This window comes from Mytilus trossulus, chromosome 4, assembly GCF_036588685.1.
Source record: "Mytilus trossulus isolate FHL-02 chromosome 4, PNRI_Mtr1.1.1.hap1, whole genome shotgun sequence".
NCBI classification, from domain to species: domain Eukaryota; kingdom Metazoa; phylum Mollusca; class Bivalvia; order Mytilida; family Mytilidae; genus Mytilus; species Mytilus trossulus.
The window spans coordinates 24,431,858-24,503,946 of NC_086376.1; the positions used below are offsets into that span (position 1 = coordinate 24,431,858).

General features: G+C 31.0%; 1 protein-coding gene across 1 annotated transcript; it reads left to right on the forward strand.

Annotated features, from left to right (window-relative positions):
* Nucleotides 1-2,204: 2,204 nt before the first annotated feature.
* Nucleotides 2,205-47,909, forward strand: LOC134716517 (uncharacterized). Its single transcript, XM_063579525.1, has 10 exons — nucleotides 2,205-2,758; nucleotides 21,186-21,309; nucleotides 32,153-32,277; nucleotides 34,566-34,776; nucleotides 37,249-37,293; nucleotides 38,879-38,899; nucleotides 39,454-39,744; nucleotides 41,536-41,562; nucleotides 42,243-42,269; nucleotides 45,087-47,909. Exons 2-10 carry the CDS (start codon nucleotides 21,216-21,218, stop codon nucleotides 45,194-45,196), a joined length of 951 nt encoding a protein of 316 aa, XP_063435595.1. The 5' UTR covers nucleotides 2,205-2,758; nucleotides 21,186-21,215; the 3' UTR covers nucleotides 45,197-47,909.
* Nucleotides 47,910-72,089: the final 24,180 nt, after the last annotated feature.

The window sequence follows — 72,089 nt, forward strand, 5'->3', positions numbered from 1 at the left end:
TTAAATTGTTATTTGGATGGAGAGTTGTCTCATTGGCACTCACACCACATCTTCCTATATCTACTTCTCACTGAAAAGAGTGTGAAATGTCTATGCCATAACACAAAAGATCAACGACTTCACTGCTTGGTATAACCTTTTGTATCAATTTGTATTTTCAACAGTTACTTGAAATAGGAATGTGCATAATATATAGTTACCTTTTCCGACTTGTTTATAAATGTCCACCGGCTAGTATTTCAGATTTTGCAATGTCTTAATTTCATATCATCAAGGTACTTTGTTTTTTATAATTATATAAAAAAAAAAAGAACACAATGATGCCACATTAACATGACAGGAGAATGACCACAGAGTAATACTAGACAATAATATGTTTATGTAGTGTCTGTATATAAGAGTCTTGTATTGTAATTTGATATTTGTCCTATATTTTTAAGAAAAACAAATCAATTGATCCGTGAGGTAACCAGATATCCAATATAACATATAATATTTATTTGATACACAGTATCTGCTATCAAAATACTTAATGTGTTTTGACCGTACATGTAAGTTGTAATAATAAGAATGTTTTACACTAGTTAAGTCGTTCACAAATGAATGCCGGTCCACATTTACGGAGGGTGCCTACATAGATATGTTTCAGTCGCGTCATTTTTCTCCTTTTATACATTTGAAAGGGGACATGTGACATTTAAAATCGCTTTGTAATATTTTCCAAGCAATTACAGTCAAGATATTTTGTACAACGTTCCTGAGTAATCTTAATACTTTTTTCATTTCAGTGAAGTTATCTTCAGTTTCAATTGAATGTCCACACTTATTTACTGTATATGAAATTCCCTGACACAATTGTTCACCCGAATGCAACATATAATATAATCACCGAGCAGTTATGTTGTGCTCATCACATGATAAACACATGTTAATATACTTTTCTTTGCAAAATAAAACTACTAAAGGTTTTTTTATAATAAAAAATCATTGAATCATCAGATAAAAGATTGACGTAGTCAAATAAAATGTTGAAATAAAAGCCAAGAAAAGATGTCATTCATTTTTTTATGATAAACATACAAGGTTGATAGTTTTGGTGAGTACAACAAGTACATCGCTGTCTCGGTGTAGACTTTCAGCTTACTAGAAATAAACTGTTTGGAAAACTATTACTTTTGAACATTGGACACATAAGAGCAAACCTACCACGAAAAATGTAATGTATAAATCTATTGAAACCCTTTCATTATAATTTCTTGAATAATGAAAACCCTAGACTAATACTTTCACAATTATAATTATTTTTTCATTATTGTTTAATTTTGCTGTTTTCTCGATCAAAAATCTATGGATATATTCTGCAGCTGAGTGATGAAATGCAAACGTTGAGATTTCATTTTGGTCAAGAAATTGTAAACGTATATACCCAACTGAACTGATAATTATGTATGTTTATATTCACTCTTTGAAAAGCTACAGATTGAGAAGTTTTCTAGTTCAATACACATAAAAGTGTTGTTTGACCTTTTGCTCGATTTCTTGGGTTTTAATATATTCAATACATGTTGTATTAAGGGATAACATAAATATAGTGACAGGTAGCCTGATCAAGCATGCTCTATACTCTGTATTTTAGGGTCGCTCTATTGCACACAGTATAAGAGGATCTACTTTTAAAGTATTGTACAAGATAATTCAATGTCTGTTGGTGGCTCTACTTGTTTGCAAACCTCTAAAAAATCGTACTCTGTATTTCAAAGTCGTTCTGTTGATTAGTGTACTCAGTAACAGAGCTATAAAGAGCTGTGCTTTGTATTTTAGAGTCATTATTGTGATGACAGTACAATGTACGCAACCACAGAACTTTGAACGGTCGTGCTTAGTTTTATAGTTAGTTTGCTTTGATGACAGAACTCGTTAACAGACCTCAGAACTTTGAACAGTCGTACTTAGTTTTATAGTAACATTTTTTTTTATGACAGAACTCGTTAACAGACCTCAGAGCTTTGAACGGTCGTACTTAGTTTTATAGTAACATTGTTTTGATGACAGAACTCATTAACAGACCTCAGACCTTTGAACCTTCGTGCTTAGTTTTAGAGTGAGGTTGTTTTGATGACAGAACTCGTTAACAGACCACAGAGATTTGAACCTTCGTACTTGATATTTCAATGTCGTTTTATTGATGATTGTGAACTACTTTTATAAAGATAAAGCTTTGTACTGATGTAATAGATTCAATAAAACATTTATAGATTCGATTGACTCTTCAGATATCTATAGTGTTAATGATTGCGTTTAAAGGCAAGAGAGTGGTAGTTTAGTATCGTTACAAATCTATTCTACTTTAATCAGTAAAGTGGCAGGGAATTTCACTAGTAATTTATTTATATAACGTGCTTTGCTATTGGAAATATTTTTGCAGTCAAAGCAACAGTTAAAGACATAGTTTTTTGCATCTTTTAAACTTACTAAATTCGATGGTTTATCGTTTTATTCGTAATATAACAAAATACTGAACAGCCTTAGTAAAATTATCTCATGCTATAGAGAAGGTACTTGTTACTTTAAGTCTACTATTCCCTTGACAGTTGTGTTTTTGAACGATTCACAAGCGATGATCGGATGTAAGATAATGAAAATGAATTCCAGACATTCTGACAAATTGATTCTGTACATCAGATCATTGTAACAACTTGTTGGATTATTATATTCTTAAAGGATTAAATAGATTAAAAATTGCTGATATGAAAAGTTGGTAAGTCACTTTTTTTAATTTGATTCAAATAGATTTTAAAAAGCACATGTACTGATAACTACGCATGGGATTTGTACATGCATATCTATGAAGAAGGTAGGTATGCTATTATGTGTTTATAATGTTTCAAATTAACATAATAATTTTGATAATTTAGAAGAAAGGTAATCTAGGAGCATATATAACTATTTCGATCGTTTTTAGTTGAGTTGATTTTCTTAAAACACTCAAATACTATGAATATTATAGAAATGGTATAAATTTGCGGTATTTTTTAGTGTAGCTTTCGCTAAATACAAATAGAATGGTCACATTTTTTTTAAAAAGAAACTTTTATAATAAGTTGACTTTTTACAGCACCATTTCAAGTAATATTTACACTCCCGTAGTAAATATATATAAGTATCGATTGACGTTGCTGCTGTTTAAACCGTCAGTTCACAATTATCAAATGAAAGATCACAGATTGAAATGTGTAAAGTTAACAGAAACTACGGGAAATATTTAAACATTCAACACCATAGCATACTAGTAAATATTTAAAACAGTCAACTGAACCTCACACATTAAAGTAAAGATTGACAAAGCATAAAGCCCCAAACCAATTAAATTAGTTGTAAATACGGATTCTTAACATTAAACATGCTATTGTAGTACTTCTTTTGACTCATTATCAACCTACTCTTCAAATCTTACAATGATTTAGAGAAGTAGGAATACCAAATTTTAGTTCGGAGTTTGCGCTAGGAACGCTACTTAAATTTTAAAACCAAGCAATATGATTGGTGAATTTAATTTAATTTAATTGAAATGATATCAAGAGGTTGAGTAAACAAACTACAGGGTCTATTAAAACGACTTTACAGTTGGCCAAAGACGAAAGACAAAAGACTAATAGAATATAATGGTCAAAGTGGTAGCAGTTTTTCGCTGCATTGAAGACCCATTGGTGGCTTTTCTCTTAGACGAATTCCTCATTTCAATTCTCAATTTTCGTACAAAATGTTAGAATTGATCATGGTTAGTGCTTGATCACTTCCTACTGGGTGAATGATACCTCAGGGACATGTGTTCAACCAGTAGTTGACATGCTCAGTGATGATGGAAGAAAACAGTTACATGTTATACTACCAGGCTTAATAATAAGCCTGGTACCTTTGATAATTAAATATTATGAACCATTTTTTATTGAAGGTAAACTCATTGACTAAATTTTCAACAGGAACGCCCAGAGCTGAAAGTCATAAAAATCAACTGACAGATTTTTTGTAGTAAAGGAGTAGGTCCGATAAGGGCCGATTTTGGCCTCAAATTTCAAGTTAATATAACGAAAAAGTTTAGACACTTTTAAAACACTATGTCTATTTCAATTTTTCAATTAGTTTATGTGAAATGTTTTAACTGATTTAGTCATTAAAACACTCCGATTCAAGCTTGAATATGAAAAATCTATCAAATATGCCAAAAAACGTTACTTTTCAGATGAATTTTGTCAAATATTAAAGTTGCTGCATCCGTGTCCATCCTCAACCTTTATATATGTTATGTATTATCCTCAAATACAACTTACGTTTCAATATTATGAATAAACACGAATGCCGGAAACCGTCTAAAATCTAACTCAAGTGCTTAAATAGTGAAGAGATCAGTAATTTAGCATGACTTAATGATGCTAGTACCCAATACATGTGCATTGTATTGTCAAAAACAGTCCATATTTTTGTAGTAGAATCATTGTACTTTCCAATGAATAGCTATAAAAGATTTCACAATTTTGTAAAACTGCTATATTTTGGGGCCAAAAAGGGGTCTTACCGAACCTACTCCTTTTCAAGCTACTAAGAAGATAAGTGATCTTGCTTTTCTAGACAATTTGTGTATATTATTTGCTACCATTTTAATAGGAAGCAGATTTAAACCGTTTTGAGGAGTTACATGGGTGACTGATATATATATGATTTTGATATACGCTTGACACATTATTTACAAACAGTAACTTGTGTGTTTAAACTGTCAAGTACAATAGTCTGTCAATATCTTAACATACATGTATATATATCTCTACGAATTGCATGTCTTTGACGTACAAAATGTACAAGTAAATAGTATTGTTGACTTAATTTCGACATGTAATATAATTGTGTTGCATGTTTAACAGTTACTGTTCTAGCCTAAACTTAAAGACTGACTTTGCACTTTATTTAACCAAAAGTCAATACAATTATACGCATGTCAGTTCTTACTGATGTATATCTACGCATGCAGGAAACTGAAAAAGTAAACATTATAATTATGGAAAAAAAAATCTATTACATTTTGTACTCGTCTGATAACACTATTAATTCCCCCCTACAAAGTGTTTGTTGGATAGTTTTTGTTTGACAATCATGCTATATTTCCTTTTACCGTTTACTTATTATCAAGAACATTATCAGTACAGTTCATAATGAATATGTTTCTCAAGTATCTAGCTGGAAATTCATCTTTAATAACTTGTTCAATACGACCAAGGGGTTAATGCCGATTAAATACCATACAATTAGATTCCAACATAATACAAATTGACAGAACACTTCTGTTACTATATGTATATTTTATTTAGTAGATGTAGATGTCTAGTAAACTTCTCTGGAATGCTGTAAATATATCATTATACGAATCGTTACACATGTAATGTTACATTCGATGTGCATTGTAATTAATATTTTACTGAATGAATAGCACATTTGACTACGGATCAATGTATATATATGTATCTTCTAAAAGACAGGAATGTTACAAAGTTTAAAGTATTAAACTGTAGCAAATAAAGACACAAGTATCATCATGATTTCAATACAAGTCAGTAACTAGAGGACACAAAGTCATATGAAAGAAACGATCTAGGGAGTTATGTCTATAATAGAATACTAGTATTGGAGGCGCTTAGACAGACACAGAACCTGTTTAACATAGCCTCACGGTTGCGCTTGTCCCAGCTCAGATATCTCCAGTCTTGTGTGTGTGTGTGTGTGTTTAATTTTTATGTTGGTCCTTCTGTATGTTTTGGTGTTTAATGTTGCGTTTATTTCGCTGTACTAGATACATTATTGTTTAAGTGACAAGCTAATAAAAGTCCGTTCGTCACCAGGTGTGGGATTTTCTCGGTGCATTGAAGAACCGTTGGTGAGTTGTTCTCTACTCTTTGGTCGAGTTGTTGTCTCTACACATTCTCCGTTTCTTTTCTCTATTGTAACCAATGCAAAAATATACACGAACGAAAAAGCTTTAATAACCATCACATAAAAGTTGATTAGGTGTATAGGTTGAGTGGAAACTCTGTGGGTGTTTTATTACCCTTTTAGCACCCTTAGAAAGATTGATATTTCAAGTGCAATATAGGTTTAGATGCATTGGTCAATATTGACAAAAGAAGTAGCAAGTCTTGTAAACTATAATAGCTGTGAATTACCTAATAAATATTTTTTTACAAAATTGTTCTGGGATTAGGGAAATTAGGAATATTGCATGCTGCCAGTGCGTTCATCATTCTTAACTGCTAGATATATCTGATTTATGTTTGACAATGATTGTAAAATGTTTTCAGCACAACTATTCTATGGGGAGTTTAGAATAATTGTCATGCGTGTCTTGTTGGAACCATGAGTGGACTATAGTAAATAAAATGTATTTTTGAGCATGAACAGACTACTAAAGTCAATACCATGATAGGAAATGAACAAAATGTTATTTGGTACGACGCATACAAATGTACCAATTTTCAGGTGTTCTGCTAATTACTTCTGTAACTGTAACTGTAAAATAGCATGCGCAAGACGCAACATTGATCCTTTTTAGCAAGCAGCTTATACAACATGTATTATACATGCACATGTATAAGCTGCTTACTAAAAATCTCAATGGTGCGTAGCTACGTTAACGTCAAAACAGCCGGGGTGCAGACTTTTGGAGAAAAAATATTTGTATCCACATAAATTATAGGAACTGTATAAAGCACACAAGTAATTGCAATTCTTTCTTTGATGAGTCGTAATTGAATAATAAAGTGACGAAATGTACTTAAGTTTTAATCCAATGGTATCATATTTTTTTATTTGCAATTTCATTTTCTATCAAACTTGGAATCGACGGATCATATTCTACTCAAATTACTATTGTTTAAAGAAATTTAGTATATGCTGGGATCCAATATGTGCGGCTTGCAATGTTATGTTATACCTGACCATCTATGACAACTAATCATTTCATGCGTCTATTTTAACGACATTTTCCAGTAAAAGGCTGTGAAATTATATGAAGTTTAAAATAATTAATAAGACTTGCTTTTTTTATTATTTTATAAAATTTTGAATATTTTGTCGATCGATTGATTTTCTTAATATCTCCTTTTTTCTAAAGTAAATGGCATGGTATTTGAAAGCACAATTTGTTTTAAAAATCTGTATTTTAATAATGTTTGGTTGATTAATTTCAAAAGCTTGATACAGTTTCATAGTTCTGGAGCATACTCGACAATCTGTAGTAAGTATTTACATACATATTTTATCAACGTTTCTTTTATTAAAACAACTAGTAATTATGTCAATTGATCATGATTGTATTGAAGATCGACATACATTGTAATTGAATGTGCCTTGAACATTTTGTTTGTCAGTAATTTCACAAGTATTTGAAATTTTTTCGTATTACCCAGCAAACAATCTATTAGCCAAGTGATATTCTCCACAGCATGTACCATGTATACTCATTAAAATTTGTATAATTTTATATCGTTTTAAACTTATAATGAACTTTTTATTGCGTTTTATAAATGTTGACTTATTATATTATTCGTTTTAATTATCAATTAGACTGATTTTTTACAAATAATTGAACTTGGATAAACACTTTTTTGTAATGAATATTTGCATACATAATGACTCTCATCAGTTATTATTCTAAACAAGTTATTTAAGGCTTATTTAATTCAGAGTGTTAATAATAGTTAATGTGTGATCAAGTGTCCGGAAAAGGGATTTGTTTATTTATATACTATTGTTGTGCGTTAGTTTTTCTACATTGGCTAATGGTATAGGGGAGGGGGTGTTGAAATCTTTAAAAAAAAAACATGTTTAACCCCGCCGCAATATTTGGCCTGTCCCAAGTCAGGAGCCTCTGGACTTTGTTGGTCTTGTATGATTTTTAATTTTGGTTTCTTGTGTTTTTAGTTTTAAATTTGAAGTTTAGTATGACGTAGTACATTATCACTGAACTAGTATACATATTTGTTTAGGGGCCAGCTAAAGGACGCCTCCGGGTGCGTGAGGTACTCGCTACATTTAAGATCCATTGGTGGCCTTCGGCTGTTGTCTTTTCTATGGTCGGGTTGTTGTCGCTTTGACACATTCCCCATTTCCATTCTCAATTTTGTATCATTTAAAAGATTTGTCAAAATGTAATATTTAATTTTCGAAAACAAACTATGCTATTTGATTGTTTATTAATCTTTGGTAAACACAAATAATTTATATGATATTATGGTGAACCGGATTTGTGATAATCATTATCTTAACATACAACAGTGCACACTGTGATGATGAGGCCTCGTTTGAATAACACTTGAGACCCTATTATTTTCTTGCATTTATTGATGATTGCTACACTTATATATAATTAAGGAAAACAGTATTAGTATGATAATTTGTAAACAGTGTCTAAAAAACTATTTTATATAGTTAGGCTATAAAAAGTACAGCGAACCATTGAACACCTGGAACACTTCCTTTTTTCTTGGAATTTTATCATGAAACTATCATCTATTCATTTAATTCATATATCTCTTAATACATTTTGGCACATTTTAAGACTTTGTCCTCGCCAAATTGTTTATGTGTGTATTGCAAGTTAGGGTTAAGTAATTCAGTGGTTGCCTTTTGTTGTTGTCTGTCATACAAGTTTTTCTCTATCTGAGTTGGCAAAAATCAGGGCAGGCCATTAATTTTCTTGTCTGCATTAATTCAAATTATGTAACTAAATTCGGAGTCTTTTAAAGAGTACTATTTGGTATGAATGCTGCTCAATTGTCGAATTCTTCAAGGTGATAAAGTCTTTTTGGACTCGTCCTTGTACTCATAGAAGCCATGTACTGTTGTGTGTGTGGATATTTCTCTCTTTGTCAATCATCCAAAATCTCTATTTTGTCGCTGGAATAAGGAATAGGTTCTCATGTAAATTGTTACTTATTGTTTACTCATCAACCACAAATATTGTTTAGCTATGTATGTTAATAGGTATCAATCCATTCATCAATAATTAGAAGCATGTAAATGCTAGGAGGTATACAGAATGACAGTACAAACGATACATTAATTAATAATTAAAACTAATTAATAAACATATACACGCGGGTTATTCATTAACAAATAGGATTCTTTCCTATTGATAGCATTCATCTCTTGTGACAAAAAAGTAAGACTCAAACGAACACATTAAACTTACCAAAGCATACCTTTGCAAGAGTGATATTCTGGTTTTCCGAGAAGGGTAGTCTTTCATCATTTTTATTTTATTTTCTAACCTCGTTGGCTATTGTATGTTGTATATAGGATGTTGATCATACAAAGATGAGGTATGAGTATTAATGCGACATTTGTAGGAATATTACGAATGGTAATAAATATGTTCCAGACCATATGAGTATTAAGACCGTACGCGTACATTGTACGTACGAGTTTACTCGTACGATCTAAACTCGTACGGTCCAGCTGACCACGCATGTTTGAGATCATATGGGTTAGATTTAAACACACATTTATCCAAATCTTAATTTTTAGTTTTACAAATTGTTATTTTCACAATTAGATGGATTAAGTGAACAAGCGAACATTTGAAATTAAACATTTGGTTAATTGTATATCTGAATCTTATTTTGATACTCTCGGGGTCACCCAAGGTAACACTAGCTACCACAAGAAACGTCATATTTATTTTTACAGTTACATGTTTTGCTCATGCATGCTCCTTTGCATATGAATTTTTGTAAAAATTAATATCCTAAAACAATTACTTGTTCACATTATTTCTACTTCCGCTTACTTAAATTTTGTGTTCAAATAGAAAAGCAAGGCAGTATATAGATTGGTGTGAGTAACCTGAAAATTCTACTGGTCAGTTTTAAAGAAAACATTGTGTCCATAATTTTGAAGCTCGTATAAAAGAAAGACGAAAGATACAAGCTAAGACATGCACAATGAAATACACTTTTAAATCTTAGTATGCCCAAAGAGATACATACATTGTTTAATCAAAGTAAAAACCTAAAAACTGACATTCACCTTCGTGTGATGAACTCTGTATAATACAATACAACAAATATGATTTATATTCAACAGCTGTACATGAGAATATTGGCAAGATCGAATTGGTATATACATACATTTCAATGATTCTTTCTTTTACATAAAAATGTTGGCTACTCTATAAAGTTAAAATCTAATGATATTTCAACTTTAAGGGTAATTCGTACAAATTTAACTTCAATATAAGACATGTGCTGTACAAAATGTCAGCTCTACAGCACACAGTTTGAATAATATTAAGTATGCCACTTGGGCATATTGAGACAAATTTACTTAATTTGTCACATGTTTCCCAAGAGCTATTGCCATTCTATTACATTATGATTATCGGGTAACCTAGCATATTAATCTCATTTGTAAACACGTTTGCAGCTTGGACTTCTCTAACGTGCTTTATGAACGGTTGTCTCTTTTCTTTCGGTCTTGATGTCTGGTTTTTCTTTAGCTTATGATTTAACAATTTGTTCCCTTTCTTTCCTGACAATTTTTCTCCCTAAATGATACATGTATATTTTGTTTGAACTAATCGGCAAATGTACTGTTATAATATATAAAATATTAATATATCAGATTAAAATTGTGTTCTGACGACAAAAACGTGACAATAAATCAAAAGATAACACCGCAATATGTTCCTTTGTGAGAGAAAGAAATATAAACATTGAAACAGAAAAATATAAAAAATAATATGATTGTAAAAAATGTAACCTTGACAAAATACTGTTAATATACAAAATTATTACTCAGAGCAAATAAACCACGTCTTATGGGGGTTAAAAACAAACCTCGTTAAAAATCACGATTAGTTAATTTCTTTCTTTAAATTAAAATAGAAAAATAAATAATGATTAAATTTATTGGAAAACGCAGTACCAACTTGGAACAATGTTCAGAACATTAAAGTTGATTGTGACGGTACAAAGATAACTAACATAAGTTGTGTGGTCGCATTGTTGAAAAACAATCCCGTCCTCTTTTCCCCGAATGTGACCTACCGAATTTACATTATCACTGGGATTATGCTTTCATGAGCAACACGACGGGTGCCACATGTGGGGCAGAACTCGCTTACCCTTCTGGAGCACATGTACTTTATCAGTTTGTTTTTCGACTGATGAGTTTGCATATCCCTTAGGTATCTTTCTCCTTTTTTTGTAGTAAAATTAATTACGACACGAAATTTGCTTTAAATTATTAAGTGGCATGATGGTTTCGTACTTTTGATACTTTTAATAATTTTCCTTTTTGAAATACATAAAAAAAACTGCAATTGCATTTGTTCATAATGAGACAAACGGGACTTGCCATAGTATGATTTAATGTTTGAAAGCAGTTCCATAATGTATCATTTCAATTTTGTACAAATAAATGCCTTTTTAATTGAGAATCATAATAAATCAATTTATCTATTCGTGCAAATAAGAATATATTTAAATAGTATATCATCATTGATAATATAGTCAATCTATTTTCTAGTTATTTTCGTATTTACTACGTGCGAATGTTGTCTGGTGGATGTTTTAGTAGTCTGTACTGTTAAAATAGCTTTCGATGAACATTTAAACGTATTTTTATATTGGAAAATTACATTTCAATTTTTATTAAAGCAAACAATAAATAGTAAACATATTTATCAAATAGATTTATTGATAGGAAAGCATTAAATCAATAGATTGACGTAGTCAATGTACACGTTTACATTATTTTACGATCTTTCAGTTTTGTCTTCATTGAATATATTGAATTTAAACCTGTATGTAATTTCCCTTTTTTTTTCATTTCCCTTTTTTTCATTTCCAGTTATGGTTATTCCTAGATTGTAGACTGCGCATGTTTTTGCTTACAGTTCTTCCATGATGACCTATCACCAAAAAATGTTATTAGAGAATCAAGTTGTACGAATTGTTTCCCTTGGGAGGGCATTCCTTATAATAGACAATAAAGAGCTTGCGCATAATTCATATTCATATCTATATCGTTTAGTCTAAGACTTTCAAATAATATTTGCTTTTTTCTTAAGTTAAAATCTTTTCATATCAGCAATTGTTTGTTTAAAAGTTCCAAACTTAAACATTTCAATTTGAAATCTGTCCATTTTGTTTTCATAGATATATTTGTCATCTTATCGGTTCTAAACTTTCAGAATTAATAACTTTAATGATAACATGTAAATCCTCTTTCTTTCCAGTTGTTTGCATTCTGCTTTCTTTTTTCTTTTGGTACAATTAGGACAAATCAGCATATCCTTCACCTTAGTTTTATATTTCGCGACAGCCACAAATAACCTCTACTGTTAATTGTTACAATTTGTGGTCAAGACATTTTAATTAAATATATATATATAGAAAATCAAAGATTTCAAAGCTGATTTGATAAAATATTTGTGTGTATTAAAGCAATACGACTTGAGCAGTATTGATAGACTATGATAGGGACTTGAAAGAACTCATACTGTTTAACTAATTAAGACAATAACTTCATCACCTTAAGGTATGTAGCTGCATCGCAGTGATTGATTGTCGACAGCTGGATATATACATCATGCTTGTTTGTAACATAAAATACATCTCACTTTTTATGAATTAAAGGTAGACTTTTCTTAGACATAAACTATAATCAATAAATTAAGGGAAAAAAATCCATTGCAAAGTATAAAACGATGGCTGAAGTGATCCTACAAAAATACTAATTGAAACTGGTATCATCTAGTAAAATCTAGTTCTCTGTCTATAAAGTTTGAAGATACTACAACAAGTTGTTTTACTTCTCGTTTAAAAGATAGTACTCTGTACAAAATGTGTGTTCAGTGACAGCAAGTTGTTTTACTTCCGGTTAAACAAATAGTACTCTGTACAGAAAGTGTGTATATCTAACGTTGATTTTACCTCCTTTGAAAAATGTAAATTTACACTTAACCGAAAGTTTACATTCCTAGTTGTCATTGTTTTTTTTTCTAAATTCCTAATATATATATAAGAATTTCTGTGTTTAATGAGAAACAATAAGTATGCTTTGAAAACAAGTCAATATTTTTCTTAGAATAGTGCCAAATAAAATTCTATAAATGGATTGTTTGGATATAGGAGTATTCGACCAGCATGTATGATGAACAAAAACCCTGCCACGTCCAGTAGGAATTGGGACGTTGAATCCGATGCCTTGTGTAGAAAAAGTGCTGACCACGTTAAGACCAGACCCCTTGAAACAACTCTCGATAGATCCATAAGTGGTTTGTGTCAAGGATGAATTTATGACCCAATCATATATTTTGTGTTTGTTTTCATTGGCATTCCAAGTTTTCCCTCATCATCCTTGTCGTCGTCTTAATAAAGAACCTTCTTATCCTATTTATTGGTGATTTATCATCGTAAACAACAATCAGGCAATCTCACATTGTCCACTTGTTAATTCTTATTAGTTTAAAATAGTTGTTCTTTTGTACTGAATTAAAATATTGCAAGCTTCCTGGTAAATACGGTTGACAATTCCATTCACTGCGTTTGATATCGTATATGGTTACTATATATATTGATAAATGATCCATTCCTGAATTTAAAAAATGCAAATTAACTTAATTTGAAATTGATAAAGAAGTATCGTATATATGGAGATCAACCTGATATCAAATTATACGATTGATATAAGAAGAAGATATGCTTTATCTTACTTGCTGGCTTTGTTGTTTTTAATCTCCTTGTTATATTGACGTCAAACAGTTAACATGATATAGTGTAATTTTAGACTATTTGTTATGTCAGCAACAATTAACTTGAAAGACTTGAAACAATTGATTGTGGTAGTGTGAGACTATTCCTAGGAGCTTTTGCTTAATATCAGTAGCAATATTTATTAACTTGCCGAGAAAAGTAGATTTCATTAAAAAAAGTTTTATTGAATAGAGTTCACTGCATGTAGGGACAACAATATGAAACAATGAGCAGCATGGGTTCATTAATTCATTGATTGTGATGCATTCGTATTCACAAATAATCCAGAACTAAGTTTATCCAGTAAAGGTAAAATGTACTCTTAATAGATGATGTCAGTTTAATTCCGATCTTTGAGTTTGAATGTCCCTCTGATATCTTTCGTTCCTCTTTTAATGATAATAATGAAAACATTCAAAAATTCTATTGATACTTATAGATTATCGTTGATGGTCCCGGCTCAAGCGAGAAAGGCAATTGAGTTGAGATGGCCAATGATAATCTGTTTATCGCTATTTTACCTAAGACGACGTTGTCAATTTCATGTCAGTTTCGTTAGCAACGCCACGTGCCTGCTAAGTTTCTAGCGATAATTTTCCATCTCAAGCGAGTAGCATGATATGAAAAATTATCACAAAAAAAAGACCAAAGGAAAAATGCACAAAATAGCGATCAAGTTTTTTACATTGAAGTCTTGCATGCACTACTGTTGTAGAACAGTTGTCTAGCTATAAACAGAAATGTATATCGGTATGGGTGTTTGTACTTCTATAAAAATAAATAATTATATGGAATAAGACAGATTCGTGTCCTTATTCTTTAACCCTGCATTGAGACGTAATTTCTATCATTTCTATGATACTTGTCTTGATGTGTGACTATAAAAGCATATATTTAAAACATAAAGACTGTGAATACCTAACTTATATTTCAGTGGAGAGAAACTTATTACTGTAAATAGTTATGAAAGGTATCAGGCGTATATAATTTGATACTGCAGACACACGGTTCGTCTACATATGAACTCATCAGTGACGCTCAAATCAAAATAGTTAGAAAGCCAAATCAAATTGAAGAGCATTTGGGACCTAAAATTTCAAAAAGTTGTGTCAAATACGGCTAAGGTAATCTTTGCCTGGGATAACAAAATTTTGCGTATTTTGAAAAATTCACATATTGTTGCAAACAGTAAACAGTTTAACAAAGTTGTTTTGATATGTAAACATTAAAGTGACATGTTCATTTATGAATAGAATCATTCTATCATATGCTAGAATAGTATAAATAGATTATGATCTGTTTTCCACAAGAAAGATTTGAGAATAATGATATCAAAATAGATGATGACATGGTATATGAACTATAAATTCATATTCTTATACCAATAAAACAAGAAACACAACCTAGGTTAGTAAAACAATACAACAACGAAACGTTATGGAAGGTATCTTATTGGCAAAACAAATAAAAAATGCCTGAGTAAGACATGTATGAAACTGTTTTTGTGTTTTATAATCCAGTCATTTTATGTCATTATCTAGCATGTGGACTAAATTTGTTTGTCTATGATCATCAAAGAATTTAGACAATGATAATTTTTAGCAACAAAAATACATTATGAAACAACATAAAAAAACAATATAACAACACAAAAAATACAGAATGCAACAACAACCACAAAACACAATTTTCAACTACTAAACACATTACAACAAACCTAAAAAAACAATGCCACATTCGCTAAACAAAATACTACAACAACAAAACACAATTATACAACTACAAAAATGTACCACAAAACAACATTTAACAAATCCAAACACAATACTACAAACACAAACCACGATATATCAGTTACAAAACACAATACAACAACCACGAAACACAAAATAAAACACCGTGAAACTCAATTCAACAATAAACAAATACGATACAACTTCCACAATACACAAATCAACGACTATAAAACACATTTCATCAACCGAAAAAAAACCCAAAAAAAATAACTTCAAAATACATTATACTAACCACAAATATTTAAATATTTATGAACCCAAAATAATACATCTTGTTTTGTTAATCTCAACAATGGTACGGGGCGCCGAATGGGACTCTTGTGGTTTTGTACTCAAAATTCAATTTTGTACGGACAAAAGTGACTTTTGTTCAACAAAAATGAGTTCAGTTTAACAAAATTTGTATCATACTACAAATTTGAAATTTTGTCATACAAAATTATCTATCAGCGGACAAAAGTCACTTTTGTCATGACAAAATTCATTTTTGTTACACAGACTTGACTTTTGTTACCTAATTTGAAAATTGAGCGACAAAAGTCAATTTTGTATTTAAATTTGTTTAGTTTGGTTTCTGTGAACTAATTTGCATACAAAATCGACTTTTGTTACACAAAAATCACTTTTGTTACACAAAAATCACTTTTGTTACACAAAAATCACTTTTGTTACACAAAAATTACTTTTGTTACACAAAAATTACTTTTGTTACACAAAAATTACTTTTGTTACACAAAATTGACTTTTGTTACACAAAATTGACTTTTGTGAGACAAAATTGACAAAATTGACTTTTGTCTCAACAAAATTGACAAAATTGACTTTTGTCTCAACAAAATTGACAAAATTGAATTTTGTCTCAACAAAATTAACAAAATTGAATTTTGTCTCAACAAAATTGACAAAATTGAATTTTGTCTCAACAAAATTGACAAAATTGAATTTTGTCTCAACAAAATTGACAAAATTGAATTTTGTCTCAACAAAATTAACAAAATTGAATTTTGTCTCAACAAAATTAACAAAATTGAATTTTGTCTCAACAAAATTGATTTTTGTTTCACGAAAGTCAATTTTGTCTCACGAAAGTCAATTTTGTCTCATAAAAGTCAATTTTGTTGTTACAAAATTGAATTTTGTCATCACAAAAATGAATTTTGTCGTCACAAAATTGACTTTTGTCTCAACAAAATTGACAAAATTGACTTTTGTCTCAACAAAATTGACAAAATTGACTTTTGTCTCAACAAAATTAACAAAATTGACTTTTGTCTCAACAAAATTAACAAAATTGACTTTTGTCTCAACAAAAATGACAAAATTGAATTTTGTCTCAACAAAAATGACAAAATTGAATTTTGTCTCAACGAAAATGACAAAATTGAATTTTGTCTCACAAAAGTCAATTTTGTCTCACAAAAGTCAATTTTGTCTCACAAAAGTCAATTTTGTCTCACAAAAGTCAATTTTGTCTCACAAAAGTTAATTTTGTTTCACAAAAGTCAATTTTGTCTCACAAAATTGAATCTTACCGTACACAATTGACTTTTGTGATTTAATTTCCATATCAGGTAACAAAAGTCAATTTTGTATGCAAATATGTTTATATTTGCATACCTTTAAGACAAAATTGACTTTTGTCATGACAAATATGAATTTTGTCTACAAAAATGAATTTTGTCATGACAAAAATGAATTTTGTCTACACAAATGAATTTTGTCTACACAAATGAATTTTGTCATCACAAAATTGAAGTTCTCACAAAACAAGTCTGTAGCACATACTTTTGTAAGACAAAAATGATTTTGTTATGACAGAATTGAATTTTGTACAAAACCACAAGAGTCCCATTCGGCGCCCCGTAAATGGTGTATACATGAAGCTTTTAAAAACCAAACAGCCAATTCTATCATTTTTATTTCAAGAAATGTATTAAAGCAGATTATTCAGATAGGATATTTAATGCTTGTTCTTTCAAGCCAGAATAAAAAAAAGTCCATGCATGTTTAGATGAAGCGAATAACCTTGCTATAAGAGAGTTTGAAGAGAGAAACATTATGCTGGTCATACGTCCATGACACAGCAACCAATACAGAAAAGATTACAATATCGTAAGAATGTCGTGATCTACATCATGTACATATAAACATGTATTGCCCTATCCTTCATATAAAGCTACCAATCTATATATACTAGTACATGTATCCGTATATATTTTGATTTCATTTTGTTACATTAAAAATTGTGTTCTCAAGTAAATCATTATGCATTAATAACATCGATACGCTATAAATAAATGATTTAGTTCTTTGTCTCGAAAGAGATATTAATTTGCACTACAAAGTAGGCGATAATGAAAATATTTTATTATCTATTATTTACATGCTGTTTTGTAAACAGTCAATATTTTCTGCAGAACAGCTTATCTAGATCGTATCACATTATTCATTACGACCTTATCAATAATGTTGCTATATCATTTCACTACTCAGATGCTATCAATGACCTTGGTAAAAATATCAATGAGCGTGGCAATTACCAATACTTATTTTAAGAACCAATTTGTTTAATACTTTCAAAATATTATTGTATTTTAAGATACATGTATTTTAAGAAGAAATGACTGGTTTTTTTTATACAAATTCAAAAAGTGGTTACCAATAAAGTGATATTATCACAAACTCATAATGTAAACTAACTATCGTTTTAAAGTCAAAAGACTACACTTGCTGGGCGAAGCCCAAGTAATACCAATGAAAATGAGATTGTCCAATGCTAATACAACTGCATACTTAAAATAACTGATTCCCCATTAAGGTGGTACCCAACACTTTCACTAAAATTAATTTGGCTCGTTTAATTTTCATAAAATTTTGTCAAAGTAAATACTTAAACAAAAATATAAAATTAATATATTTTACAACACAACGTAATTTAAAAAAACGTTAAGCTAACTTTTACAGAGTTATCTCCCTGCAATGTTAGGTACCACCTTAACTGACCTTATAGTAATCACAAATTAATACATGTAAACTACGCAAAAGTTAAGAAGTCAATAGACCATGCATATGATCGACTGAAGGAGTGAGCCCAAATAATCTCCATGGAAATTAGATCTGCCAATTTTAATACAACTTCATCCAAAATATCATAAGTCTACCACTATTGGTTTCCCATTAACTGAAATTATTTGAAAACGCTGATGTCGTCATCGGAAACAACATTCATGTATCTCGTGTTTTGACTCTATCAAATATAGGTACAGTAAAATATTTTTTAATGACAACTTACGTACGTTCTCCCGTAAATGTCTTGATGCAAAGATTAATCAAGTCATTCAGGTATTAAATAAGGTCATATGTGATTTTATCTCAATGTGTTCAGCCATCCTTTAATATGAACTATCAGAAACTCAAACCCGAAGATAATTTATAATCTTATTTATCATTAAAGCTTTTCTACCTCAGGTATACATTACCTTATCTGTATTGCTGAATTTTGGTCCTTAATGCTCTTCGACATCTTACCTTTTCAACTTTTTTGGTTCGAGCGTCCCTGATGAGTCTTTTGTAGACGAAACGCGCGTCTGGCGTATATACAAAATTTAGTCCTGGTATCTGTGATGATTTTATTATTAACTTTTAATTTGTTAATAATAAGTCTTTCCAGATGAATATAACGTTACTGATTTAGCCCGTTTTTAGACACAAACCCTTTTCAGTGAATTTATGCCAATGTTAGTTCCGTCCAATTTTTTTTGTCATGCAGGTCTTTAGATACCAAAAACATTGACGCAGTTAATTATATGGAAACATACAATGCTAACCAAAGTTGTTCAAGTATGACATGTAGGAATGAAAGACCTAATTGCAATAACGAGATTTTGAAAGAGAAATCTTGAAATCGATTAACATTAGGACATTTTCAATTCATAGGTTGTTTTAAATACCATGATTTTTTTTTAATTTGTGTATCATGGACGCTAAAGGTAGCACGTTTGGATTTGATTATTTTTACAACAAAAACTGACAAGAGTAAAGATTGATTCGTATAAAACCGTAGATAGTTTCTAAGATTTAAATGTTTAAGCGTTTACTAAACAAAGTCTCGACTGGATGAAAATAAGATTGAGTGAAACTCAAGATCATAATGTTACAATAGCCTCCATTGTTATCCTCCTGTTTTCTGAAGTGTTCCGTTAACTAACTAAATATACATTTGTTTCTCCAGAATTTATTTCCTTATAAAAGACAGTATTGTTTGTTGTCAGTAGTTATCCCTACTTTATTCTACCAAATAGCCTATGTTGCTTATAATGTAAAAATAATTATGATCCCTTGATGGACAAAAATCAATAATGCTTCATGACTTTCATATTTATTGAAACAGAAGGACTTCTAGATTACCAGTAGCTCAAGCTGGGATTGCTGTGTGTCATAAATTATATCCCAGCGAAAACACGTATTATCAATTTTAGAAATCATTTTCTCGTCTGAGAATCTTTTCCCTACAGGAAAGTGGTTCTGCACTAGATGTCATTAAATACCTATTGGTATAATTTCGTCCTGCACGTTATCTTTTCATTACATCTGTGGTAAAATACCCCCATCACTGAGACCACTTATTATTCTTTGCAGAAGTATACGTTGGCATACAAGTAATATTAAACAAACAAAGCCTTTTTTCTACTTAAATTCCAGATTTTTTAGAATTATTCTGTCTTTCTGGATGTAATGATTAAATTTAATTCAGATTATATAGTTGTATAAAACAATTAGTAAATTTGGGTGTGCAGACCCTTAAACTATTAATCAACAACGTCAATGGTTATAATTGGAAAAAGTCGATTATTTAGTAAATTTTCAAATATGTTGTCCAATATGATCTAACCAATACATGTACGTGCAATTTTGCATGGTGAGATGTCATGTATTTGAATAAAAATCTTGATGATCTTTAAGAAGCTGCACTAATGGATATGCCTGTGTATTGAAATTTGATACCTCGATCGCTGACCTAACGTGTAGTATATTATCTAGTAAGCATACAATTTGTCTTTATTACTTAATTTGTTTTTTCTTTTCAAAATGTTGATAGGATAATTTGAAACTTTTTTGATATATACAAATATATGACTTTGTATAGGAGATTATGTATATGACTGTGTACAACCTTGTGTGTGTTGTCAACTTTGCTGCAATTTTACCTTTGAACTTCTTTAATGCAAGCGCCACTTCTGAGTCTTCTGTAGATGCGTCTGGCGTGCTTGAAATAAAAATAAATGTATTGGTTTTCAATTTACAAATACATGAACCAACTAAATACGAATGTGAGTGAACGTGTTGTATCCGAGTGTATCCCAAGTCGAACACTGACTCTTCTATAATGGCAACAAATATAAAATATACAGTTATTTTATCCATATTTATATATGCATCTCATAACATTTCGAAATTATTATTCCTAAAACTATACGTATTGCGAACAAGAAATGTATCTATATGTTTTTAATCTAGTGCTGTACATTGGTAGAAATTGTTCAAATATATCATACCATTGTTCACTGTTACTTATCGTATTTTGTAGACTTTCAAATGGTTGACAGAACAGTTCAGAATGCATTGGCATGGACAGTATTATAAGATAGCAATTTTTATAATAAAGGAAACCTACGTGTGGACAACAGTTATAGTGTTAGCGTTCTTATGTGGTGAGTATCTTGTTTGTTGTTGTTGTTGATTTCATATGTAATCTAGGAAAAAAGGTGTTTTTTAGTTTATGCTCACCAATCTAAGCTGTACTATATGTATGCTCTACAAGAACTTATAAAATGTGACAGAAGAACAAAACTAATACAAATTTCTAAGTGTCATTTAGTCTCATTAACTAAAAAACTCGATAAAAATATTAATTTGGTATTCATATATGAAAAGGGCGTTCAACCAATGCATTAAGGCGACGGTAGATCAAATAGAAAGAAACAAATATTTAAATCAATCAAATGTTAAGTATAACAGAATTTCGGAAATTTGCTACATAAAAGCACGATTGTTAAAAGAATGTTCTGGCTACTTTAGCCTTCTGTAGTACCAAACACATGTTGAGTCTTTCCATCTTTAATTTTCGCGTTAACGTAAGTGTTCATATTCTTGATAGCTGGACTGTTTGGGAATTTATTACGTACTTGACCTTTACAATATATGGTTGAGATATTGAAAAATGTTTGGTTAATGCCACCGTTAAACTGCTTTAACCCCACCAAACAGTGCGCCTATACCGTTCGAGTATCATGACTAAGTTTCTTGTGTAGAAGTAATTCAGGGAACGATCAATGTAAGTGGTTTGTGAGGTTTGTTATACAGTAAAACTGTATTTGTTGATTCCAGTTAGAAGTTTTGTTATATGATTCCTTCTACAGAAAATCATATATATATATATATATATATATATAACCCTACAACAGATGTATCCATCGGATCGCCATCAATGATGGTGATACATGGCTGTGTACATAATGTATATACAACTCGTCTAAACATCAACCCAACAATGTTAGATCTGTAAATTTGCTTTCGCAAATTTTTGGTTCTTCCCTCGCCGGGATTCGAACCCATGCTACTGTGATATCGTGACACCAAATCGCCTGCACTGCAGCCGTCCCGCTAGACCACAAGACCACCTGGGCTCTCAAATAAAAGAGCTTTCGGTGGCCATATGTTACCTTTCCACGTCAGTTTTAATCTAGCGGCGTACTACAGTACATGATATATAAGGCATGAAGATGTTATTGTTACAGATTCACACAATATAATCAACATATATTCGTAGGAGCTAGAGTTGAGCACACATGTATATTATGTCTGGATTCGTCCAGCGCAAGTTTTTTTGTCATCATTAAGGAGAAGTTTACTATATGTATCAAAACGAGAAAAACGTCTTTCGTGGTCTCTCAACTTACAAGACTAATTTATTCGTGTGTTTTAAAATGATACCAATAATTTACTTTTCCATATCTTGACGTTTTTGTTTAGTGAATATAAGTCATGATGGGTGGTTTATGTACACCAAAAAGATTTTAAATGAATGGGATTTCCGAATAAGAACATAAACAAGTTACAGCTGCTTCTAACTCTTCTTTATTTATAACATTTGTATATTAAAAATGGAGCAATGTAACAACATAATAATAAAAAAAAAACACATTTGCAAGTGGGGTTAATTATCATTTCAGAATCACTTGGAGACGTCCGCTCCAATTCAATTCCTCTACTGGAAATACTTTTTAACTATACACTGGTGTCTCATGTCATGTTAACGTTTTATGAGCTAATTGGCTAAATGTATCTTGGATATAATAATGAAGTTGTTACTGCTTGACATTTTTGAAACACCCGTCTTCACTGTATGTACACAATCCAACTATACATAAAAACATATATTAGTTTCCTCATTTAGATACATCTATCGAAGCAGTCATAAGAAAGTTGTCTCCATTAAAATATTAATCCTTATCTCATCATATATACTAACGTTGATTATTTTGCCCATTAAATGCATAAATGGACTCACATAACGTCACCTAAAACCAAACAGTTTGACGGATAGATAACGAAAATAATCAAGTGTATTGCATGGCATGCAGGATTATCTTTGCATCGAGACGATTTGCAATAGCAATTTGAAAATTTGTATTATATATCCATCAGTTTAGATGGCTATAACACCCTTTCTGGTTAAAACTCTTCTATGATGGGTTTGATGTACGTATTAAAAGTAATCAGATACTAGTAAAGGTATAAGTAAAGATTTTTATTGAAATATTGCGATCAAACATTATAAACGTTATTACAAACGGTTACAATGATCCATAAATATGAATAGTCAAACTTTTTACAGGCTTTGTATGCAAAAATAACCACGAAAATGCTAGTTTTTTTCCAATCTGTGAAAATATACCTACGAAAATAAATTAATTAACAGTATCTCTCGTATGTTTTGCTTCAAGTTTATAAAAAATGAACGAAAACTACTAAACTAAGACATGTACTGTATACCATATATAAATAAAACAATGACGGTGACACCATTGTCGCAACTTGTTTGTACATTTAACAAATTATAATAAGATGTTAGTAATCAGTTTTAGCAACTGTTCTAGTATAATTTGTGTCATGAATTCAATATACATGTTTTTATATAGTATGTCAAGTTTTTAACATATCCGAGTCCTAAACAATAATTTGTTAATAGTTTCAAGAGAAAATAGCAAAAGATCTGCAATCCGTACCAAATTCTCGAATAAAACGGCCACCTTTTCCTATTTCTTGATACTAATCAATTTAACTCGCCAGAGGTGTAGTATAATATCACTAATACTTGTCCATGAGAGGTTACTGTCTAATATCATCGTAAAAAGTCAAAGAAAGAATGACGTCTCGCGGTGTGAAAAAGTTAGGCGGTAAAAAAAATTACGACCACGTGTGTAAAAGGGATTGATATGTGCTATTTGAAATCTGTATAAAATTGTTGATATTGAAATCAATATTTGCAACAAAATTTATTTTCAACGATCGTTAAATAAGATCATATAGATACCATCTATGTAACACAATTTTACGTTTATCAAATATTTCCTTTTATTATTGGAAGAACATTGTTTCTGTAGTAGAGAATTGATAATTAAGAAGTAGTGAATTCGTAAACGATAACGATCGTTTCGAATCCACTACTTCTTATTAATTCTCTAGCCTAACCCATTTCTAGTAAAACGACTATCTGTTTCATGGTCTGACAATGAATCAACAAAATTTCATGAGAATTATTTCGTATTTTGTCATTTTTATTCTATAATAGCTGAAAATGATTAGATCCACACGGTTCACATTTATATTTATATCAATATAAGTTCAATTTACCTTAAATATGTTGTTATCTTCCCTTTTAAATACCAGATTTTATATTTGTAAATAAGTATTTCATTCAATGTTTAATAATTTAACCTAATATGCAAGTAAATGATGTTAATATCTCCTCTTTGATTGAGTTTACAACACACCTATAAAATGAATAAAAACAAAACATTTTAAATCTAAATAAAGTGTAAATGTCACAATAACACCACTCTTCTAGACACCAGTTGATGATAAAATAGATACAATATAAAAAAGAAGATATGGTATTATTGCCAATGAGACAACTATCCACAAATGACCAAAATGACACAGACATTAACATCTATATGTCACCGTACGGCCTTCAACAATGATCAAAGCTCATACCACATAGTCAGCTATATAAAATACCCCGATAAGACAATGTAACACAATTTAAACGAGAAAACTAACTGCTTTATTTATGTAAAAAAATGAACGAAATACAAATATGTAACACAAACAACAACCACTGAATTTACAGACTCTTATATTACAATGGTTATTCGTAGTTCAAATATTATTTATAATTTTTGTGTAAACTCGTCCCCTTTCAATAAGTTCTGATTTGTTTAACGTTATTGCATTTGGCATCCATCGTCAATCAGTTAATCAATGAACTAGGTTTATTTGGGGTTCGAATTCTAAAACCCAAGGAGAATTGCGCTTGCTACACATGCACAATATATAATTATGTCAATTTTGCAATGAACATGTAATGTGTTCATCGCCGTGATCGTCTAGTCGTTGGGACCGATGGAAGTAACTGTGTTGTTAACAGAGCCAAGTTCAAGCCTCGTACCGGAATATTTTTTTATTGTAATGTTTTTCTCTACCAAACTAATGTTTTAATCTTAAAGGTATCTGTATTTCATTTTTCATATAAATTTGACGTATTTGTTTCTGCTTTTACCGTCAAAGAAGTAGTTTTACAGTCGTAGCTTATCACACTTTATGCACATTAGAGTCAGTTAAATGTTGATGTATATTTGGACCCTTTATAATCAAACAAAGAAAAAGTAAGTGAATATGGTATGATGTCAATAAAATACTGAAACCTAAAGTAATCATTTGTTATGATGAAAAGGGAAAGGCCTTGTACATTAAAAGTGATAAGTGTAATGTGTACATGGACTTTTTTCTTCATGGATTTGTACTTATAAGTAATATTTACAATTCCTTGATTCTATACTGCTTACATATTTTATTAAATAACAAAAAGACAGAAATACAGTTTATGGGCATGTATTGACAGATATACGCTATAAGAGTGATATTTAAATACTAATTCTTATCAGCACTCGTGGTCGAGTGGTATCACGCATAGACTACAGACTTTACTCTCTACTGAGAGGGTAACATATTGTAAATTAAAAGCTTAAAGTTATGATATAAGTCAACATGGTGGTCAGTGGATTCTTAAAAAATAATCCACTATTAGAACAATAGGCTGACGTCAGAGAAATGGGTTAAGAAATAATAATAAGCTCTACAAATATCATTATAATACTATTTGGGATGTATTTTGTATTTTCTGACAAGATTTTGAACAGTAACGATTAAACATCTAAACTAAATCCGAATTTGGAAAAAAATAATTCTATTTATGGAAAGTTGTTGTATGTTTGAGTTTTTGTATTATAAATTGGAATATGAATACTATTTTTGAACCGAGTACCTTATCATTTTGTTATTAAATAGAGGTCAATTTACATCATAAACGTCTTTCTACTGAATTGAAATATTATTCAGCAATAGTCACTATTAAGATGAGTTTAGTGTCTTTTCGTTTTCAAGTACGTAGTTATTATTTTTCTCTTTATCATCACCAGCTCATGGATTGTTTGAAAAGATACAGAACGGAACTTAATTTACTGCAAACAAATTTTCTGACAGTATTAAATGTTCTGCAGTGGATAAGTCTTACAATTAACTGAAAGACTGAAGCTGACTTAATAATTTATCTAAAGATAATGTTATGATCAATATCAAGATGACATTTTCATACTAGACGATTGTTATTGTTCTTTTGTGTCATGTTTACTTTTTTTTTTATTTCCCTTCGTTTCCATACTTGAAATGAGTAAAAAAAAGACTTATGTAATATACCGACCTTGAAATTTGAGATAAAAATAACTCTATAGGACAATAATGTTAATATAATGAGTAACGTGCTTTGACAAACAAGAAAATATAAAACAAATACTTGATACTAACACTTTCGGCAGTACAAACTTCAACCGGAAAGTGAAATTAGGCACTCAAACAAGTTAATGATTTGTGCGATATGAGTCAGTAATGCCGGATGGTCAAGAATTAAACTGAATATAATGATTCAAAATCGAAAGTTTTGTTTGAATACGAGAATTAACCTAGTTCATTAATCATATACTGTAATATGGGGTATACGTCAAATAGACATACACCTAATGAACTATAAACAAAATATATCAAATATAAAGGGCAGCAGACATTTTTCAACTACAGCTAAGTGTCCAGTTTTGATTTTCCGAGTCCAAAAAAAATATAAATACATTTTAGAGAAACTATCAAAGCTCTACAATCAACACCAAATTCTCAAAATAACAAAAAAATATGTTAAAATAGCTATTATAAAAAAGAAGATGTGGTATGATTGCCAATGAGACAACTATCTACAAAATACCAAAATGACACAGACATTAACAACTATAGGTCATCATACGGCCTTAAAGAGCCCATACCGCATAGTCAGCTATAAAAGGCCCCGATAAGATACCTATATTTCTGACCTTGGACAAAAATGTAATTATCATACCGACACATACATTTTTGTAGTGTTGAGAGCTCAGCCCCTAACAACAGATCGTTATCATTTTGATACAAAATTCACATAAAAGACAAAACAAAATAGCCCCCTCCCCCCCCAAAAAAAAAAAAAGAAAAGAAAACTGTCATACGGTGACAGTTGCCTAAAATCAGCTAAAAAAATACTTACTGATATCATATCATACACACTCCTGATATTGGAATTGCTGTATGTTACTACTTTTCCCTAAAATTAAGTCAAAACATCTTTAATCCACCATATTTCTACATAAGAAAATGCCTGTACCAAGTGAGAAATATCACAGTTGTTGTCTGTTCGTTTGGTGTGTTTGGTCTTTTGATTGTGCCATTTGATTAGGGAAGTTCCGTTTTGATTTTTTTTCCTTCTGATTTTTGTTTGCAATAAGTAAGACCTAGATATGTTTGTTTTAGTACCTAATTCTGCTTTCAAAAAAATAAATTGGATGCAATTTATGTAATCATACATGAATCTACAAGAGACGATAAAAACAGCTGCCTATCGGAATGTCAATTGCCTATTGGAAAACAGAATATGCAATTAAAAACTTATTATAAGTAGTCTAACAAAAAACTTATAATTACACTTTTGTCTCTGAAACTTGTGAGTTTCAGACAAATATTTTTTTTTTTTGTTTTTAGATACAAATCAAACTTTGTGATACATGGATTTTTATCCTATTGAGACCACCAACAAAATCATTCTTATACATGAATAATTACATACTTTTGTTTGATGTTTATCAGTTTTTCCTTTGTACCTAGAAAGTTAAAAGGATTTATGTTAGTGTCTGTTGATCTTGCGTTTAAAATTAATTATTATCAACTGCTTTTAAAATATGATTTTCGTCTATGTAGAAGAATTGAAACGAACAAGTTCGGCATTTAATTTGCGGTTCAATTATTTTAATTCTGATCATGTTTATACTTAGTATTAATGAAATGCAACCCAGCAGACTTTCGATGGAACTGGGAATCAATTTCATTACGTTTGAATCAAAGGATTGTATAATTTTCATTGATTGAAGTTAAGCCCAAACAAACAATATATCAGTTGCACTTCGATATAATCTGACTGGAGTTCACTTACGGTCTCTGTAGAAATCCATTAAAAATATTAATAATCAACTTATATTGACTTTAATTACGTATATTGTACCTATCAGTAAGAATTATCATCGTAATCCGTGATCGACAGCACAGCAGGTACGTGAAATAAGTTGTTATGAAAAACAACTGACATTTATTTAAGTTTGCATCATTTAAAAGTAGTTACAGTTCTATGGTCATGGCAAAAGGCAAATAACGATTTGAGAAGACTTATCAACTCAACAAAACATAAAGGGAAAAAAGATGTATGGTAAACGTAAATAAAATGACATTGAATAACATTAAAAATCATAACATAGCGACATATGTAAATATAGGTTGTCCGAGAGTAGATGTGTCGGTTTTTTTTCACTGTAAAATAGGTTTAAATTGTATTAGGTTTTTTAATGCTATGCTTCTGTTGTGTCGTTGTTCTCCTCTTATATTTGATGCGTTTCCCTCAGTTTTAGTTTGTAACACGGAGTTGTTTTTTTCTCTATCGATTTATGAGTTACGAACAGCGGTATACCACTGTTGCCTTTATGTATATATAACCTTCCTGTTCACAAATTAAACCAGACCAATCAATCTTGACATGTATACCAAAAGATTAAATTTTTCATATGAGAAAATGGTGGCAGCAATTGGTGAAAAACAATCAATTTTCACCATGGACAATGGTATGTGCAATAGTTGATAAAGTAACACTTTTAACGAAAACCTGGTCGTGAATTCCATACAGATAAGTTTCCCACCATACTGACAGAAAAAAGTCTTTCATTCAAAAATATGACATGTTAAGAAGTTCTTAATCGCTTCAGTTGATTTCTAAAAGCAAATACCACGACAAACGGTATAATTCCGTTAAACATTATGAATGGCAGATAACGTTATCTGTACTAGCAAATCTTTTAGCAAGATTTTTGGCAACCATGCAGTTAGTCAAGACGAAAATGAGCTCGACTTTCAGCAAATTCCAAAATGTTAAGTTGGATATTGATACGATGAACTTATTTTTCCTAAAACACAAATATGGAATTTGATCAAATTGGGACAGGATCAAGTCATTGTAACACCAACCGCTGTAATACAAACAAAGTTGATGACATATGTTCTAAACACATTTCATGGTAACCAATTCCTTTTCTCTTTTGACCAGGAAACTTTCTTTCAAATCTGTTTGTTCTATACATGTTCATGAACATATAGTTATTACCCTGAAGATCAAGGACGAGTTATGATGTATTGTGCTCTCGCTAAAATTCAAGAACAAGTAATGGAGTGGTCTTACAAACTGTGACCACAATGGTTATAACGGACAAACAACAATGACATGTTACGTACGATGTTTTCTGGATTTTAGGGCCAAGAGATACCGAAGTGAGTGCGAGAGTTCATGGATTCGATGCAAGACGGTTTCAAAACCAAAACCTTTAAAATATGTATATGTGCCTATAAGTTTAAAATACTGCATCTAGGAGCAAGAGTTACAGTTTATCTATTCATAGTCCGGATTGGTTATTATGTCTTCCTTGAAAGCTGTTAAGCAGTAAAACCTTACGTTTAAAATTGTAATCGGTGTGACGTTCCTGCACAAACCAGCGTTCATATGCATAATAATTTACAAACTTATCGATTAGATATATATGTGAATATTGCCACTGGACTTTCAATATCAATTTATCATTATGTTACATTAGGGACAAGATTAAGTGAGATCGTAGATGCGACGCTTAGTATATATATAGTTCAAGGACTAAATTTTACGCTATCTGACACATGATTTTTTATGATTAGTTCAGAATTGTGCACTTTCCATGTCTGATTAACGTCACTTTTTGTTCTTTCTTTTTCCTGATGAGTTCAATGACAATAACTTGAAGTTTGTGTCTGTTGATTCTCTGTATTCATACATTAGAACATTTTTTGTATGATGATTATATTCTCATGAATCATGTCAAGCTAGTATTATATCAAAGTGAGTGCTGTAAATGCTCGCTTATTAATGGAAATGTGGACATGCAACACATGTGTTATACATGATATCTAAAGCTTTTTGTTGTTAACTAGTATTTAAATGATATTTTTTCTTTGAATTACCACTGTAGAGCATCTCTTTTAAACCTTCGAGGATGTACTTTTTGAAGAGCTCGTTAACAGTTACATAATTTATCATATTATTGATTACACGCTTATCAGTCAATGTGCATAGTGTTTTTGTTTTGTGTGTATATATATGCGTAATATTTAGCAGTTCTAAATTTAGAATACTTGTCTTACTATAATCATGCGTTTTACATTAAGTCAGTATTCCTTATCAACTAAAGAAAACTTATGAAACATGATTTGCATACGCAAAATGTTGAATAAAATTATACTTAAAATGAATCAATTTTCAATTGTGATATTTGAAAAGAAATTAACAAAATATTTCGAACTCCTAGGGAAAAAAACCTAAACTAAAAAGTCCCTCAACAAATAGCAAAATCAAATGCTCAAACACACCAAACTAACAGAAGACAACTATCATATTCCTGACTTTACATGTAGTAAATAGAAGCTTACATTAGCTGGTTTTATAGCTAGTAAAACCTCTCACTTGTATGACAAAACTCAGTGACAAAAAGTTAATGTCATAGTACATGAAGAGGAGTAGGTCAAATATAAAAGGACAAAATGTCTTATACAACTTTGGCTCCTTAAACTGTGAACAAATATTGAAAATAATATATTTATCTTTCTTATTTTCTATTATAACTTAATGATCGTATTACAAAATTGATATCATTTGTATAGAAAGCACATGCAATCGACGAAAACTTTCATTTAATTACCAGTAACACAGGCGTTGATTTTTCTTAAGAACTGATACCTGGTTGGTACTTACATTTCAGTTTGAACGATGCAATAATATCATAAGGTCATTGATTATATTTTAGTATTTGTGCCAGACGCGCGTTTAGTCTACAAAAAACTTATCAGTAACGCTCGTATCTAAAACAAAAGTTAAAAGGACCAAATAAAATGTGACGCTAAAGATCATGGAAGACCGAAATTCCTAAAGTATACCTGAAGTAGAAAAGTCCAAGAATTTCGAACTATTTATTTGGTCAGATTTAAATGAATATAGATGTTGTAATACACAATAATATTAATAATAATCGAATCGAAAAATAGCTATGATTGTCATTGGTTGCGGTCAGTTTTTCGTTAACAGTGTTTTGTCATAAGTCAGGTATTTGGTTTTCACGTTTGAATTGTTCACATTTGGTCTTTTCTGATCTTTTTATAGCTCACTATACGGGATGAAGCTGACTATACGGGATGCATTTTTTTCATTACATAGGGTCGCACTTTGATCTATAGCTGCTTACGTTTAATTCATTTGGTAGAAATTAGATTATCAATGTCTCAAAGACTATTTGTGTTACAAAAGAATTTCAGTACAAAAAGACCAAACACTTTCGTATGACTAATGAATATATATAACATTTAAAGCAAACATAAATTTTGAAATAAATGAATTGAATAATCAAATCGACTGCAATCACTTTTTCATGAGAAAAAGCTAAGACTTAACTGTATCATAGTAGAAATTGAATAACACAATAAATTTGTTCAGATTATATCAACGACAAAGGCATTAGCTACAGGAATATATTGGATTTACATGTAATCAAATCTGTATTTATCATTTCATTTTTCCAGCCTTAAACGTCGACGGACTAAAGTCTGACGTTCCATACTTTGAGCCAAGAGAAAACAATGTATCATTCCACACCGGATCGACAGCTACCTTGATGTGTTCCATCATAGGACTCCAGACACGGATTGTAAGTTTGACAGCAACACTACCTTTTTACGATATAATCACATTATCAACATGATATGTTTAAAAATATGATTAGTGGTTAGCATATATGTGAATTTGTATCTGCAAGGCATATATTATACAACAGTTTTATCCCACAGAGGTTTGGGTTAATTGATGATTTATTTCGAATCCTGATTTACTTAAACTAAATATATCACTGAACAGCATATCATTAGTTAATTACCAGTTATTTTTCCTTCCTTTTTATTTTTTCTTTCTCTTAAATTTTGTATTCTTTTCCGTTATATTTCGGTGAGAAATATATTTAAAATATGTTCTGGTGCTCTAGATACTATTGGGAGTCAATCAGACTGCTCATTTTTAACCGTTGTTTGTTGGTATACTGTTACAGATTTTATTGACAACAGCTTTAACGGTGGTGCATTCTTTTTGAAAGCATTCGAGTATACGTATGACTACATACAAGTTATTATAGATTGTTTAGTATCTATGAATAAGAAAAACATTCTAATTAAATGCTAGTACCTAAAACAAGGTGTTCTTAATTTAAAATCGACCTCTCATGATTGCTTGTAAATTTGCAAGGATGAACAAAATGTAAAAGTACATGCGATAAAATTTAGAGTAGACCAGTTGTTCACAATAACTTGGTAGTGAGTGGTAAAGAGCTCCAAGGAATATTTGATGGTTGTCTAATTTTGGGTGAACATATTCCGGTTTTATTAGTTAAACATCATTTCCTGATTCGTTTAAGCTTTGCACACAGGTTAATGTTTTCAAAGTTATGAAAATAGCTATATAATTAGACATGAAAACCTTGAAACATATCATCTTGATATTTGGATTAGGTTTAATTAATTTATCCAGAATCTCGGTCTGCCTTGTACGTGATTAATGACATATAAAGTGACGCAATCGATCTATTGGAATGCTAATAATTCAGGCAAACTTTTAATCATATGATCAAACATATAAATCTACGTTAACGATGAAGATCAACATGCAATGTATTTAATTGTATCAACTTTGTTCAATTCAATGATATTTATTCTGTATCATAACAGATCATCCAATAATTGTAATTTTTGGAAATGTTTCCGGCGATTCAGTGGTAATGAAATAATAGTAAAATAAATGAAACGTTATTCAAACTTAGAACTGGCTTTGTTTGAATTTGATTTTCCCGCTGTGTTGTAATAGTTTTATCCAAATATTGGTATTGAATAAATTGTCTTGATTTTTTTCTTAATAACTACTATTTTAACATCGTAGTTAAAAGACATTAAATGGTAGCTCATGGATCTAGGCTAAACGTTTTACTTGATCTTTCTGTGTCAAGGATCTTAATTACCGATGCACTACATCTTTAATTTGTAAAGAAGGCTGACCCAATAAAATCATTTCACGCGCATATTGCTGTCTCAAATATGTTCTTCTTTTATCATACATGTTTGGTGATAACCAGAGAAAATACAAACACGGATTCGTGACAATTATTGTGAACACAGTTTCTTCCCAGGCAACAAAAATATTAAGACACTTGATATTCTTGCCAGTATTTGATATTTGACATTGTGACCGTCAGTGATATTCTTTATTAATTTTCTTTTCTTTATTGTACCTTATAAATATTTAATTATGTAGGCTGAATTTGTAAAATTACTGATCTAGTTGAAATCTTAGGCGTATGTATAATCACTGAATTAAAAGAGAAATTTAAAAACATCCTTTGATTTGGACTAGGGATTTTACAAAATATTGGAAACTGTAATACGATAAATTCAATAAATGAACACATAAGCATCAGATATTATTAGATGTTTAAATAATTTACAACACCCTTAATAATTATTGCAGATCTTCAACAAAACTATAAAAGTTGCCAATGATTTTACAAAATATCCAAATATTCTAAATTCGCTGTGACATAATATACGCCTATTTAATATTAACATGATATACAAAAACATAGAAATACCAAAGATTGGTTTGTAGTCAAAAAGTTAATATCTTCTTTCTTTTGGCTAAGTTATGTTAAGCATTCGCATCTAAAACGTGTTTAAGCGGATTGATACAAATATGCCATGTCTTTGTAAATATTGCTTTTTATTTGGTGTATCGGGAAAAGGTTATCTAATTGGCTAAATACTGAAACATGAATTTGCTTTTGCGACTTATATCTGGGAATGTTATTTACCATACAACAAACAATTAACCGAATGACGTCAAAAACAAAAACTCAATTTCTTCATGTCTGACTTATAGATTCTTTTATTTCAAATGTAGGTTGTTTGGAGGCGGATGTCAGAACCTAGCCCTCTCACTATAGGAGATTTTGTTTATAGTCAAGACAGTAGAATTTCAATACGAAGGGTAGTGAAACAAAATGAATGGAATTTAATTATCAAAGACGTGCGACCAGCTGATGCAGGAGTATATGAATGTGCAGTTAGTTCCAGAGAGAAATATAAAAGACTTGTATTACTTAGAGTTACTGGTAAGTATAAATTACTCAGTCTAATAATCAACAAAAACATATTATACCAAGGAGGTTTGTTACATTTTGTGCAAACTCACACTCAGGTATGCTTTTGTTCATAAAAAAAGAAAAGTGAAACATCAATGCACTTTAACTGAAATAATTACTTGAAAAAAAATGCCAATTTCTCCGTGTGAAAATTAAAACCCATGATCACAAGGTAAAAACATTCTGCAAAACAGTACACAGAAAACGTCTCATTTAAAAGCTTAAATTCAAGGTAAAATTTCTTTATCGAATATTCAGACACAACGAATGAAAATGACTCGTGTGAATTTTCATGTGTCCGAATCGCATTTTCTTGAGTAAACCTTTGTTACATTACAATTCATTTAAAGTCTGAAATAGACAGTATTTGTGCTCAATCATTCCGAATTGCTCTACATTTTAATAGATATTTTTCAACTCTACTCTAAAATATGATAAACACCCTAAACTTGTACGTATGACGTATCTTGAATATTTTGAAGAGTCTGAATGATACCAGGCCGATATTGAATAATACCCTCGAGTAAGGTTTAGACTTTAGTCGTATATGATTCAGACCGTTAGTTATATTAGCCGAGTATAGTTTAAGTTTTGAAAATTGGTTGAGAATGATTATGTACAGGTTGAAAATCGGTTCAGACAGTTTAGAGTTTTCACTTTTCAGTATGGTTATGTAAAGGTTGAGAATAAACTCGACTATTTAGTGCTGATCCTACTAAAGTCGAGTGATGTTGAGTTAAATTCGAATGTATTCAGAATTATCGAGTACAAATAAGTCTAGTTGAGAATAAAAAGTGTCCATTTTAGACAAGCACTGGTTTAAGGAACTCTTCAAGTCGAAGATTTGAAAAGCACGGATGTGTTTTAAACGGAACAGGTGTGGATCTGTTTTATAAAAATAGACAATCCATCGTTATCTAACTGGAAGGTCATTTTTTTGTCAGAAATTTGAGCCTTGATTTCTCCATAATTTCAAAATATTTTAAATGACCATTTAAGATTCATGTGTACCCTTCGGTTAAAATGACTGCGTTTTCACCTCAAGTACAGAAAAACCTTTGCATATGGAAAAGGTTTTAGTCATATCATGCCCTGGATAAAACATATCAAATGCATTGTATGAATTAAAAAAAAAAAAGATTTCGCCTTGCACTACTATTTTTCGTCCATGCAGAAGATGATGAAATTAACAAACAGTTGAGTTTGACTTGATTGATTCCACTCATGTACACAGTTTAAATAACCAATTATTGTCAGGTATCTATTGTCCATGTCAATCAATGTAGTTCAATTCAATTATTACCTGCAGGGAAGATCTCAAACCTCTTTCCTAACTTAGTCTATGTTTGCTCCTTCTGGACGGGTGAAAAAAATGCACTGCAAAATCCCAATATTCTTTCAACTTTCTTGAATATTAAACATATTTGATTATTTTTATCTAGGGCATGCTATGCCCGAAACATTTCTCGATATACAGGTTTGTTAGTAGTCAGAGTAAATTAGAACTGAAAATACAGCCAATCTAGCCAAAGGGTCCAAATGAACCTTAAGAAATGTTTGTAATAAAATCATGTCAGGATGGTACATATATGTAGAAACAAGACTCACAACTAAATGGATGATACACTCTAGGACTGATAACCAGTACAGGTATCTACCTAGTGCTATAAAATATAAAATAACATGTTAAAAGTTGCATGTGTCATTGCAAATGAAGATTCAATTTAAATTTAGGTGGAAAAGCAAGATGGTATAAACAGGTATTAAATTAACGGATATTTGATTTTAGTTTAAACATATTTTATTTGCTGAATTAAAGTAAAATGGATTAGACACAAGTAAATCATACTTATGTAGTCTTCTCCATAATACAATATAAGGTTACAATAATAGTATAATATAATGGACATGCATATAAAACAAACAGTTTATACAATATAATACTAGCTTTCATAGGTAAACAAAGTGGAGGGAAAGTAAAAAGAGAAAAAGAAAGTTTAAAATACCTAACAATTCTATGACGATGACTTGTGAATTGATGACAAAGATGACGTTCCGCGTCAGTAATAATAACACTCTATCAAGGCATAAGAAATCTGTTTGACCTTTTTATGAAATTTTTACCATGTTTGAAAATTTGAATATTTTGTTCATTCGAAGGTTCCAAGTGTCCGCAATTTTATAGTTTTGTATCTAAAACAAAGTTTTTAGATAGCCAAATAAGGTTATGGAATAAGGTTTTTCTACATAATGTGTAATTTGGGCAAACAAAGAAGTAATGGTAGACATCCTCAATATCGATTTTTTTTTAATATTTTTTCAATATTTGATATTTGATCAAAACCGATATTAATCTTAACATAATGTATGAAATTGAGCATATATACTATGGAACATAACATTATAGAACTGTTATTGTATTTATCATTTCTCTTGTGACAGGAACATACAGCAATCTATCTAGGAAAAGTTATAGTTACGAAAACGGTAATGTTTTGACAGTTCTTATATATTTGAATTTAAGGTACAACAAATATTAAAAAAAAATGCTTTTTAAAAACACAAGAAAATATATTAGATAGTTATGTTTATGCTACATTTGGCGTAATGATTTATATTAACATATATAATAAGACAGAAAATACTTACCGTGTCGACTCACCCTATTCATGATATTCATTCAGTTTTTGTTTGTTATCCTGATTTTACTCTTCATTGAAAGTAATAGATTTATACATTGGTTAACTATTGTTGTTATGATTTAATGAATTTGTTGTCATTTATACAAATAATAGTTATCTAGGGTACCATTATTATAATTTAATACGTCAGACGCGCGTTTCGTCTACATAAGAGTCATCAGTGAGGCTCAGATCAAAATGGTTATAAAGCCAAGCAAGTACAAAGTTGAAGAGCATTGAGGACCCGAAATTCCAAAAAGTTGTGCCAAATACGGCTAGGGTAATCTATTCCTGGGATAAGTTTTATGATTGGAAATTTATAGAAATTGCCATATAATTGATATTCATGTCAACACCGAAGTGCTGACTACTGGGCGGGCGATACCCTTAAAACACAGTTATTTGCACTAAACATGTTGAATATGTAGTAGTGGTTCCATAAATCAAATTGGTGACCCCTAAAGAAATTCCCTAAAGACAATTCCACTACGATATTCCAAAGATTATGGTTTACAAGTACTTGCCAATTAATTAATATTTAAAAGGCAAATATGTTTTTAAGACCATCGATTATTCCTTTCTCATTATTGAAACAATTATCAATGTAAAGATCAACAATAACATTAACGGTCTGTATTTTATTGCATGAATAACGCATTTCAACTCTAAATATATCTTCAGTGATGAAGGAAGTCAAAACATTTGCATGCATAAAACCTAATACAAATCGTTTAGGAGTTAATGCAACATCAAACTGACAAAATGTACAGTCAAACTGGAAATTATAGCTAAGCATTAGGCCGATACGCTACTTAATGTTTAGTCGCTCTTATAATGTTTTTGGGTGTGAAAATATATTTTGGTACCAGTCAATTTCAGAACTAATTCAGTTGTTTGCAACTATATTCAGTTATGCTCATATTTCTACACTTCGGTGTAATGTTTTAGGTTTGATACGAACAAATAATTTAGTTACTCATGTTGACCATTTTGTACCGCAAAGCTGTATGCAATGATTTCTCATGTTTTGTCATAAAACTAAAATTTCAAATGCATAACATAAAAAAGCCAAATAAATTATTTGATTTCGGAGATATTAATGGCGATTAATACTTGTATTAATATACGGAGCTTATATGTGTCCCATTAACATATAGAACAGATATATTGATATCATCATAAATGTGATTACAATGTGTATTTACCCTTAAACAATATACGACGCTGTTGATAAACGAAATGCAGAAGACATATTCAAGTGATTTTTTTTCATTTAAAAAAAAATTACGAAGGTTTTGACAACGAGCTTCTAGCGTTTGGTAATATCTTTAAGCTATCCGTGTAATCAAATAATCAAATAAGATTTTTTACTCTGAATATTTTAATTGCAGATATACTATTGTCACAACCACGTAAGTATAGTTTACATTTATCTGTTAATTGTTAGATTTCGTCATTGATAAAACATTTATTCTTGTACTTAACAATTTTTCTATAAGCAAGATTATAAAACCTAGCCAGAGCAAACATAATTAAAAATAATGCGACTCATCAATCGTTGTGTTCCTGGCATGTTCAGCTCCACATGTGCCACCACAAAAGGCTGGGAAAGTTAGAATAATTGTCTGATATGACTCATAGACGTATTAAATAAGACTTACATTACGGATGTGACTAAAAGGGCAGCAACCCTTCCAGGACACATGCATTCTCCTAGGTTTTTGTTTGGTTTCAGGTAGCTAAATCTTGAGATTTTTTTTCTATAGTTTAATGTGGACCCTTATTTGTGATTTGTGAATGCATCTTGTCCTTTGACATTTGTTTTTAAATCAAATAATTTACTTATGGACACTCACTGTATTTGGTTTTCCTACTTATAAACCAATTGAAATATTAAGCCTGCTATCTCACATTAAAAAAGATTTCTCGAGCAGGAAGCTAATTCTTGTTTTTTCCTTTCTTGTAGAAGTTAACGTAACAGGAAATGATTTTGTGAGTAAGGGTCAAACTATTTTACTTACATGTAATGCTACTGGGGAAGATCATGCACCAGACACGGTTGACTGGTTTATCAATGGACTAAAAGTTGATAAGAAAAATATGCCCCGTGTACGGGTGTATAATAAAGTTGACATTTATAGAAGAACGTTACTGAGTACACTAGAAATAAGACGTTCATTAATGAGTGATGCAGGGGTATATATCTGTAGAGGGCCAGATGAAAAGAACTCCAAGTTAACAGTTCATATTTTAGATGGTAAGCTCTTGAAAGTATGTCAATAATTGAATTGTATAACTAAGTACAAACTCCAATAGACTATTGAATAGTGACCAAAATAATAGACAACTAATACTCCCGAAGTCTTCAAAAAATAACAAAATCAAAACAATTAACAATACCTACACCAAATTCCAAATTTCAGTAATCACTACGAGATGTTAATTGTTCCATTATTACCCCATTCCCTAGGCGATACTGTCTTTAATAAAACGCCCCACTAAAATTTATGCGGTATACTCCTTGTGTAGTTCCAGTGCTTGACTACAGCTCTTCGATCTGGGGATACAAAGACTTTGCTTGCTTGAATCAAATCCAGAACAAAGCAATTCGATATTTTCTTGGCGTTCATAAATTTGCACCGACATTTGCAATAAACGGTGAAGTTGGTTGGATGAACTCAAAGGAACGACGATGGTGCAATATGATAAGGTATTGGAACAAACTTATATCAATGGACGACACTCGTATATGTAAACGCGTCTTCAATGGGGACTACGAAATTTGCATGAACAATTGGTCATCCAAAGTGAAAAACATTATGTCAGTAATAAGACTAGAGAGCAATTTTATTACAAAAAACACTTGCGATTCACTGATGTGTAAAACATTGCTCAAAGATAAATGCTCCGCAGATTTGCAGAAAGGTCTAACAAACTATCCGAAACTACGAACATACAGGCTCATAAAGTCTGAATATTGCTGTGAACAATACATTGAATTCATTCTTAACCGTACTGAAAGATCCATAATAGCGCAAATTTATTTTTGTTCGTCGTACCATTAAAATTTATGTTTAAAGTGACTTATAGACCCAAAGGGTCAGGTGTTCTAATTTTTGTTTTTATATCTCACTGTATTATATAATATTTTGTGAAAAACACGTGTCACTATAATAAATAATTTACTTACTTATATAATGATAAGCTCTCGTATATGATATTTAATCTTTTATAAGTACCTACAAAATTGTAATGATAAGTCGAACTTATATATGATTTAGTCTTCAATAATTAGCTGGCTATTCAATAATGTGTTGCGATTTACTTCCATAATTAAATGCAACTTATCAATCTAGGTAGCAAAATAATGAGTTTTCTTCTCACTACATTGTACATGAGATAGAACGCACCAAATTGACACAACATTATTGTCATCATATTTTATATGTTGATGCAATTCCTCAATCTAGTAAACAACTTAGTAAATGATTGAAAAACAGTTAAATTTACTTTCTTTCACTTGGAATACCTCTTGCGTTCGCCAGATATAATCTGTTACTCATGCACACCACGAAGTGTTTGAGATCTGAAGTACCAAGGGACTTTTCACTTTATATATATCAGAAATTTCGCATAGCCAATGAAATATTTTACAATTGATAGGTAAAGATTGACTCAAGACTATACTGCAATACAACAGTTAACTAGCCAGAACCGGTCAATTTTTTGGGGTTTAAAATTAAATAAAACATATTAATTTTAAAAACCTCTTCTTTCTTTTTAAAAATAATGTCTTAATTCTAATAAAAGTTTCACATGACATTACGCTCAAATGTCCTATTTGTAAATCCAGATAAAGTTAAAATTCCTTTGCTTAAATAGCATATGACGTCGGCGCTAAAATGTCAATATGTGATTTTTTATTCTCACTCAAATGACCTATGACCATGTGTGTGTGATGGTGTTCTTTTAAATATAATATCAACAATAGTATTGAGAATTTGTATAATGTATAAAAAGTGTCTTTTATCTTTTTATTTTGTTTCAGAAGAAAAGTCAATTATAGATAAACGTGGTGAGTTATTACCTTAATCAGTTCGTTTTAATTGTCGTAAATATTTGATACTACATTTGGTAAAATCACTGTCAAAGAAATGAAATTGACTGCTTTATATGTAACGTTTATACTTGAGTGAAAAGAATTAGTTCACTTTATGTAAGAAAAATGTGGCTTTATGTGAACACATTAAGACGCAAGTTATTTATCTCAAAAACATAAAGTTTAGTTTGAATTATTTTGTATCAAATATGACAATACAAAGCATAAACGATTTCTATTTCTTTGAACACAAATATATCTATGAAGACTTGTTATATGTAATTACAATCTGTAATTACATTTGAAACGCTATCCCATTGTTCTTAGTATCGTCATGAATCATTCAATAGTATCTCGTATTACTGTAATGTGATCGAGTGTCTGCATTTAAGAATCAAGACATGTAAAATAAAAGAGATTTCATTAAAGAAAAAAACATTTTTAAAAGTACACGACATACTAACACAATTATGTTTTTGTAAAAAAAAAAAAAATAATTGTAAGGACAGAAGAACTTTACATGTTGCTGTATCACATCATTGTTGGTCCCTTTATATGAATTAATTACCAATCGTTCTGTGTCATTAATTTCCCGATAAATTTATCATTGTTCATCATTTTTCTTATTAATATCTTCATTTTTCATGCTTACAAAGGCGATTTTTTACCATCATCAGAACACGGTATTTATTTTATTGCTTGTTAATATAGTTGTCATAGAGCAGTTGTCCTGCTGAAATCATACATTATGATAGAAGCATTTCCGTGTATCAAATTAACGACTTGCAGGTCTGTGGTTGACACTTACGTTAGTCTCCTTCTGTGCATGCTATTGATAACGTGAAATCTGAATTCATGTATTGTATTTGATAAATTACGTGAAGGGAAATTTATAACTCTCCAAGAATATTAATCAGTTCAGGGTAGCAAAACATAATTCTAAGCATTCTTATTATAATGCTCCACATGCAAATGCTTTATATTCATAACAGTTTAATAATTATCAATAACCAAAATATAGAATTTAGATACCGATCACATATCCCCTAAAATACACACAAATACTCATGAAAAAAACGAGAGGAAGAGAGAGAGAGTGGCCTGTAGTCTTTGTTACCTACCATGGATATATGTTTATTGTTTGACTTTTTATTGACATGATTATTTAACAATAAACAGTTGTGATTTAATTGACTCGACAAATCGGAAAAATATCCATTAAATACTAATAAATAAGGAAGTTTAAATATTACAACTCTCCGTATAATATACTACAATGAACAATGTCATACACTAGTTTGCTAAATAAAAAAACAGAATAGAAAAGTGAAACAATTGAAAGACCAAACGGTCTATTAAAAGTTTAGTCGCGGATTTGAGGGGATATAGCGGAAGTATGTATCATATTACTGGAATAACGTCCGCTTTCAAAAGTCTATGATTCTAGTCTGAAGTAATAATACTAAAAGCTATGTATCAAACGTAAAACAGTTATGATTGGCATCAATATGTATTGTAACCCTCATTGTTTTGGGCAAGCACATTTAGAATTCGATAGGTTAAGCATGTTTTCTCAACCGTTCACTCAGCATCTGACACTGGTGAAAAACTATCAAAGAAATATGTAAAAATCTGTTGAAAAAAGTTTAAAATTCCAATCTGCACTAAGCACCAGAATTTCTTTAAATGGTAAAAGATACGATGTTTTATGTTTTTTCCATTCTCAATTATCACTCATAAGAATTGATACGGATTAAATGTTAAAATGCGTTATAAATTCTTACGATTAATTATCTTGTAACTTCTATATAAGGTTTATTGAAGCAACACGAGTTTGAGTTGCATTTGTATTTGTCTTTGCATTTACTTTTCTTTTGTTATACTAATTAATTTTTGTTTGCTTTTAATTTGTATTGTTTTCGTTATGTTATTTTTCAGTTCTTTTGAATATGTTTCATGCTCTTTTGTTAACTAAACGATTTCAGTTTTATTTGACATAACTTCAGAAAACCTTATCGATGAATTTGTGTTCAGTAACAGACGCCTTTGTTTGATATGTTTTTGTGTACTTGCATTACTACTCTTGTCTTCTGTTATTTGGTGGTTGATTTCAACGTAGGGAACACAATTCCTTTAAGTAACATTCACGAAATCACTACAATGCACTTTCAATATTGAAGTTCGAATAATTTTACATTATTTTACTGCATTTGGTAACGATCTTAATTTTCAACTGTTTGTTTTTGACATTCATAAGCCAATCAAAACTATCACTTCGAACAAAAGCCTCAAATTCTATATTAATGTTTTGAATGCTTATGAAATTTGCAACTCTTTGGCGGCAATAATAAAACAGATATTCAAAATCAAGTAGCAAAATTATAACATTTGAGCACTTTTCCATATGCAGTCCTTCCTATAAAGACATATTACCGTCATATATCTTGATTTGAACAATCCAACATATAATGACATCGAAAGTCGTTGTATTACTTCGTTTAATTCGGTAAAATATTAAAACAATTGCCCAATGATTTTGACGGCTCTCTAAATTTTAATTTGATATTGCATCTGATATATTTGATTAAAATACCGTTAATGAGTCTTGAGTTATACAAAATCCACGTCGAGGGCAAAAAGTTGTATTCTTTGTCTCCTTTATGATTTATAACAAAACAATATATTATTTGGAAAGCCCTCGAATAAGATACAACTACAAAAGATGGTATATTTGATATAAAAGCACAGTGTTTGTTATCTGAATCAGCTGAAACATTGTTAAAAGTCAGAAATTTACCAAACAAAATCAAAATAATTATATATTAAACCGACCGGATCTTACATCAATGGGAAAGATCATCAATTTCTATCGCAAAATATCAATATTAGATTTCACATATTATAAAGATGTTTTTTTTATTAAAATACTATTTATTGCAACTTTTAGCTGTATTGCAAAGTTAATAGGAGGTATACGGTGTATAACTCCCCCCCCCCCCCCCCCCCCCAATGATAAATCAATCACGTACAACTTTCAACCACAAACTTGGGTCTTTATAATTTGATAGGCACTTTTAAGTTTTTCTGTCTGAAAGTTTAATGAGTTAATGAAATTTTCTCACTAACCAAACTAGCTATATATAAAAAAAAACTGACAATAGACGAAAACGTAAAGTAAAGTAAATATAACAACCTGATGTATGATTGCCGATGAGAGCACTATCCCAGATAGACGAATAGACGTAGAAGTTAGCAAATACATGTTACCAAAAGACTTTAACATCCTTAAAACCCCTGCCGTATAATATGCGCTAATCATTGCCCTCTTATGACCAAATGTGCAATTGCTTATTCTACTTTTAACAGCTAGCCATGTTGTTTTTGTTTTTATAAGTAAATCGAGAACAGATGTTCTATAAAGTAGACGGTTATATTATGTTCTAATAACTTGACATTAAGGAATACTAGTACATAATATAACAGTCAAATTTCTCTTTTAGGTTTTGTGAACGATTCATCAGCAGCTTCTTATTTATTTCAATGGACTGCAAAATGCTTAGTAAGTTGTGTATTTGCAACATGGTTTACACATATTTGGTTCATTACGTGAACAGATGTGAAAAACTAACTTCTACCACTGAAGTGTTCAAAAGAATAAACCACCTGCAATTAAACTGATGCAATGGAGTGATCGAAATGATGAACACATATCATTAATGACGGAATGGGTCCGTCGAATTCTATTTCTAAACTGCTGTTCAATGAAATCGCAGACACACATGGACAGTACGTCTGCATATTTACATTTATTGTCGAACAGTGCAATCATTGACTGTTTAAAAATACTGACGTTATATTGTTTGATCATCATTATTGTAGAATTATTGTGCATTATTCATGTGTTTTGACATCTGTGATCATAAACAACCATTTTACACAATTAATGTGTATTGCTTATTGATGAAAAGCTTATTGTATTCTTAAGGAAACGAAACATATACATGTAAAATTGAATATTTTGTAAAATGACAGTCTTAATTTCCGTAGCCGTATCTGGTACAACTTTTCAGAATTGTCGATTTGTAAAACCCTTTACCTGAGATTTCCACTAGTTTTTGGGGGGTTTGAGTAGTTATGTATTAAGTAATGATGTTTTGTTTTGTTTAGAATGCTTGTTCTGTGATGGTTTTAAGTTTTGCAATGGCGTTGCCAGTTCGTTTTCGACGATCAGATTGAATATCCCTAAGGTATATGTCATCTCTCTCTTCTTCAACTTTGTAATTGATTTTGCATCCTAAATGTTTTGGTTCGAGTGTCAATGATGTGTCTCATCAATTCAGGAATATGGCAGTCGTTGTCCATTCGATTGGTGTGTTTTATCATTTCATTTTGCCATTCGATTAGGGACTTATCCTCAATGTTCAGTATTTTTGTTATTTTAATTTTTAGGAAGACATAACACTCGTCTGTGTATCCTTTTTTAGTATCCTTAACTCTGACGTGATATCTACCTATAATATATATACTTGTAAAGATCATTTGGTTAACCTGATGAATTAAGTGTACAAAAATGTTTTTGAATGTTACTGGTCCGAGTTTTGAAGTTTTTATTTGAAAGGAAAATAATTAAAATCGTACAAATTCAACAAAAGTTTTACATGGTACATAAGAAAGGTCGACTATTTATGAAGCTATAAAAATGACCATCCGACCGAAGTACACTAACATTCAGATGCTGTATACTTGACACATGCTATCATTCATGATATATTATTGTTTTGCTTTACATTCTCTTTTGTGTGCTATATAGTTTGTTTTGACAATTGTTACCAGAGTAATTGGATGTTTTAATATTGAAACTATTACATCTTGTGAACAGAAGACGTCTGGTTCGTTCTGTAGAAAGTTCGAACTGTTTTGATCTTAGCTTCAACCTATTGAAGACATATTTCCCATTTCCATTCTCATTTTTATTTGTTTATATCTCTTCTGAATACGCTAGGTCTTTGTAAATTCACGAACATATGTCACTATCAAGACGACTGAGAAAGTTTCGTTAAAAGACAGAATACGTTTTTGATATGCGTTGATACGTAACAAACACGCCCCGCATACGTCCAAATAAAAGTCCAAGTGAAAGCTTCAGACGAATGATCTTGAAGCGTATACAACGTGCTTTAAACGTGTCTCAAACTTATCTGTAACGTTTTCCATCGCACTTTTAACATACGTATCACGTGTGCATAGCGAACAGATATACTCTTGACAAACATAAACCAAGCATATTTCGACGTACTTCAAACTTAAACAACGCGCGTCCGATTGATAAGGGATAATCTTGCGTGCACCTAACGTGCGCCTTCGTCAATTGTCTATGTATGTTTTGTGCACGTAAGTCTATACGCAAATGTGTGACGCCGGCATAACCCATGATAGCATTGTTTCTTATCCTCTGTAGATAACAATATTTTTCCGTTTAAACTAGTTTACGGGATTTTTGATACTATGACCATTTTTTTTTTAGATTATTGAAAAAATAAAACTTGTAATCGCAACTCCGATGAGACCATTTGTGAGAAAGCTCACATACTTGTTAGTGTATTTTTTTATTGTGTAGAGTTGACTTTATAGTACCACCAATTTTATTTGGTCATTTAATTGGAAATAACGGACTTTTTGAGTAGTGTAACAATAAGATCTTGTAAACGTTACACCTCTGAGACATTATAATTAATTCATTAATAAAAGAGGGACGAAAGATACCAACGGGACAGTAAAACTCTTAAATCTAAAACAAACTGACAACGCGATGGCTAAAAATGAAAAAGACAAACAGACAAACAATAGTACACACGACACAACATAGAAACAAATAATAATAATAAGCTATCATACTAGCGATCTGTAGAGTGGTGTGCAATCTTGTGACCTGGTTATTCCGCTATTTAAATAATTTAATTTTTACAAGAAAAATAGGACTGTAACTATTTTGTTTTTATTCTTAACCAACGGTCTTGTAACAAAGTTATCGAAAACATTCGTATTTGGAAGGAATGTTTGTCATCATGTATTGACAAACATATAATATTTAACTCTTTAATCTCATTTTCCAATTAACCGTTTGAGCGCAAATTATGTGTTTTTAAAGAGGAAACGTGCGTCTAACATCAATATTACCTTGTTATCGTTGATGAGTTTCAATATGGTCATGTTTATCTAACCATTTATCGGATGCTTTGGGACTTGACCATTTAAATACATTACTCTCGGTGCATTTTGGGAAAGCAAATTCTCTTAGAAAACAATTATATTGTTTAACATGTTCAAACATTGGTTGTTTTTTTTTAGTAATTAAAACATAACTATTACTATGATGTGTTTAAGCTTATGTTTTTGCCATTTGCAAAAAAAGATACTTTTCGTTTAGAATTTTTCTGAGTGGTTAGATTTTTTTGTTATCTTACATTTTGCTATATATACAGTTGTAAGTTCTGTTTATTCTTCATCCTTTCGAAAAATTTTACTTGTGTTAAGTTGTTTTACAAGGTCATTCGTTTATAAGACCGTTTATGATGTCTTAACACTAAATCAATTGGTTGTGTACTGATTGAGTTTTTTTCTGGGTTAACACGGTTTGTTTTATTAATTGGCTTTGAATAAGTACATTTGTAACTGGTGTTTTGTGTCTATTTTTATGTTATTTGGAGTTGTGTCAGTTTTTCTTTCCGATTAATTGAGCTACACAGTCAAAATCTGCTTAGGTGAATTTCACACAAATGGTACATAAAATTCACTAATTTCACGTGAGATTTAACTCAAACGACCTTATACATTAAGCTCATGTGAATTGAGATTGATTTGAAATTCATGTGAAATTTGTCACATGAATTTCAGTTGAGCTTTATTTCATGATGATTTACAATTAAATTCTAATATTAAGACGAAATTTGAAATACTTCATTTTACGGAAACATATTTGGTAATGTTAACGTTAAATTCACATGACCTTACGCGAAGCTCATATGAACTGATTTCACTTGAGTTTCATGTATAAGCTTGTTTGAGGTAAAATCCATGTGAAAATAGATTCCAATGAAATTGATGAGTAAAATTTGCATGTAGGGTATACGCAACTGCATTTTAAATACTGTTGTTACAACAACAACCATGTTACATACATATTTGAGGTCACCTCATTTTATAAATGACTTCCCATTTGGAATATCTCTTTAAATTCGGTATTTTTGTTTTACTTTTTAAACTAACAATACAACCTCAATAAACACATGCAGAAAATGATTATTACAGAAATATTTCTGATCAACTGGTGCATCAAATATATTTGTCAATATGGTCTTTTGTATTTGATTACAAATCCATCATTCATTGACTGAAACGTGTCAGTCAACCTGATAGATGATGAACCGATTAAACATTATTGAAAATTCCATAAAATGCATAGAAATATTTAACCATATCTGTTAACCTACTTTTTAGTTGGTTCAATCAAATCAATGTGTTTTCTTTAAATCAGTATTTTTTAGACGATAAAGTTAATTTTGTGAGTGTTGAAATTTTATTTTCTTCTGTTTGTTTTATAAATATGTGCAATCAGAAATTCTTTTTTGATCGAAAAATAACAAAACACACAACTACCAAAAGAACAACCAGGATTGACAAACATCCATCTACAATAAAATTACTAAATAGTAAACTTATGATTCCCCTTGTACAGACAGAGTTTAGAAACATGTTTATTGGAAACATAAACAGTTAAATGGTTAAATAGTTATCCTAGTCGAATGACTCATTGTAAGGGAAGATTTGGTGATCTTTCCATTTGGTAATGACCCTATGACTAAAACAGTAAGCTTGTTTACCATAGGCAGAGTAGTGATTATTAAAGTTATGATATTTACTTGTATTAATTGTCAGTTAATGACCAGAGATAAGTGGGCGTAATGGTTATTTTTGGTTCATTCAAGAAAAAAATTCATAAGCCTGGTATCTTTAGTTTGAATTTTACTTTAAAATAAATGAACATACTTTTATGTGTGCTTAATAAAGGCTACAGTAATATATCGCTGTTCGAAATTATATATCGATTCAGAAAGAAAAAAAACAAGTCCGTGTTACAAACTAAAACTGTGGGCAACTTGTGTCTATATTACTAGTGGAGTAATAAGAAAGGAGCGTTGATGTAACGTCTATTGTCTAGATAATTATGCCTTAATAAGAAGAAATTGATGTGGTGATGGCTATCGTCTGTATTACCTTAAAGTAAATAAGCAGTGAGGAACATATATATAGCTGGAACACTGATAAGAGCAGAGATTGGAGAGGGAGGTAAAAGCTTGACGGTTGATGTGCAGTGATGTGTAGCGGATATTATCTGAGTCATTGGTTAATAACTACCAAGGGTGGTTTTTGCTAATCGATATTGTTTAGATTAATAGTAAAATGAAAAAGGAAGGGGAATTCTGGAATAAAATGTCTTTTGCTTGTAGTTCTTTCACGTTTATCAGATTTATCGTTTTGATCATTTGACCTAGAAAAAAATCTACAAACCATTCGTATAAATAATTCTTTCACGTTAACTTTTATTCAGTCACATAGTATTTCCGAGTGGCTGGAGTCCGATTTATTTTTGAAGTGAAATATAAATTCATTTATTTTCGTTTTATCAAAGTCAAAAAGATTGAAAATCATCATTTTTCCTGTGGGAATTTCAAGTGATTAAAATTGATGTGTTTTTTCTCTCAGAGTATTGAATAAATTTCTCGTAGAAATGTCATGGAAATATTGATATTTTTAAAATGACATTTGCACTTACAAAATATGAATGCTCAGTTGGATTTTTAAATGATCATTCCATTATAATCGTGTAATGTTCTCAACTTACATTAAATTGAATATCCCTCTTGTACCTTTTGCTTCTTTTGGGGGGGAAATTTTTCTAATCTTTTGTTTAAAAGCTGACTTCTCAAACGAGCGTCACTGGTTTTTATTTTTCAAGTTAATAATATAGCTAAGGTATGGCGCAGACTTTACTGTATATTAATTTTTATTCATTGTCTCTTGTTCGATAGGATAGGCGCATACATCATGGTCAACAAACTTACTGAGAATTTTAGGTTATTGACGTGTTGTTACGCTTTCAAAGAATCAAGCAATGGTTTCCAATTATTATGTTTATGACACATTATTGCCTGCTGAACCTCTTTTTGATAGTTTTACCGTTTTTGTCTGTTTGTTTTGTTCTCACAGTGTTAGCAATATATTTGCAGGGATATACGACTGTCTTATGAGTGAGAGTTTTAAATAGCTACAAATCCATGTTTTGTCCATAGTGTTCTACTTACGAAAATGTATGTACCAAGTCATGGATATGATAGTTGTTATCCATTTGTTTGATATGCATAAGCTTTTCATTTGGCCATTTGATTAAGGACTTTCCAGTTCGCATTTTCCTGGGAGGTCGGTATTTGTGTTGTTTAACTTTTTTCCATTGATAAATGGACTGGATCTCACACCACATCTTCCTATATCTATGGATGTTTAAACGCATATCTTTGTACGAATCAATATGTTGTCAATTAAAGGTAGTATGCTGTCCTGTTATTGTTCACATATTTTTTTTTTGAATAGATGGATAGTTAACTCTTTTTTATCCCACCACATCTACATACTTTTTGGTGTTTTCAATTAATATGTTATTCCATGAAGCAGTCAAAACAAAACGTATACTGATCGATGTACTAGAAAGACCTTGAAACGAATGTTAAAACAAACGAAATAAATCATAACATGATCACGCTTCACTTTTTTGTGAATGATTATATATCTGAACAGTTTCAAGTTTGATGACAATGTTGATGGCAACCATCCATCTCATTGAACTTGGCGTTACGTTTACTACTATTAAAAATTGACATAGAACTGTCGGCCCCTGGAAAGAAGGCCTGTATAGAGTAAGTACCCTTAACAATTCCACTTATTTTCAAATCTAACAGATAATTATTTTATTTTACTTTATTGTCTTAAACAGAAAAGCGAAATTAACAAAAGGGATTTTTAAATTCAAAGTAGAAAACAAACTGATAACGCCATTGCTAAAAAAAACCGGACACATAATAGTACACCACGCACAATATAGAAAACTAAAGACTGCGCAACACAAACCCCAACAAAAGCAGGTTGCATGGGGATCTTGAGTTTTCCGGAAGGGTAAGCAGACCTATGTTAGTACAAACCCGGTAATAAGTAAAATTCTGTAGCTACGACAATTGGAAGATATCTGCTATCATCTGTGAAATGGATATTCTATAACAGTCAACCAACTCGTGATGGAGTACGAAAAAATTTACGAAGGGACGATTTCAAGTTTAAAAGCGTTTTAATTGTTCAAAATAGTTCTGGTATGTATATAAATATAAACAGGTGTTTTCATCTTCTGATAAAAAAAAATATCATAACATGTCGTATTTCAAATGCACTTCGTCGTCCCTTCTTCATGATATCATCCATCGAGCATATCAGTTCCATGCCATATGATGGCTGATACCATGTCATATGGCCGATAACGAGTATGATATGAAAATATATCATGTAAAGATCTATAATTATCATCTATATTATGATTATTATTTATAATTGCACACTTTGTACGCAGAATTCTCATGTTTTAAGTAAAGAAGGTATAAGCAATTGCAATTTAAATTCACATCCGTCATTATAATATCAATGTCAGTTCTATATTATAAGAATATAATGACACATTTTTTGTTTAACAAAAAAGATGTACATGTAGGTATGTTATCGCATTAAATATTTACAAAAAATAATGGCGTTAAATAAAGGCAACAGTAGTATACCGCTGTTCAAAACTCATAAATCCATGGACAAAAAACAAAATCGGGGTAACAAACCAAAACCGAGGGAAACGCATTAAATATAAGGGGAGAACAACGACACAACATCGAAACGCAACACACACAGAAACGGACCAAGCATCAGACAAAACACCACGAGAATAACAAATATAACATGAAAACTAAATACATAAATTTGGGATAGACAAGTACCGTGCCACGTCTTATCTCAATATCTCAAAAATAAGAGAAAACACAAACGACTCAACGTTAAAATGCAACACACACAGAAACGAACAATAATATAACAATGGCCATCGTCCTGACTTGGTACATGACACTTTTAAAGGGGAATAAAAGTGGTGGGTTGAACCTGGTTTTATGGCATGCCAAACCTCGCACTTTAATGGCAAAGTTAAATATAACATTGAAATGACAACATAATATTACAGGACTACAATACAAATAAATAGGAGAACATATTAGACAAAGAACTGTAGTTCTTGTCTGTTTCTATGTAAGGCTAAGTACTATTCTATTTAACAGATTGCTAAGTAAGTTCAGTAATATGATCACTTCTAATTTACATAAATTTAACATGTTTAAGATACACAGATAATCTTTTTCAGTGATGTTTTTTTAAATCTTAAAACGGTCAAATTTATGAGTAGCGATATTTTATTTCATTTTGAACCTTTTAAGTCTCTGTTTTTATTTTATACTTGATTTGTAATTTGAAAGTCATTGCTGACCGATATAGTGACCTAAATTGGTGTGTAAACTGCGCACAGTGATTGTTTATTTATGATTTATGTCCAATAGTTCATTATAACTTATCAAACTCGTACAAAAGCTATAACTGTATAACACATCATACATATTTTATTTACTGATCTTTTTACCCAAATCGGAGGAGAATAATATCAATTCAGTTATCCTTATATGACAAAACATATCTCAAGAACATTATATTTTTGATTGCATTGATTATAACATATAAAACGAAAACAGATAGAGAACAATATAGTTAGTAAAACGCGTATTTGAGAAAATGAGAAAGATGACAGCTCTTTATCATTGATCGCAGTTATCTTTCTCTTCGAACAAGTACATTGGAATTTGGAATTTGGACTTGGATTTATTATGCACTTCATGTATCACAAAACACTACAAAATTGAATCCCAATACCTTAAAGTAGAAACGTTTTTTTGATTGGTAAAAGCACTGTTTATATCAACGATAAATGCAAGAACATTTAATTTCATATATTCCTATGTCTAACAATAGTAGTTTTCCTATGATTCTAATCTTACTGAATTCCGATTTGTACTGTAACAAAAATATTTTGGGAGAATTCTATTTAAATACAAGTTGTTTTTAGCATTGAAGAAGCTTTTAATTACTTTGATATTTCCAGTTTGTGTATTTTGTATTCAAGTTAATTTCCAATCAGATGATTCAAACCATTTCCAACACTTTTTGACATTGTTTTCCAATGTTTTAATCTTAGACAACTGTCCGATGTTTTAGCGCTAACATACATGTTTAACACAGTGTTTAGTTGGATTAAAGATGTTGGTTTCAAACTGTCTAAGGCCTTACAGTTACCAAATTATAGCTTAAATCCGTGTCGTTTCAACTGTTAGATAGTTTTCTCATGGGCAGTCATATCATATCACAACTCCACATGTTATATAACTTTATGATTATGATTTCCTAAACTTCACTAAGTTTAAGCCAAAGTATATAATATTTTTGTCATAGAGTTAATTATAAAAAAAAATATTGTTGGTACAAATCTTTTTTTTTAAATATTGCAGTCATAACACACTGTAGTAAGCTATTTTTTTAATAAGATTATAATGATTTTACTCGTCATTTTAACAACGTTAAGACTCAAAACATGTATTTGTCGGATTCAGAATTTTTTTACAACCTCATATTGATGTGCCAGTGTTGTTTGTTGATACAATAGTGTGCGTGTACGAGAGAAAAGCAATTTGTTGTAAGTCATTTTGTGCTGATTTGATTACAGAAATGTCGTGTTTTATAGGAAGAAAAAGAAGAAAAGAGTCTAACGATCGGTCTTGGAAGCGTTCTTGAAGTGTTATCTATAATCTCTCCGGTACATAATAGCACATAAATCTTCCCACTTTAATAAGTCTCGAGTAATGTATACAGACATAGTAATACTGACGTAGATATACAATTAAACTTGCTTAAAAAGATTATAAACATTTGCAAATTCAGGCACAAAGGATATACAATTATTTTAACTGTACAAGGACAACGGAATTCGTCTGTGATAAATTATAGACGTGTTTATGTCGTGTCAGCCTTTTAATGAAAAGAAAGGCATTTTAATTCCTTCAACATAATGTTTAATACACAATTCTCAAATAATTCCAACATTAAACTATCGTTTGAGTTGATAACATGAAATTACATAGTTTGTCTATTCTATTAGTAATAATATATTGAATTTTGCCTTGTGTCTTTTGACTTGCAAAATTATTTAAAAAGTTTAAATTAAATACTAACTAGCCTTATTTAGAGATATTCTGATCAATATTTATATATGAAAAACAGCCTCACCTCAAAAGAGTGTTGCACAACATTTTATATTCTAGGGTAGTAATTGATGATTTTTTTTTTTATTATTTTGTAAGAATGATGGTTAAAATAAAGATGAATTAAACACAAGTAAACACTCAAATCGTTTCCAGAAAGGTCACTTGAACAATCTTCTGCTAATATACTAAATAAATGTTCATGTTTCCCTTTCTTTTTCTTTGCGTTAACCACGAGTTATATTTTCAGTGATCGCATGACATATGACGGAACGTTCCGAAAAGCCTGGTATCGATATTCATTATTTCCCTTATCCATTATTTTTTCCTTATATATTTCTAGGAATTCGTATAAAAACTTATACATATCAATTTAATAGCAGATTATACCGTATAGGTCATGGAGGTAAGCAGATTTAATAAGTAAAAGGTAGCAGACAGCAAACACTTAAATAAAAAAAAAAAGAAGGCAGATACAAAGAAAACATTGTTACAGAACAATGCATGTAAGTAAGACAGTTCTAAAGCAAAGAAAAAAGAGTTAAAAAGAAAAAGAAAAAAAACTAAACATTCGGCAAGACCTGGTTGTTTTTCTTCATCCTAACCGGAAATGTTATCTATAGATACATCAATAGTACTACGGTAATCTGTTTATAACTTACAGTACCTGTCATGTTCAGTTAAGCTGCCAGTTGATTTCAAAGAAGGAATTTACTTATGTTGATGACTTATCGATATTGAATAGACATGTCGAATGGTATCACCCCTAAATAAAAACACAGATAAATACTCAATAATTGGACTGATCACATCTTGATTTGCCATTAATTTAAGAAAATCATGTTTTCTGAATTCCATGAAGATTTAATTAAGTCATTACAACAGTTCTTGACACTATCTACAAATGTAAGAGGTCGCTTAACTGGTGAAAACAAATCAAAAACTGCATTTTTTATGTATATATGCATTCATTTCAATTTGAAATTTTTTGTAAGGCCACGATTTTTATGGCACCTCGTCTGTTCTAAAAGAAATTATAGGCATAATTAGATTTATATTTTTCAATCTGATCAACATCATAATTTTCACTTTGCCAAATATCTCACGTGTTTGTACCTTGAGGTTTCCCACCTTGAGCCAGCGTTCCATGGATCTGGTAAATAGGTATCACTTCGTCTTCTAATATATGTCATGAACTAGATTTTAGTTGTGGATTTGTATGTTGTTGTTTTTGTTTTTTTGTAACATGTATGGGCATTTTTGGGATAGTTTTCCATTTTTATTTGTCAACATGATATCTATTGTTCTTCTATTGATGTTTTTTGTTGCCTGGTAATGTTTCTAACTATTTATTTATTTACCGAACAGCATTTAGTAAATGTAATTATCCTATGGTTTGATTTTTGTACTTGCCTTACTTTCCTGGATATACAATTGTTTTATAATAGTATTACGTTTTGTTTTTCACGTCAATTTGACGTTCTAGAACGTATGTCAAATTCTTCTAAATGTTTATCTTTTTGGAATCCAGAGTATGTTTCAAAGGCACATTACTCTAGCATTTTTCACACTTTTTAACGTTAAGATAAAAGTTTATTGACTCTTAATGTTTTTATCAGATCTACACCACACAGGTAGATCAGTTTGAAAAAAAAACCACAATGTGTTACTTAATGGCAAAACAATAAAATATGTACCGTTTGACTAAGCTATCATTAAAGATATCAATTATTAATTGACATTTTATTGGCTTTTTATCGTCGTTCTTTTGTATAAAAATACTTTATATAGATATAGGAAGATGTGTTTATGACTTGTTCAGCCGCTTTAACGATCAACCTTATATTCAAAAGAATATAAATCACTTACTTAAAATAAAAAGCCACTATACTTTCTTCAATTATAACTCTTAATCTTAAAATGTTTCATATATTTCGGAGTTTAGTTTGACGTCTGTTTTCGCTGAAGTAGTTCACATTTTAGTTTGGGAGCCAACTGAAGCAAGCCTCTGGGTGCGGAATTATCTCGCTGTATTGAAGGTCCATTGATGTCCTTATGCTGTTTTGCCCTCAATAGTGGGGTTGTTGTCTCTATCACATTCGCCATTTACATTCTCAATTTTGAAATGGTTTACACAAGCTCAAATACGTTTAAAGACATTTTATTCCGGCATTAGGAGTTCAACGTCAATCAAGAAACGCAATACCACATAATGTCTTCGTATCTATTGATTTATTGTACTGGAATAAGTGCCATGCATATACATGGTCACCAATCGAATGGCGTTCTTATAAGATGAATTTAGTTTTGCTCCAATTTATTAACTGTACGAATGAAATTACTTTCAACCAGATCTAAAACATAACATTTACAACGAACTCGAATGGACATTAAGCGTATTCTTAAAATTCTTTTAACTGTCGTTTCTAAATAGTTGATTTTGTTAAACTCAACTTTAAGACTATAAACACAACTGTTCTATGTAAAAACATGCAATAAAAGATGGCATTACTGTTTAACGATTATTCTCACACTTCTGCAGTGGGATCTATAATCTTTTAATTGTCGTTTTAGCTTTTACATTTCAATTAACAGTATACAAACGGGCTTGAATGTACGTATTTGCTATTAGAAGAATTGCCGAATGAAAATGTCAATTTAAGAAATGATCACGATTTTCGAGATATTGCAAAGATCGTCTGAATGAAACTCAACAGTACGAGTGTTTTTGTTGTAAAAAAAACGCAATTTTACACAAATTTTACACAAATTTATAGCGTGTTAGCGATTCTAACGTCATCATGGTAACTTTCGGGGAAACAATTTGAATATAACAGCTATAAAATACAACTTAAACTTATAAAAAATAATCAATTCAAAATGCAACTTCATTCAACATGGTTGAGAAAACCAATTACTTGCTGATGTTTGACTATATAGTATACGTCATTGTGGTCCCTTTATCAATTAGAATTGAAAACCACACCTCATATACATTTCTTAAAATCAAATGATAAAATATCAAACGAATGGACAACTGTCAAATTCCTGTCTTTCGAAAGTCATTTCGTACCTTAGCCTTTTTGTACCTCTGCTATTTCGTACCCACGATCAAATCCTATTTCGTACCTCATGGTGAAACATTATGGAGGGGGAGGACAGGGGTAAGGGAGACAGGGAGAAAAGGGGTAGGAGAAAGGAGAAAGGGGATGGGAGAAAGGAGAAAGGGGATGGGAGAAAGGAGAAAGGGGGTAGGAGAAAGGAGAGGAAGGCTGGGAGAAAGGAGAAAAAGTTGGAGAATGGAGAAAAAATAAAATATCTCTCCTTTTAAAAAATGATTTAATATTTCAAGAAAAAATATCTCAAAAGGCGATGTTTTATTCTAATGGGAGAAAGGAGCACGGGAGTAGGAGAAAGGAGAAGAGGGGTGGGAGAAGGGAGAAGGGTCCCCCCTGTCCTCCCCCTCATTATGGCATCAATTAGTTCGTCAGTCAAATATCGAAGCCTTGAAATAAACATTGAGAGATCGCAGAAATAATTTAACGACTTGAATATCAATAGTAATATATAAATATTTTTCATGTAATAATGTCTTTTTAATGTCTTTTTGAATTGAATTGAAAATTTATTATTTGTCATTACGTGTAAAGAGAAATTTATCTCATTGCATTATCTAACGAATTATCAGGCATACAATTATCTTTAAATGTTATTATATCATCTTAGTTCAACATCCCATAATTTCATTAAACGCGTTTGACCTGTTTAAAAAAGTTTCTGCTTCAAATAGTCATGAAATAAAATGTCTATTATCGACGTATTTCAATTTCAATTTGAACTTCAATTTGATTACTAGTTAATTAATAGTTAGAATTACATTAAAGCACGAGGTTGCTAACTAAAGTACATTTGTAATGAAACGTGAAATGAATACTCTCATATGACACGCAAAAGTCGTGAACATTTAGAAACTCTCTACATTATGATGCAACGTATGAATTGAATTCAGCAAATCAATAAATCTCCAAATACAATGTATAATTTCTTAATTTTTGCTAAAACCTTTATGCAGCTAGTACATCTAACTACAAATGTAAGCAGTACAAAGCCGCACATACAACTACATAATTTTTTATCGCTCAAATCGATATATATGATGTTTATAATTTTTGACGTGTCCTTATTCCATGTTCTTATGATGGTGATTTTTTTTAACTCCACCGAGCTTCCGACAATCTTTCAGCATTCGCTCTATAATCTTTTTATTCGTGGAACATTTAAACCAACTGTTTGTTTTTATTGACTGTCTTAATGAATTTCCTCCAATTTGAAAGAAGTCGGATCGTTTTTTACGAGATATGCGGAAATGAACTTTCTCTAAATTTTTCAGTGTAAATAAAGAACCGCAAAGCGTTTTTCGCTAGTCATGGACTTTGTTCAACAATTCTTGTCTGTCATTTTCATTGGATGAAATAAGTTGTATATCTTTAGAATATAATCATATTCGGTACAATTGAGTTTTGAATACGGACATGCTAACACCAAATTCAAAGTCCTTTATAATCCTGTACTAATTCATGGGGAAATAAATAAAAGGAAATATATATACAGTCCGCCAAGAGTTAAGTACCATATACATATGATACCTTATAATTTTTGTAAAAGTATTGCTAAATCGTATTGTTTGGTTTTAAATGATCACAATATACATACACAATATTATGTATAAATTTGATGCAATAACACGTTCATATAAACCTATAAACCGGCTTTCAATTAACCCTATCGTGGTCAGTGTGGAAAACAGGTTTGGGTACATCCTGCACAGGTAATTTTAACACTTTTAAGCCATTTTATCTGTGATGCCAAGACGTAAATTATCTGAAGCTGAAAGATGGCAAGCTGTTGGAATGTCAACTGCAGGGTATGAGCACAAGAACCATTGGTAACAATTTTAACGTCAATCATACAGTCATCGTTCGACTTTTACGACGTCAGAAAATCACAGGAAGTGTAAATGACAGACCCCGATCTGGGAGACCTCGAAAAACATCAATTCGAAGTGACAGATTGTTAATTCGCACCACTAGGGCTCATCATTTACACCTGCAACTCAGTTACAACAGCAATGTCCACCAGGGGGAAGGATAAGCGTTCGAAGTGTTATCCGGAGGCTCCATAACGCTAACCTGCGACCACGTAGAGTTGAACGACGTCCTCATCTGTAATCAAGGCATCGCCAATTTCGTATGCAGTGGGCCTATGACCATCTTCATTGGAACATCCGAAATTGGCGGAAAATTCATTGGTCTGATGAAAGACTTGCGTATGAGCGTTTGGTGAGAACGCAATACAGCCTATAACCAAAGGAACTTTTGTCCAACTCATGCTTTTGGTACAGGTGGTGTCACGGTGTGGGAATGTTTTTCGTTAAGTTGTAAACTGGATATGCATGTCTTACAAGGGAATATGAATGGTCAGATTTACAGGGACTTAGTGCTACGTGACATTGTTGTTCAACATTTTGATGGCCATCCACTTGTTGATCGTCCCCTGTACATGGACGATAATGCAAGACCACACAGAGCGAGAACTGTGACAGCTTACAAGCAGCAAGAGTCAATTGACAGTATTTTTTGCCCGGCCATGTCTCCGGATATGAATCTAATCGAGCATGTGCGGGATGCAATTGGACGAATTTTAACCGCCGGAACCCAGCTTGTCAAAATCTCCCAGAGTTACGAGCAGCAATAATTTTGGAATGGCAGATATTTCCACGTGCAAATTTGAGACGTCTTGTCCACAGTATGAGACGCCGTGTAAGAGAACTTTACCAAAAGCGGGGCGGATACACATCATATTGATGCAAAATTTGATGTAGACATTATCAGGTCCTTTGACTTTATGCTATGCTAATTGTGCGCATATTAAATGTTGTTTAACAATAAAATTTTGTGGTCAAAGTGATACTTTTTTGTTACCCTAATAAGTTGCAATTTTGATAGTATTTCAAACATAAATTTAGAGTACCAAAAGTTTAAAAAGACCGTTTTAAAATTTGACTTAAATTTTGTTTACGATTCATAATTTAACAAAAGTATAACACTTTTTAGCTAAATTTTGAGTTTTTTTAGATTAAAAGGTGTTTTAAAATATCATAGATGTTAAATATAGGGTGGTGCTCAACTTTTGGCGGGATGTATATTATGTTACATGTCTATATTATATGCATAGACGGACATTTAGAATGGACGTCAATAAGAATCTAAAGAAACGCATTACCTTTTTAGTAACATGCTGCTTTCCTGTCAATAGTAAGGGGCTCAGTGGCCCAGTGGTCTAGGTAGTTACTAGTAATACTATTGTTATCGCTAGCGAGTCAAAACTAAGGTTGTGAGTTCGAACCCTGCTCGTGCTACTCAAATCTTAATTTACTAGGATTGTTCCCTATCGAAGTTCAGATGTTTAATCCGGGCAGTCCGGCTTCCCCGACCAACAAAAAAGTGGCTGCCATGAAATAGGCCAAAAGCGGTATTTCAAAGTAGCGTTAAAACACAGAATATCAAATCAAACCCTGTTACTTGTTTTGTTTTTTAGTATATTGAGTAATAGTGTGCTAAGAGTATGTCTTTAGATTAAACCTTAAAACAATTGTAACACCTGTTTTTATTGAAATTCAGGACAGACATTTAAATTGTACCCAATGTTCTGAATTATCAAAAAAAGTATAACAAAAGGTTGGAACTTCAAATAAATAACAAAAAGAGGATTAAATTTTCCATAAAAACTTATAAAAATCAAAGGTATCAATCAATAATACGAATGACTATAACTGTCATATTTCTGACTGGTTAAAGGCATTTTCCGAAGAAAATAGTGGGTTGAAATAATTAAGAAGATGTGGCAAAACACTAAGTGTCAATGAGACCATACACAATCACAGTGCACACAAAGTCAACAATTGTATAGGCCTTCAACACGAAGCCGTTGATCAAACCAAGCAGCAAGCTATAAATGACCCCACAACAACTTTTGTGAAATAATTAAACAGGAAGACCAACAGTATAATATCCTCGTGAAAACGAGAAACAAATACACTTAAATTTATTAATCACACCAACAAACGACAACCATTGCACAGCAGGCTTCTGACTAAGGATAGGTGCGTCAAAATACAGTAGGTTCTCAAAGTTAGGTAAACTTATAACTTGTATGACGGTTGATTGACGTTTGTGAAAAATGTGCAGGATTCAAAATTTTGTTTGTGAAATATGACGAGGCTGTCATCTCTTTTTGTTCGTGTTCATATCGCATTAGTGTTGTTCGTTCACTAAAATAACACCCATAGTCATTGTGGTTAATATAGGTGTACCAACAGATTGTTTAAGTTTAATACAATTTTACCTCTAATGAATAATGAATTTTCAATGAAATGTTGTTCTGTTGTGTATCAGGTTTCGAAAAGTTATCAAAGGTACCAGGATTATAATTTAGTACGCCAAACGCGTGTTTAGTCTACATAAGATTCCAAAAAGTTGTGCCAAATACGGCTCAGGAAATCTATTCCTGGGTTAAGGAAATCCTTGGTTTTTCGAAAATTCAAAGTTTTGTATTCAGGAAATTTATAAAAATGACCACATAATTGATATTCATTTCAACACCGAAGTGCTGACTTGGGGACGAAACATCCACCAGCAGTGGGATCGACCCAGTGGTGTAAATAGTTATCTATGATGTGTCATTTGTACTATTGTTTTTCTGTTTGTCTTTTTCACTTTTAGCCATGGCGTTGTCAGTTTGTTTTAGATTTACGAGTTTGACTGTCCCTTTGGTATCTTTCGTCCCTCTTTTATCGAAGGTGCCAGGATTATAATTTAGTACGCCAGACGCGCGTTTCGTCTACATAAGACTCATCAGTGACGCTAATATCAAAATATATATAAAGCCAAACACGTACAAAGTTGAAGAGCATTGAGGATCAAAATTCCAAAAAATTGTGCCAAATACGGCTACGGTAATCTATTCCTGGGATAAGAAAATCCTTAGTTTTTCGAAATTCAAAGTTTTATATTAAGGAAATTTATTAAAATAATTGATATTCATGTCAACACCGAAGTGCTGACTACTGGACTGGTGATACTCTCAGGGACAAAACGTCCACCAGCAGCGGCATCGACCCAGTGGTGTAAAATAGTTATCAAAGGTACCAGGATTATAATTTAGTACGCCATACGCGCGTTTCGTCTAAAAACATTATCGGGATTGTGATAACTATAATTGGAACCTAGCCGTCGTCATGTTTTTCACTGATATGCGATAACGGTCAACAAAATTTAGGTTTGGCATCCATAAACTGTTTGAAAGGATTACTCAAACTTTTAAATCAGAAACCCTTGTTTCAATAGTGTTTTTTTGTAAGCAGCAACCCCCTATCAGGGAAATATTGATTGGAAACGCAAGCTCTAAAATATCTTATAAAATGATAGATTAATACTCTACATGCAGACGCAGCTAGAATTTCGAATGTACAACAAATATCTAACTGAGGTCTATTGCATTATGTATTTTTCTTAAGCGTAAACACAGATGATTAAACCTTTCTAGTAATAGTTATCGTCCTTTCTTCTGGAGGAGGAAAGGACGATAACTCTGTCTGTTTGGGAGATTGGTGAAAACTATCAAAAGACCTAATTTCAAGGATGTTAAAAGTGGAATTACGAAATCCAATGCACAAAACACACATCGTATAATATTAAAGTTACATTCCTGGTATTTATGATGAGTTTATCTCCAATATTGTTTTGATATTTTTGTATAACAGTCGTTATGTTGTTGTTCAAGTAATTGCGATCAAAGGAATTAGAGTGATGATGATAATGATGATGATTTAACTCGTTTAATTATTTTGATCCTTCAGTTTGTAGTGTTTCAATATGCATCTTTATCATTCCATGGAAGCATATATTGATGTTAATACAAATATGTAAAATTAATTCTCTGGTAAGATGTATAGAAAAGTGCAATTCTAATTTACTTTTACTTGATGAAACTTTTCTTATATTAGCACCAAGTAAATATATCGATAGATATATAGTGCAATCTAATTTGCGTTATTTTATTGGTATGATTTCAATTATTTTGTCTGGTGTTTAAATGAAAAAGTACAAATGGCAGTTTCTGTTCTAAATACACATTGCTTTCAAACGTTTTTATGGTTTTTCAATTGCTTTCAGAAAAATAAAATGTTCTTTCTGTTATTTGTATCTAGATAGGAAGCTAATAATCAATTTAAATAGAAACTCATAGCATCATCTATACATGTTAATGTTATCTATACATGTTAATGCATACAACATAGTTAGCCTGGTTTATATGATGAGTTTATTTACTTCTACATCAAAGTCTTTTTGTTCTAAAACTAGTTTCTGCGGCGAAAATGTGTTTAATAACTTTACAAAAATGATAAAAAAAAAAAATGCATATAAGATGCACAGTCAACGGGAAAAGATGAATATTGTTTTTTTTTATCATGATTATATGATGATTTTCAATTTTACTAACAAACTTCGGAGTAAGTTACCCTTCCGGAGCACCTGAGATCACCCCTAGTTTTTGGTGGGGTTCGTGTTGTTTATTCTTTAGTCTATGTTGTGTCATGTGTACTATTGTTTTTCTGTTTGTCTTTTTCATTTTTAGCCATGGCGTTGTCAGTTTGTTTTAGATTTACGAGTTTGACTGTCCCTTTGGTATCTTTCGTCCCTCTTTTATGTCTGTTAGTTTTGTTCACACATCATCGTTAAAATACTATTCTAACATGACGTCCTTCAAACGCTTTGAGAACACACCCGTGGTAAAATATGAATATATTTCATTGGCTGTTCCCATTGTACCCCCACGTCATATGTTTTTTAATGAATGAGGAACCTGACGTCATAGAACGATGACGTAAGAATATAAGCATTTTACGGGAAAATTCACGCTTGTGAATCCAAAAATCATCACAACAAGGAAACGTAAACAAACGATGATAAAATGTGTTATAAGACATTTTTTTTATACATGTTAGACATATAAGTAAATTATCATTTAAATTCATCCAAATATATCTAAATACGTTATTTTAAATAGTCAAAACATGTCACTAATTCAGTTTGCTCCGTTCTTTTACGTCAATTTAATAGTGCGTTTATTTATGAGAACAGCAAATATTTACCTCCACCTAGAGCGTTTTCATCCAAAAGAATTGCCGTATCTGTCCTATGAGAATCGAAATAATTCATGGGGGCTTGAAAATATTTAGATTTTACCACGGGTTGTCCCTTTATTCCGATATTTTACCCCTCGCTAACGCTCAGGGTAAAATATTTGTCATAAAGGGCCAACCCGTGGTAAAATCACGATATATTTAAGCCCCCATGAATTATTTCTTAAGTAATGGAATTAAATGCGACTGTCATTCAGGTGAGAGATTTAGGTAGCTATACAACCAGGTTTATTCCATCATTTTCTACATATGAATGTCTGTACCAAGTCAGAAATGTAAAAGTTGCTATCCATTTGTTTGATGTGTTTAAATTTTTGTTTAGCTATTTGATTAGGGGCTATCCGGTTTTTTTTCTTTCTCGGAGTTCGATATTTTTGCTATTTATATTTTTTTACGGAAGTTATGTATCTTAATATGAACGAGGTGTGAAATAAACTCATCATAGATACCAGGATTAAATTTTGTATTTACGCCGACATGCGTTTCGTCTACAAAAACTCATCAATGACGCTCGAATCAAAAAAAGTAAAAAAGGCAAAAAAAAGTACTTAGTTGAACAGCATTGAGGACCAAAATCCAATCCCTAAAAGTTTTGTCAAAAACAGCTAAAATAATCTTTTCCTGAGGTGGAAAAGCCTTATTATTTCTAAAATTCAAACAGTTTGTAAACAGTTAATTTATGAATATGACCATATCAAAGATTATTCATGTCAGCACAGAAGTGCAGACTACTGGACTGGTGATTCCATCGGGGAATTTATACTCCACTAGCAGTGACATCGAACAACAAATGTTATGGTATAGAACCACTAATTCATGCCTGGTCGGAAAGAACAAACAAGAAGGAAGTCCATATTTTAAACAAAATAGTTCCTACGCATAGTTGTAGCTTTGTCAATGGTGGGAATATTTGTGTAGTTTTAGTATCAAATAAAAGCTGGGGGACTTGAGGTACAGTTTTGATATGAGATAACTGTCACTTAAATTGAACTTAAAACAAAGTAGCCATTAATGCTTGAAATTGTAGAATTTAACATAGAAAGCAGTGGAGCTATGACTTAGTGGTTTTATACTTTGATATTCGTTAAACACTTATCATAATCTGAATTGTTCTTTAATGATCAGGTAATATCAGACTTAGAACGCACAGTGTCCTCCAATCATACAAAGTCAATTATGATAGTCTTGTTTACATCTACCAACCAGGGACCATATAAAGATGAACATGTGAACAAAACAAAGTCATAGTAGTGCATTTAAATAGCTTTTTTTTATTTTGGTTTCTTTTATGGTTGTGTTGGAAAAATTGATAGTTAATTTTTTCTTGAAATTATTAAGTCTCAAATAGAAAAAAACAAATTCAGAGTGCTAAATGCACCGAACTCCTGATAAGCATTACATTTTCATAGTGAACCATCGTTTATATTAAATTTATTTTTAATTGACAATTGTATAATCAATCTAATTAATGGTTCTCTTCAGTTCAGTTTTTTGCATTAGTGTTATTTCTGATTAGATATCTACAACGTGCTAGTGTTATAGGTCGTCAAATTGAAGTCAATATCTTTGAATTAGACTTGTACCGAGTAACATTCGCCCGACTTGTTCACTTTACTATAATAATAACATCTAGTTATGGCGCCAATAACCAGCATACACTTTTAATGATTTTGATAAGTTAGATTTAAGTACACGCAACGCATGCATTTTGTTGTTACGGATATCATCAAAGAATGGTATTGAATAATTAGAACTCTTCCTATCTGGAACTATCATTTATATACTAGATTAATTGCTAATTTAAAATTCTTTGATTTTAATCAACTTTGATTATGTCGTAAATAAACATGTCATGACATTGCAGTCAAGAGTAGGAATTTCAAACATGCTTGGTGCTATCAGAGTAAAACATTATTGATGATAGGAGCATTGGATTATAAGATATAATTTAAGGAATATAACAAAATAATTATATCATCAATAAAAATACTATCAGAACATAACTTCAGACTTATTTGAGAGGTTTGGCCATGAAGCTGAAAATGAAGATATGTATGTATGACAGAAGTTTATGACTTTTGGTCTTCAATTATGCTATTCATTTGCATTGATGCGTGTTCCTACCGTCGAAATCATTAGCATATTTCACCTGTAGTGTGCATGTATGTTTATGAGATAAATATGTGTAGCACTTTCAGCCTTGCTTGCAAGGACATAAAAATGTGGTACATTAGCTACGAGATAGAAAAAAAATATTTCCAAGTTTGATTTTAAGATCCTTAAAACTTTAAATGATGTAATTGTAATTGCGTATTAATTTCGTATGTCCTAAACGCCTTAGTTTCTGCATTTATTGTCATACAGAACGCTAAATTAAAATATTGGACTGCAAGCTTAAGGGATGAATAAATACGTACAAACGTAAAGATATATGAAAAAGTAAACTTAATAGTCAATGTCGCCTGAGAGAAGCAGTATTATGATACCGTTAGGACATGTAGTAAAATTCATGGTAAACTATTGTTTGGAATTATTTGTCATAGATGACTGTTCTTCGAGTTTAAGTCGTTCTTCCTTTTGGTCATGGCGTAAACTGTTTTCATTTGACTTATGGAATTTGTTGACACATAAGTACCTTCTCACATTTCTCATAAACTAAGATGATCATGAAGGCATGATAAGAAAAAATACTTCACAACGTATAACAAAAAATAGGGAAGACATCAGGGCATACAACGTTTTAACGCACTTCACAAAAAAAAACGAAACATTGAGCAATACGAAATCATTTTACACCCGTAAAGAACTCACATGCTCCAAAATAGTAATCAGCTTCTATTCAACTTATGTCACTTATGAGGTTACTCACAACACAATAAAATGATATGTCGTATAATCAATATGTATTTTGATAGACCGTCTATTTCTGTACACGTAGCACTATTTTGTTTAACTTTTCGTTTAGTTATAGTCCCAATAATGATGATGTGTAAGATTCCTAACGTAAGGGTACCCAAATTGCACCGAGTACCCAAATTGCACCTATTCAGAAAAGATAGCAACAGAAATCTTACAAGATTTCCTAGTGACTAAACAATTTGTATTTTTATGATTTGATACTATGCACGTCTTTCAACATAGGTAAACATATTTAGATATAAACAGAACGTTCACAGTTTTTATCAACAGATGGACTGTTTACTAAAAAAACGAAATGTACGAAAACGTCATCAAAACGTCATCTTTTTAAAATTAGCAAAGGCAATATATTATAAGTATCCATTTCGTAAAATATGAAGAGTAAGCATGGACTAATATCCAATTGTTCAAAATATTTGAAGAAATTAAACAAAAGCTCGGTTATTAAGACTTTTGACGATGTGAATTTAAGCATGGATGCAATTTGGGTACATCTCATTACATAATCATGGATAGTTTGGAGGATGATTCAAACCCATTTTTTTATGACTCAATATGGATTAAAATTTAAATCGGTGTACCTATACAATAAAGAAGGATAGGGCTACAAAATAAACACATTAATGATATTTATTTCTTGATTATAAAAAAACGTAGGTGAAAAAACTGTCAAAATAGGTGCAATTTGGGTACCGTCACGTTATATTTGTTAGATTTTCCGAGGTTGTTTACCAAACAGGGAATTACAAACTTTACATTTTTGAGCTAATCTTAATTCTTAAAGGTGCGGTTCAATATTTGTTTGACATAAACCTACACGTAAAAATGAAGATGTGTTAAAATAATTGAAATAATCCGTCATATAAAGACTAAGATATCTAATGATAGAAACAAACATAGATTTTTTTTTTTTTTTTTTTTTTTTATTAAAATCAAAGATAGAAAAGATTACCTCTTAAAACTGTAAGGCGAGTAATATTGGTCGTTTTTTTAATATTCACTTAGGCCTGTTATAATATAAAATTTGACCTGGCAACATTTGTATAGGATGAATAATAACTGTATTAACTCTCAAAGTAATTAGTTGGCCATCTCATTCCCCATAAATGTGTAGATTCAAATTCTTAATTTTTTTTCTAAAGTGTGTAAATATTTTTTCACGCTGTAATTGGTATCACGACAAACATGCGTCTGACATCTCATATATACGACTTCACGCAGTGATGACATTCTTAGAGATATCTTAACATTGCCAAATAAGCGGGAGGTTTTGTTAGCTATAAAACCGCGTTCAATCCACCATTTGTTCTTAAAATGTACTGTACCAAGTCAAGGATATGGCAGATGTTTTCAAATAGTTTGTTACTATGTTTGATGCACTTCAGTGTACATTCTTCTTTCCCTCGGTTCTTCTTGTACTCCTGTTTTGTTTTATCGCAATCGATGTATGCCCTTTAAACAGCGGTACAGTAGTGACGCTTTTATCCATTCATTTGTTTTTATGTAAATATGGTTGATATTATTCTTCTGAAAGCCAAGCATCGCATAAGTATTGAACAGGAGTTTCTAAGGATAGGAATTCGTCAATTGTTTCTCATTTTCCTGTTGATCAATGTGGACCTTTTAAGGACCATTACTATAACTGCATTCACTCCCGATCCATTATTTAATACACGTTGCAATTTAGGGCATTCCAAAAATAAAGTCAAGTTAAAATCTTGTACAGCAAAAATTACTTCTACTTCATGAATTGTGTAGCTGGGTTGTTGTCTTAGTAATTCAGCATCCTTTTTTTCTTATTTTGCCTACAAGTACACGTATTGTTGCTATTTTCATTTTACATTCTGCCTGGTTTCTTGCCTAGTAGATAATTATTTAAACATTTGAAAAACATGCAATAACCTAATGTATTCGGTTTTTCTACCAAAACGTTTTCTCCTTTGACAATAAAACTAGTCCAATACGAACTGTCTGACCTTTAGACGATAAAGAACTACGTTAAAAACAATTAATCCGAATCAAATCTTCGTGTTTATTGTCGGAAATTAGATAAAATTTTAAATTGGGTAACACAGCATACAACTAAATTACATTAATATGGATCATTTGAATTATAAAGTCGTAAAATAAACCATAAAGTCTAGCATTCCATGTTCGTTCACAAAACAAGTACACTAATGCATAAATCTCCTCAATGAAATGATATTATTAGCTCCTTATATGTCTTCTATGGTGTTGACCATTGTAAGTTAAATAATATGTCTCATTAATGAGATGTCTTGATAGACAATATACTTCTGTACACCAAACACACTTGTGTTTAATCTTTCCGTTTACCTAAAGTCCTAATGATTACGATCAAAGACTTTATTGATAATGTGTAAAATCCCAATATTTGTAATAGTTTCTATGTTGTTTTTCTAACGAACGGAATAAAGTAAACTGTGCAATTTTGTTTGAACCAAAATTCTTTAAGGTTTTATAGATCTGTAAATTTAATTTTATCAAATGTTTGATATGATCCGTCGTATAAAGACAAAAATATGTGATGGCAGAAAAGAACCATTAAATACATTTTGATAAAAAAAAATATAAAAGAAAATATTACGTCATAAAACTGTTAGACGAGTAACATGCGTCTTTTTTAATATTTACTCAGGCCTGTAATCCTATTGAATTTGGCCATGCAATCCTTTTAAAATTACAAAACGCATAACGGTACTAACCTTCGATGTATTTGCAAGGACCATTCCTTTCCTAAAATTGTGTGCATTCCATTCTTGTTTTTTTTATGTATATCATGCAAATAATCTCGCGAGCTGTAATTAGTATCATGCCAAAAGTGCATTTGAACACTTATACCGACATCTCATATGACTTCACACTTTTGTATTTATGTATAAAACATTAGCTGCCCGGATTCTTCTAGAAGTTAGGCATCAAATAAGTATTGAAAAGGGGTTCTAAAGGTTAGGAATACGCCAATTGTTGCCCTTTTCCCTGTTATTGAACCATAAGAACTTCTTGAACATAAGTTATTACTATTGCATTCAGTACTTACCATTTCTCAATACACGTTTGAATTTATGGCATTCATAAAATATGTTTTACGCTTTTACAACAATAATAACTTCTACTTTACGAGTTTGCAGATCTGAGTTTTGTCTTAGCAATTGAACATCATTTTCATTAACATGTATGTGAACGTATGTTGCTAATTGGTTATATTTTCATATATCTGAATAATGTCTAGTTTCTTTTCTAATATTTAATTATTTAAACATTTGAAAAACATGCAATAACCTAATGTATTCAGTTCTCCTACCAAAACTTTTTTTACCGTGGCAATAAGACGAGACAATTATAATCAGTCTGACCTTGAGATGAAATAAAATTTCGTTAAAAACAATAAATCCGAATCAAATCGTCGTTTTTATCGTCAGATTAGATAAAACGGTAAATTGGGTAACACAGCATATAACTAAATTACATTCAGATAGATCACTCGAATGTATAAAGTAGTCGTAAAATATTTTGTAAAGTCTAGTATTCCATGTCCACAAAACATGTACAGATGGATCAATCTTCTCGAAGAAATGATAATGCCAGAAATGTGTTGTTAACTCTGCATTTAAATGACAATAAATGACTAAAATAATAGAAACAGTTGTAATTTATTATTAGACGAACTAAAAAGGGTATACTTGAATGAGAATTATAATCACAAAACTAATCCGAAGAAAATTCTAAACGGAAACCGCTTTTTTTTTTTAATCTTTTATTACAAAGGTGAATCGAAACGAATCGCCTTTATTGAAATATTATTTCACAATTCCGTTTTATAAAGGTTTGAAATAAAAAAAAATATATATATATAT

Excerpts from the sequence above, each read along its gene's own strand:
- LOC134716517 (XM_063579525.1), top strand. The coding sequence starts at position 21,216 with ATGCATTGGCATGGACAGTATTATAAGATAGCAATTTTTATAATAAAG. Across the intron at positions 21,310-32,152 it reads AGTGTTAGCGTTCTTATGTG|CCTTAAACGTCGACGGACTA; the intron begins GTGAGTATCTTG and ends TCATTTTTCCAG. Across the intron at positions 38,900-39,453 it reads TATACTATTGTCACAACCAC|AAGTTAACGTAACAGGAAAT; the intron begins GTAAGTATAGTT and ends CCTTTCTTGTAG.